Genomic DNA, 68,444 nt, shown 5'->3' with positions numbered 1-68,444 from the left:
TAATTATAGTAAAAACTTTCTATTAGATAGTATTAGATAATTAACCTGAAATGTTAACTTTCTGGTCGAGTTGACTTAAGTATACCTATGTTATGTTAAATAAATATTGACCGTTGGTGTCATCCTGACAAACAGTATACATGTATATCTAAATACTGAGATTATATAATTATCTAATTTTTAAATAATTAAAAAAAAGAAAGATCACAATTTTGAAAAGCAGTCATAGGCAAATTTTATCACAAGTTAATGGATGGATGATCACCAAACTTGGTTCCTATCATATCATTTTTACTATATTATTAAAGAAAAAAACAATCAGTGTCGAGGAAACCTTATAACTAGAGAGGCAAGTTGACCTGGACTTGTCTTTCTACAAGTTTATTAAAAAAAAAATCTATAATGACTGAAAAACAGTTGTTTCTGGTGAGCGATTCAGGGCCATCATGGCTCTCTTGTTTTAAATATACTTTTAAACAGACTTTTGAGAGATTATTGATAGCATTTCAAGCTCCTGTGGTTTTTCGTACAGGCATATGATGATTGGTGAATGTTCTATTCATATTATTCTATTCTAGTCTGCTTTGATAAATAGTCCTTAGTCTGTCCTTGCCCAAAGATTATTTAATTTAAAAATATTGGAATATCTGACGTAGAACTGTAAAATAATTACTGGTTTAATAGGCTACTAGTAGAAATTTTATTTTGGTTGAGATAACCCAGACATGGACTCTGCAACCCAACCCATTCATTTTAACTAGAGGTTTTCAAAAGTTTCACAGTTGAAAAATGATCAAAACAAAGATTATGAAAAAATTATAATTTCACAGTGTAAACATAATTATTGATAACACTGCAATTTAAAAGACAAGAAAGTTTAATATTGTAATATATGATGATTTGTAATAAAAAAGGTCATCAATTGCGGCCAAATTTTGGCAAAAATCAGTTGCTTACGATTTCTATACAGAAAAGTACAATACACATTTATAGAGTAACAACTTAAAATCTTTTACAGGCCGGCAAAAATTCAGCTTTGCCAATGAAACAAGTTTTACAACAGCAGGTGTCAAGTGCCGTGTGGCAGCCGTAAAAAGTTGCCCCGTACTTCACTTCAGTGTTGTTATATTTTCTGGTCCTTCGGGATCATTGATGCCAACACTATAAAGTGTTGAGAATTGAGTACCGCTCAAGCCGGTGCTAGGGGGCGTGAGGGATGTTGCACTTATTCATTATCCCTCATGTACAGACTCAATCAAACCGAGTCTGCAATTCTTATGTTATTTTGTTGTGATTAATGCTTCCGAGGGATCACTTTGTTTCCGGAATTAAGGAGTATATAGGGATCAGCTTCGTTGTTGGTCGGTCGGTCCTCTCCTTTATGGTTTATGGATGATAAATAAAGTTTGAAATGAGGTTTTGAAATAAAAACATGGTATATAGCAACCTTATATAGACGCCCCAATTAATATTGCATTTGGACCCCACACGGGTCAAAATCACAGTTACTAACAGTAGAAAAATGGTTTCCTGAGAAAAACTAGACTCAAGAATGAGAATTATTGTAATCAAACTTGTATGTATAGCAAGCTTATATAAAGACCCTGGTTGGTATTGCATTGGACTCCCTGGGGTCAAGGTCACCATTACTAAAAAAAGAAAAATGGTTTTCCAGCCAATAACTAGAGTCAGGAATGAGATATTATATTCAAACTTGGGTGTATAGTAAAATAGATAAATACAGAATCCCTAAAGAAAGCCCAACACGGCAAAATTGAAAATGTTGCAGGCTCGGTTTGATTGAGCCTGTTCATGGACGTTACTGTCAAGTGCAAGTTACCGTCCACGCCCCCTAGCACCGGCTTAAGAAGAATTCAACATTTAACATGAACTGGTGAAATTTAGAATTTTGAAACATCCGCAGATGTGTTCATATGGCGGTTATCATGGAACCTTCAATGTGACACGTTAGTGCCATTCCATGAAAAGCGGCATATGGTCCCCAAGTAAAAAAATGCGTGTGCCCTAATATAAGGTTAATTATATGAATACCCTGGTTGGAATTGTATTTGGGCCCCTTTGGTCAACGTCAACATTACTAAAATACTGGAAAATGGTTTCTTTCAAAATTCCATTTTATTTAGTTCCGCCCATTGTTTTCTCGTTTAGGGCACACGCATTTTTTTACTTGGGGACAATATGCCGCTTTTCATGGAATGGCACTAACGTGTCACATTGAAGGTTCCATGATAACCGCCATATGAACACATCTGCGGATGTTTCAAAATTCTAAATTTTACCAGTTCATGTAAAATGTTGAATTCTGCTTAAGCCGGTGCTAGGGGGCGTGGATGGTAACTTGCACTTTCCAGTACCGTCCATGAACAGGCTCAATCAAACCGAGCCTGCAACATTTTCAATTTTGCCGCGTTGGGCTTTCTTTAGGGATTCTGTATTTATCTATGTTCTGGACAATAACTAGAGTAAGGCAGGAGATATTGTTATAAATCTTGGTGTTTTATAGCAAGGTTATATCAAGACCTAGGTTGCCTTGCATTTAGACCTGCTGGGGTCAAGGTCACAATAAGCTAAAAAATTTCTACACACCACATATTTTTCAAAAAGTTAAAGTTGCTGGTTGATGTATTTATCACCTTCAGTGATAGGTCTAAGTTTTTTATGCCCCCACCATAAAATGGCTGGGGCATATAGTGTTACCCTCTTCAGTCATTCCATCATTATCTGACAGTTATGTTCATAATGAAATCTTAGCAACGGTTGCAAACATTCAACTAAAATTTGACATTTGGATATATCATAAGAAAATACAGGTCAAGTTTGAATTTGGTCATGTTCCGATGATTTTTGAAAGAGTTATACCCCTTGATGAAATTTTCAGTTTCCATTCATTATCTCCACAATGCTATTACAAATTCAACTCAAATTTGACATATTAATATGTCAAAGGCATGCACAGGTCAAGTACTAATTATAATCCCTACCACAAAATGTTGGGGGCTATAACGGATTTGCTTTGTAGTGTCCGTCCGTCGGTTGGTCCGAGCAACCAAATAGGGATAATGGGCCATCTGTAAACAGAACAAAAGAGAACAATAGAGTTCATACCATAACAATAGAATAAGGGGCTATGGGGCTCTAGTAAATAAAAGAAAATAACAAAAAGAATGGCCCCTTTAAGTGGCATGTCCGTCTGTCCATCTCCATTTTCATGTCCACTCTATAAATCCTATACCCATTGAAGGATTTTCTTCAAAAGTTCACCTCAACAAGGGGATGTAAGTCCTACACTAATTGAAAGATTTTCTTCAGTCTCGGCTCTAATGTTCACCTCAACAAGGTTATGTGCAAAATATAACTTTCCAGTACCGTCCATGAACAGGCTCAATCAAACCGAGCCTGCAACATTTTCAATTTTGCCGTGTTGGGCTTTCTTTAGGGATTCTGTATTTGATCTATTTTCATATGGGGTTTGCGTTCATTGAACGCCGCCTTCACTTCAGTGTTGTTATATTTTCTGGTACTTCGGGATCATTGATGCCAGCACTATAAAGTGTTGAGAATTGAGTACCGCTCAAGCCGGTGCTAGGGGGCGTGAGGGATGTTGCACTTATTCATTATCCCTCATGTACAGACTCAATTAAACCGAGTCTGCAATTCTTATTTTATTTTGTTGATATTAATGCTTCCGAGGGATCACTTTGTTTCCAGAATTTTGTACTTCACAACAGCAGGTGTCAAGTGCCGTGTGGCAGCCGTTAAAAGTTGCCCCGTACTTCACTTCAGTGTTGTTATATTTTCTGGTCCTTCGGGATCATTGATGCCAGCACTATAAAGTGTTGAGAATTGAGTACCGCTCGTACCGCTCAAGCCGGTGCTAGGGGGCGTGAGGGATGTTGCACTTATTCATTATCCCTCATGTACAGACTCAATTAAACCGAGTCTGCAATTCTTATTTTATTTTGTTGATATTAATGCTTCCGAGGGATCACTTTTTTGCCAGAATTTTCCTTGTTGATCTTGTTTATCATATTTTATGAGGAGATGTCATTTAAAGTAGAAGGTTATGGACGGACGGACGCCTTCAAAAAGCGATCACAAAAGCTCACCCTATCACTTTTTGACAGGTGAACAAAAAAGGGGCATAACTTAGGACATAAAAGGGACATAAACCGAGTCTGCAATTCTCGTGTAATTCTGTTGTGATTAATGCTTCCGAGGGATCACTTTGTTTCCAGATTTTTGTTAAAATGCAATACAGAAACTTGACCTGCATATATCACTTGTGACACCTCATATATCTTTTAAGTTTCAATCAAATACCAGTGCTAGTTTCAGAAATATTCAAGTACATATTGATTTTTAGAACATTGTCTAAGTCAATTTTTTTACCTTCAAGTGTGACCTTGACCTTAGGCCAACACAAAGGTAACATTGGTTCTGCACATAACCTTGTTGAGGTGAACATTTGAGTAAAGTTTGTGGAAAATTCTATCATTAGTACAGGATTAATAGAGCGGACACAAGATTTTAAATGTTGAATTCTGCTTAAGCCGGTGCTAGGGGGCGTGGACGGTAACTTGCACTTTCCAGTACCGTCCATGAACAGGCTCAATCAAACCGAGCCTGCAACATTTTCAATTTTGCCATGTTTGGCTTTCTTTAGGGATTTTGTATTTATCTATTTTATGATCACATCCGTGTTATTTGTGCCGTGTGGCGGCTGTAAAAAGTCTCCCCGTACATTTAATCAATGATGTTATATTTTCGATCCTTGAAGATCGTTCAGCACGACATTATTGTTGTGCTTGTGGTATTTTTAGTTTCAATTTTTCGGCATTTTCTAGTTGGGTGGTTCCATTATTCCTACTTGAATAATGTTGAATCACCCTTAGGATATGTTGCTTGCTTTTTAAATTTGTCTTTTGACGTCTTATCTGTGATACGCAGGCTTCATAACTTTTGATCCCCTTTCAAAATTCTATTTTATTTAGTTCTGCCCATTGTTTTCTCGTTTAGGGCACACGCTTTTTATTACTTGGGGACCATACGCCGCTTTTCATGGAATGGCACGGAAGTGTCACATTGAAGGTTCCATGATAACCGCCGTATGAACACATCTGCGGATGTTTCTAAATTCAAAATTTTACTATTTCATGTTTAAAATGTTGAATTCTGCTTAAGCCGGTGAGAGGGGGCGTGGACGGTAACTTGCACTTTCCAGTACCGTTCATGAACAGGCTCAATCAAACCGAGCCTGCAACATTTTCAATTTTGCCGTGTTGGGCTTTCTTTAGGGATTCTGTATTTATCTATTCTATTATTTGACATAGAGTCATGAAACTTTAAAGGAATGTTGATCAGCATGTGTAGTTGTGCACCTGGGTATTTTCGTCGGAATATATTTAGTATTTTTTAGCCCATTTGTTTTGGAAAAGTTGTTCCGGTTAGGTGGTTTCCTGCTTACATTTGTTAGTGCATGATTGAACGGGAATCCAGCTGCAATCATGCCAATCGCAACTTTTTGGCCCTTTCTGTCACTCTTCGGATTAATTATAATAGCCGAGGTTGTTCCGATTGCAATCGTGACAATTCGGGCGATTCCGTCATATTTCGGAATCAGACGAAGTAATATTACGGAAATCTAAGCTATTTTAGTTACTTTGGTAATCCCTGTTTGTTTATATAAATAGGATTTCTATTTTTACTTGATTCCGTTTAAATTCTTTTACAAGACGCAAAAGTTAGTTTCTTTTATAATTGTTTTTTTGTCTTTATTCGTGTTATACAATAGAGAATGCTTACTGAAGTAGTATTCTGTCTCTAAAGGGCGGTCCTGCTTACCAAACGATCGTGACCGAATCACGCAGAATATTAGTGCATGCTTAAGTTATATTTAGATCTACTGACATAGTTTAAACGTCTTGGTGAGGTAATCTAAAAATAGCCCATGCATATCACTAACCTTACCACGTGCTGATCTCCTGTGTTGTCGAGGTGTAACATAGATGATACATGTTTATTAATTGGTACCACGTAACGAAATCTTTTAGTGCATTCACTTGTGTCTAAAGCTGCTATAAAAATGAAATTAGCAATTGCCAAAACGAATGACTCTCTCTGCGAAAAAAGTGGAAATGAAGCGGCAGTTTCCCTTCAGTACGATAGATTGATCTCCACGTGAGAGCCAATGTTAGTATTTTTACGATTGATTTTTTTCTTTATTAGTTTTGTACAGTAGAGAATATATTTCGAATCGTTTTTGACAAAAAAATATTCGTTTTTACCAAAAAAAGTTGCTACTGTTATGGTCAGCATGTTCCCGTTCAGTTATAATCAGTGGACTTCTGGTCCCTATTTGGTCCATATTTGCACGCATAACACTGGTGCTCAAACAAATGGGCACAGGTGCTCGTCCAGTCTCTGGCTTACTCTACCTATCCCTTTAAAAGTGAAACTTTTTTTTCGAGAAAAAACTATATAAACCCTTTATGATATACAAATACCCCAATTCAAAAATAATTGTGAGAATAAATTGAAACAAAAAAAAAACACAATTTTAAAGGGAAGGGATGGTGACACAACTGAGCAAGCCTTTCCTTTTAAAAGGAAACTTTATTAGAGTTATTGCCCTTGACTTAGTAAAATTTTGCAATTTTCAACATGGTCGCATGTAACTCAAAAAGTATTTGACCAAGAGTCGTGAAACTTTACAGGAATGTTGGTCAGCATATTTAGTTGTGCACCTGGGTATTTTCGTCTGGATATTTTTAGAGTTATTGCCCTTGACTTAGTAAAATGTTGCAATTTTCAACTTGTGTCGCATGTAACACAAAAAGTATTTGACCTAGAGTCATGAAATAATGATCAGCATGTTTAGTTGTGCACCTGGGTATTTTGTGTATATTTATATAGTATTTTTATTGCCCTTGACTTTGCGTTCATTGAACGCCGCCTTTCCTTGTTGATCTTGTTTTTCATATTTTAGTAAAACTGTACAATTTTCAACTTGTGTCACTTGTAACTCAAAAAGGAATTGACATAGACACTGCGAAAAATATACTGATATACGGGAATATACGGTCCCGTATTTTTGACATATACGGGCGTGTACGGGATGTATTTGTCGAATATACGGACCAAGTATACGAGTCCGTATAGGGAACACCGGGTATACGGGAAGTCCGTATATGCATCAGGCATATACGGAATTCCGTATTTGCACCATATACATGTACGTATATTTGTTCGTATGTTTGGGGTATACGGAGAATAAAATCCCGTATACGGACTTTATCAAGGTTGTTATCCCTAGTATACTTTAAATATACCAAGGATATACGGGACCGTATTTTCTACGTATACAGAGGATATACGGACTCGTATTTTCTACGTATACAAAGGATATACGGAACCGTATATTCTACATATACAGATGATATACGGACTCGTATTTTCCAATTAAACAGATGATATACGGAATCGTATTTTCCACATATACAGATGATATACGGAATCGTATTTTCTACATATACAGAAGATATACGGAATCGTATTTTCTATATTTACAGGGGATATACGGAATTGCCTTTTTTAGTTGTACACAGGGTATACAGAACTGTATTTTCGAGATAACAGAAGGTACAGATACCACCAAAAGCATGCATTTACATGACCGAAATGCAGGCTTGTACAATAGAACATGTTTGATTACACATTGTGAATGGGAATTGTAGTCATATGCTTAAGAACTTTATCTTCAAAATTGGAGTATTTCAAATAATAAAGTAAAAACCAAATCGAGTTACTCTTAAATATTTATTATTTCATAAACATATATTCAATATGTATACATATATATAACAAAATAAACATGTCTTCGCTACAATAGTCATATATTGTTGTAAGCCTTATTCCAGAGGGACACATTAATGTAAGGTTGCAACGGAAAGGCGATATACCGGAATGTTGCGATACAGAGTCAAGAAATACGTATCACAGTGCAGAACATCCGCACCGCGATATTTTCTTCAGAGATCGAATTATACATGTAAATTTTTCGATATTTTCAAGCCGTAACCTTCATGAATTGCATGTTGTTTAAATCTAGAACAAACTATGCTAACTTGAAGTTCTTTTCGATTTATCTTAACAATGATTCATATGAGCCACTTATATTACACCCATAAAACATTTTAAAGATATTCATATCATTTATTCGTGTTAACATTCACATAATTATTATTTTAGGAAAATGAGTCCATAGCACAAATTGATAATAACAGAAAGTTTTAATAATAATCATTAAAATTAAAAATCCGTATTCACAGAAATTCGTCATTCAAACACTGTTCTTAAAAGCAGTTAAATATATCAATCATCTATAGGAATGATACGTAGACCAGTGTGACGGTGTCTATTTCGTGACGTAGGAAATGTTTTCTCCAGATATTACAATCTTCTTCGGCATGTGTGTATCTGAAAAAAGAGAGTTTAAAATCCTGTTTAAATAATGTCATGAAGTAGTTATCACAACTTTCAAAAGACTATACACAAGCATTTTTTTAAGCGTATACATATATACATTTTTTTTCTTACTCAAATTTCAAAATTATTTTATATTATTAGGATAAAGATGTCATTTATAAGCAATCATTTACACAGGATTTAAATGAAATAATTAATCTATGACGGATGATAAGTTATATGTTTTTGTTATGAAACTTTTACGAATACATATATTTCACACTTGTAATATAAATTATAATGGTATCTTTGTTCTATGTAAAGAGTATTTTATTGATTTAAAATATATTTAAAAAAGATAACATTGCATTGGGAAAAGGGCTGACATAATCTTTTTGATCGTTTTACGATGTATATTAGCATCGTTAGTAGGAGGGAAAAAAAGGTTTAAAATGTACAGATATTTGCTACTCAGATGTAGATCCGTGTTTGCACAATGATATCCAGTTAAGTAAAAGGCAGAATACCCAGCTATACTTCTCATTTATATAAAAACGTAAATCTTAACAAATTTGAATTATTGTTTGTTTCAGTTTCAATTCTTTCAAAAACTATTCCATCACAACTTCACAGCAACGAATAAATACCTTCAATGGACACTAGTGTAGATTAATATTTTTTTTATTGTTAAGACTGTTTAACTAGGTAAGTTGACAATAGAATCTCTTACAGTGTGCCATCACTAAAAATAAAGTGATAATTCTCACAAAAATTATAGATCAAAATATTCTCCCTTGCCTATAACATTAATGAATCTGATAGTATGAAATCAAATTCAGATAATAAAATATATGTATCATATGTGACAATTGCATAAAATAACATAGGAAATATTTTAGTTACTACATGCGAATGCGACAGTATTACGTGCGCACGTGAAACATTTACGTATCAACGCCATATGTTTCACGTGCGCACAAGTACTGTGCGTTTAGTATAATAATTAAGTGACGAGGTGGTCAAGTCCACTATCCAGGTGTAAAACAGCTATCATATTGTGTTTATTATCTTCAAAACAGGCTAGCTATATAAAACAAATTATCAACAAATTTACCAACTCTCAGCGTAATGCAGTAGGTAAGGTTGTGGTAATATCAATGCAAGACAGCTAGGCTCGGATTCGCCTTTTTCCCAAAAATATTGCTTTATAATTATCAATCAAGTAAGAAAGTTTTGTATCATCTATTGTAAAGATTATAAATGCTGTGCTATTTTCTATTAACTTGTCATTTTGTTTTAAATGTAGCTACATTTAGCCCTATTTAGCAAGTTGGTGCAAACTTATACAGAATGCACGATACTGTACACAGACTGTTTCAACTATAGTTAAGTTTGCACGAAATACTCCTGCACTGCAAAAGTACTATGACTACTACATACTACACACTATACAGGATAAAAATCACTATCATCCGTGCATGTATGTCTAAATTATTAAATATCATAACAAAACTACCTTTCTATCCCAATTCATTTTTTTAATGTAAAATTAAAAACAATATATGGAAAGAAAAACGCAAAAAAGTGAGACAACTTGTGAGGCTCAAACTCGTGATAAAATTTAATGTGTATGACATTCGAATGACTTTACTAACTTTTCCATCAAGACATTTCAAATTCTGTTTCTTATCTTACATAATATTCGCTTGTGAAAACCCTGTTTTACCTATTCAGACAAAGGTTGTTAACTTTAGTGTACATGCACAAAAGAAAATGTAGAGTCACACTCACATTATCAAAGCGGCCTACTTATCGCTTATGCACGTAGTAACTTAAAAAAATTACTATCATTAACATATGAGCCGTGCCACGACAAAACCAACATAATGGGTTTGCGACCAGCATGGATCCAGACCAGCCTGCGCATCCGCGCAGTCTGATCAGGATCCATGCTGTTCGCAAGCAGACCCTATAACATGTAAAGCAACTGATAGCGAACAGCATGGATCCTGATCAGACTGCGCGGATGCGCAGGCTGGTCTGGATCCATGCTGGTCGCAAACCCATTATGTTGGTTTTGTCATGACACGGCTCATATATAAAAGTTATATTTTTTGTTACAGTAATATGTTTAAGAAAAGAAAACTAATTTAATAAAATAAAGTCGCATGCACAGTGCATCCATATCAAACAATGTGTGTGTGTTTGAGTTGTTTCTTCTATTTTATATATTTGATTTTTTTCATATTAAAAGCAAGGATGTTTTAGCATTTTCAAATGCACTGCAAAATGCTTATATGCCTTAATTGACATCATTTTATGAAGTGTGACATCATTCCGCCAACAAGATATAAAAGAGAACCAATGTATTTATAACTAACAACATTCATTCATGTCAAAATAAATGCGTGTAATTAAGGAAATTTGACTTTGCCTTGAGAAAGAAAAAAACACATGATGTCAGTACGGATGGGAATATATGAGTCTGGGTAACTCTTCTTTACAGACAGTACGTCCGTGTAATTGTCTTATTTTATTCACAAAATACAACAATGTATATACGTGAACTTACATCTATATTACTTGCTGTCATACTTTGCTTCATCTATAATTGCTGTAAAGAGGGCACAGCTGCATTTCTGGAAGATTTAAACACGCTGTACACTGTCCTGAAAAATGATAATATAACTTCAGCATAAACTGATAAAGAGCACATTGAAAATATTTCATAAGTGATCACATGTGCGAAAGTGTTAATACTGCAGGAACGTGTTCACTTTTATGTGCATGTGTAGTTATGTATGTTTGTGTGTTCGTACGTGCGTGCGTGTGTTACCATATCGCTTTATGTGAAATAAAAGTCAAAATATGGAATGTCGAAAAATTTTCTAATGTACAAAGGCTCTATACAGTTTTTCAAGCGTTTAAATTTATGTATAACAAATATTAAATAGCTGTTTCCTCAAACAGGCGCGTGTTTGTGACTGACCCATGCGATATCACCTTATGCGTAATGTTTATCTTAAAAACTAAACAAAGTGTTTTAATTATAATAAGAAAAAAATATTTAAATTTTAACTTGTCCAATAAAAAATCCAATGTAAATGTTGAAAACTCAGTTCATGTATATACAATTTAAAATCTGGGTTATCCTGAACAACGTAGATAAATAACCAAGAATATCGAATGAACAAAAAAGAGTTGTCCGTCCTGAATTGCGAGTAAACTCGATCTTGCTTATTATTATATATATGCTAAAACAATACAAACAAAACCGTTTTAAAACTTATGGTTCGTCGCTATATTTTATATTCACGAGTTTTAAATTTCTTACACCGACACTAAGCTTCGTATCAATGTAAAAATAAGCATATCTTTTGACACCAAGGGTAAAAGGTGAATTAACACGTAACTTTGAAACGTAACACCTGTCGGTCATATAACATGCAATCAAATCATGCAGATATTTATCTGTCATTCTTTGTATTAATGTAAATAAAAAATTCTGACAAATATTGTCATTTTTTATTCATCTAAATGTATAATGATTTAAATGAAAAAATAAATATTTGTTTGCTATTTTTGTTTCAGATTTGTATTCATTTATATAATTATAGTTAATATAAATAAGAAATATATAGAAAAATGTGTACAGAAACTTAAAAAAAGTGAATAAAAATGAAAAGAGCGGAGTCTTTAAAGTGACTTAGATTTGCATGAAATAATAGGGATTTGTATAAAAAAAATAACAAATATTAAATAGCTGTTTCCTCAAACAGGCGCGTGTTTGTGACTGACCCATGCGATATCACCTTATGCGTAATGTTTATCTTAAAAACTAAACAAAGTGTTTTAATTATAATAAGAAAAAAATATTTAAATTTTAAACTTGTCAATAAAAAATCCAATGTAAATGTTGAAAACTCAGTTCATGTATATACAATTTAAAATCTGGGTTATCCTGAACAACGTAGATAAATAACCAAGAATATCGAATGAACAAAAAAGAGTTTGTCCGTCCTGAATTGCGAGTAAACTCGATCTTGCTTATTATTATATATATGCTAAAACAATACAAACAAAACCGTTTTAAAACTTATGGTTCGTCGCTATATTTTATATTCACGAGTTTAAAATTTCTTACACCGACACTAAGCTTCGTATCAATGTAAAAATAAGCATATCTTTTGACACCAAGGGTAAAAGGTGAATTAACACGTAACTTTGAAACGTAACACCTGTCGGTCATATAACATGCAATCATGCAGATATTTATCTGTCATTCTTTGTATTAATGTAAATAAAAAATTCTGACAAATATTGTCATTTTTTATTCATCTAAATGTATAATGATTTAAATGAAAAAATAAATATTTGTTTGCTATTTTTGTTTCAGATTTGTATTCATTTATATAATTATAGTTAATATAAATAAGAAATATATAGAAAAATGTGTACAGAAACTTAAAAAAAGTGAATAAAAATGAAAAGAGCGGAGTCTTTAAAGTGACTTAGATTTGCATGAAATAATAGGGATTTGTATAAAAAAAATAAAAATTGCGAATATAAAACAAGTATTCTGCTCGTTGAATTATCAAGACTGAGAAAGACGATTTTATCTAAAATTTATAAACATATTTTTTAGAAGTACTAAACAATTTTCTTTTAAAATATGTTAATCTGTTAAATCTCATAATTTTTGTTATTATATTGATTAAATTGATTGCACATTGACTCGCACACCTGGTTTTAAGTGATAATGTGTGTGTATTTGCGTTTATTTATACTCGCCACCGGTTGCCCATATGGGCGAGCCCTCCAGAAGAGTATTAGTCATTTTATTTTTCGGAGGATAGTGCAATTACAGATACAGAAAGATGCCCCAATTCCAGAAGTTTCTCCTGGTTCTTTAGCGTGCAAAGTGTTTAAGCACCCATACACGGGACCTCGATTTAAAGTCTCATCCGAAAGACTGATTAGTAATTTTAGTTGGCCAGCCCGGGAATCGAACCCACAATGTCGAGATTACAAGTCTCGCGCTCTAACCGATTGAGCTATGCGGGCTGGCTATAAGTGATAATTGAGATCGCTCAAGATTATAAAGTCCAATCAGTTGACAAATCAAGCATACATAGGTCGTGTCACACACACTGATTAATCCTTTTGTACTACCATGTCCAGGGGCTGTAATACCTTGACATCTTCGATGTTTTAAATGTCGTAAATTTTTACGTCTCTTTCTTACCCAAAAGGGAAGTTATGATTAACGTATTTAAGAAATGCCCTTTTCATTTTGTTGTTTTTTGCATTTTTCAAACCACAAGATACAGTTTAGAAATCAAAATCAAACTCGTAACCTCCCAGTCTAAATTTAGGGATATATCCCTGCTTTAATTATCTAATCCGGCGGCCATATTGGATAGCGAAACAGATTAAAAAAGTGTTAAAGTTTTCTAAAAACAAATCAGTTTAACCCTGAAATAAGCTGTTGTTCACAAAATGCAACAATTCTATTGATCGCATATTGATATTACAACGATAAAAAATAACTTTTAACCTACCTTGTTTTGCAATATTCTGAATTTTATTAACCATCCATTTCCAATCGCGTTTTTCTTTTTTCATTTCGCCCGCGCTATTTCTGATTGGTTGATAGGATTCACGTCATACAAAACCAACGCCTCAAACTCATTGGCTGTTTTGAAAACGCGTGATATGCCTAGATACCGTTTGTGTAATTAAGCATTTAGCATTAATAATGCCACGGACTTATATTAATGTCCGTGATAATGCGGAATAAACCAGCATACTAAGTCAAAATAATGCAATATTAAATAGGAAATATCATGTATCCATAAACGATAACTTTGCATACATGTATGACATAACCATTGATACTTTTTCATAGGCAAAACATTGATTCTAATGCTTAATCGGTTATTCACTTTTTATAATAATAATAATAATAATAATAATAATAATAATAATAATAATAATAATAATAGTAAAATTTATCATATATTTTAGTTAGACAACTATAATTAAATAAATGTATGTGTGTTTTAATAATACTTATGATGATGATGATGCTGATGATGATTATAATAATAATAATAATAATAATAATAATAATAATAATAATAATAATAATAATAATAATAATAATAACATTTATGATAAAAATAAAAGACGTTTTAGAAGCGCTAAGAAATATTCATAAATTACACAAATTTTTGTTATAACAATAAGCGGGTAAAGCATGAAAATAATATTTAAAAAAATAACTTATCAAAAGAATGTACTTTTTATATTTCTTTTCTTTTTTAGTCGAATTGTCAAAATTCTAAAATATTAAATTGCTTTAATAAAGGATTGGTAATAAATAGTAAAATGTATCATATATTTTAGTTTGACATCTGTAATTAAATAAATGTATGTGTGTTGAGTATTTATATTAAAAAATAACTTTTTATTCATTATCTGCTCTAATGGAAAAACTGTTCTGTTTGGGACTTTATTCATATTATGTCCCAGTTTCTATTATGCAGTAGATTATTACATTTCATTCAAATAGGCTTTTAAGCCGATGAGGACACAAAACATACAAAATAACCAAAAGTGTATGACATCAACATATATACATTATATCAACAATCATCAAATGTTTGGAGATGATCGATTTGATTGATAAAGAAACTACCTGCCAAATTTTTCATGTAGGTACACATAATATTACAAGTCTCTTACCAAGTACATTACACTCAACGTTATTTCTCTTAAGAACAAAAAACTCTTCAGTATCACAATTTTGACTGATATGATTAACACACTGCCAAAGAATGTTGACGTATAGTAATAACTTAATTGTGTCTTGTTTAAATTACGAATTCCGCCAGATAAAAGGATAACAACAACACGACGCTGCAAAACATTTGAAAGAATACAGCAGCTATGTCTGTTTCATTTTAATATGTCAGGTTATAGTCTTTATAATAGCTGTAACAAAATCACATACAAATGTATGTATACGAATGAGACAAAATATAGAGACTCGGTTATGAGATCACAATTTAATTCCTTGATTTCGTACATGAATTATATTAGAAATTAACAGTAAAAATTACCGTTAAGACATTCAACACCAATTGCGCTAACTTACGTAATCGGAAAAAACCGAAACTCGTTATACCCTGCTGCGTTTATGATCAATATCCGGATCAATAACCGGCTTAATCAGTATTGGCTTCGATTATCGCAATACAGCACGTGGCTATTACACAATATTATGTCATAAATGAGACCGCGCGAAAAGAATCAAAATTGGGGAAGTCGGAACTTCATAAGATTTCTATTCAAAACTTGTGTACAAAAACGCAAATCTTTATGTTTCCTGAAATAAAAGATTAAATAAATAAATAAATAAATAAATAAATAAATAAATAAATAAATAAATAAATAAATAAATAAATAAATAAATAAATAAATAAATAAATAAATAAATAAATAAATAAATAAAAATAATAAATAAATATAAGAATAAATGAGTGATGAATGAATGAATGTATGAATAAATGAATGAATGATTGGTTGATTGATTCAATGAATGAATGAATGAATGAATGAATGAATGAATGAATGAATGAATGAATGAATGAATGAGATATCATTGTTGATTTTTTTTTACATATGCAAGTACATGTATTATATTATGTATAGCCTATTTTTTGTAGGACATATATAAACGTAAAATTTAAATGTTGTGTGGACAATCCCGATTTCATCTTCGTGATTTCACAATTATTTTAACTTTCACGATTTCAACTTCACAGTTTCACGATTTTAATATAATTAATTCATGTTTTAAACATCACAATTTCAACTTTATCATTTTCTCATGTTTGGCTCATCATTATAGAATATCATAATGATAATGAAAAAGAAATTACAAAATAACATGATTCACCATATATGCAAAATACAAAAAAGGACTATCTAATAGTAATCAATCGCAATGGTAAAGTATTCGCTATTTATCTGCGGATGTATGCTAAAAAGCAAACACAGCGGTATTGAGCTAGAATACCGCGTCTGCATGCTACAGGTGGATGTCGCACTGACGGTATCATTCGCTATTTCTATATACAGAATCCGTATTTGCACGAATACGGAATTTCGTATTTTAGTAATATACGGACTTGTCATAAAAATTCCGTATATTAGTAAAATACGGACTTCGTACATCAAATTTCCCGTATATTACGAGTGTACGGAGTTCGTATACTAGTCATATACGGACTGATATAATATACGGTCCCGTACATCTCCGTATTTCAAGTTTCCCGTATTCTTACACGTATATTAACGATATACGGAATTCCGTACACTTCCGTATATCCATGTCTTTTTCGCAGTGAGAGTCATTAAACCTTACAGGAATGTTGCTCAGCTTATTTAGTTTTGCCCTTTACTTAGTAAAAGAATTTTAGTTTCCAAAAAATATTTAACCTAGAGTCATAAGATTGACAGAACAGTGGTGCGGTGGGGGCACCTGTGTCCTATGGACACATTTCTAGTCGTCTTTAATTCCTTCTTTTGAAGAACTCAAAAAATTTGCAATAAAAATAAAGAGTTACTTTTAAATCAGTGTTAAATTCATGATATAGGTGATTGTATTATGACTGTAAAAAAAAGCTTTCTGCTGTATGGCACAAAGACCCATGCTGGCTGTCCAAGATGCTAATTTTAATTTTACCTTTGACAGTCGGATGGGTTTGGGCCTTTAGGCATAATTATCTCTTTTGAAAGTTCAAAAATTAGCTTGAAGGTATTTTAATCCAAAAAAGTTCATTTTCTGAAGAAAAACCTGCTAGTGAGTATAGTCTGATTTTATTGACCTGCCAATTATAGATACATTAAAGCAATCATTTAAATATTTGATTCATCTTCAGTTCTGGCCATATTGTTTACGAGATTTTCTTTGATCCTATTCGTTCTGTATTTACTTGTGTGCCCTTTTTATGCCTTGTGTGAATAAAAATAGCTAAAATGGTCAAAGGAAAAGTCATATAAGTACCATTTCGTAAGTCGGTCTGTCTGTCCGAATTTCGTTTCCGCACTAGTTCTCTGCAGCTATTGGCTTGAATTCAACCAATCTTAATGGGAACCATAATATCAAGAGGAGATGGGCATATCATGGCCTTGTTTCGGTCAGACCCTTTAACTGTTGTGGCCCTTGATAAGTTATGCAGTATGCGTGTAGAGCAGTAATTGTTTCTGTGCTATTTCTCTGTGACTTCTGGCTGGAATTCAATGGAGCTTTATGGGAACATTCAATACCAAGAGAAGATGCCCATATTTTGTTGCCTTGTTCTGATCAGACCCTTTAACTAAGAGTTATGGCCCTTGATAATTTTAGCAGTATACATATAGAGCAACAATCTTTTCTGTGCTAGTTCTCTGGCTAGAATCCAACAAAACTTTATGGGAACAATCAATACCAACAGGCACCAAGTACTTTTAAAACAAGTCAGTTGACTAGAGGAAACCCTTGAAGTTACAATAACAGATTATGTTGATATTAATGATTAAAACAAGTCTTAAGTCATTCATTATACATGTTCTTTAACATGTCCAGAGTTAACTTTGACATCTATTGTTTATTCTTAATACTCTCACCTGAACCACAGGGGTCAAGTTAGGAAACCACCATTTAATTATTTATTAGGAGAAAAGTTTTGTTGCTGTGAATGCCTAGTATGTTCATTTTGAAGATATTTACAGAATAATGAATGAAAAATTTCAAAACGAAGAAAGGAAGATATTGCCTTTGTCTCCCTTAAATGCAGCTCCTGGTTTACTCTTTGGATTAGCTCACCAGAACCGAAGGTTCAGGGTGAGCTATTGGTATCAAAGGGGGATGCTCCGGCATCATGCATCAACAATCATCTTCTTCTCTGAAACTGTTGGGCCCTCAAATTTGGTCTCTAGTATCCTTGTGACAGTCACACTTAAATTTGCTCATGACATTTTCAATTGGCCCCTTTGAGGGGTCAGCAGAGCTAAAAATGGAAAAAACCTTTAAACACCTCCTCCTTCTAAATTAAATGATGGATGATCATAAAACTTTGTCTGCAGCATTCTTAGGTAGTCTTTATCAAGTTTGCTCATATTAATTTGATTGGCCCCTTTTAGGGCCCCTATTTCTTAAAATAGAAAAACCTTAAAACATCTTTTATTTTTACTGAATTAGGGAATTGATGGATGATCACCAAACCTTGTCTTTAGCATTCTTAGATAGTCTGTTATAAAATTTGTGTAGTCAAGCTAAAAATACTGAGATTATGTAATTATCTTATCTTTAGCATAAGTAAAAAAAGGTTAAACTATTGCAAGAAACTCGATTAATTACCGATTTTTTAGCATATTGTCGGTGTCAAAAGTTCGAACTGTCTGACTTTAAAACTGATATTTATATAAATCGAACTGTTCTGTGGACAGAGAAAAAAAATATTATGAATGCAAAGAACAGTCTTTGCTAAACCCTCCACTTTCTTCATATTCGCCAACAAAAACTAAATAGGTGTGATGACTTGACTGTGTGTCTCTTTGCTGTACAAATGTTTGCGTCTTTCAATTATTATAGCGACTGACGTATCTGTTAATTGCACGCCACCTATAGCATTTTTTGTCGTTATCACATCCAGCAAAACTAATTTTGAAATTTAAAGGTATAAATGAGTCCCGATATAGTCTGTCACAAGGCATCCCTACTTTAATTTTTTTCAAAATTGGCAATAAACATAAATTTTTAATATACAACCTGACTGATTTTATTTAAGGTATTAGCACCCTAATGCATTACCTCCGCTTTGAAGAGTATTCAAATAGGCTAGAATTACTGTTAACTACATTGAAAATGAGGGCCATGGGTTTGATCCCCAGAAGGGTCAACTTTTTTTTTCTTTCTTTTTTTCTTTTAAAATTATTTATGTATCTCTCATGTCCAATGTGGAAAGAAAAAAGTGTTTAATTTTGAATTTTTAATTTATATAGGTATTTATTGGCTAAATTATGCTAAATCTAGTAATAAATATGGTACCTGATATTTTCAAAGTGTAATATAATCAAAACTAGACGGTAAAAGTATTTCATATTTTACAAGATCAACCAATATACTTGTTAAAAATTTAGGGAAACTTTGAAAACAGGCACTCATTTGGGTAAATTCTTAGGCTCCCTAAGTAGAAAAATGGTCAGACATGTGGTAAAAATGGGTGGGGTAGGGTAATATTTTTATACAGATTTCATAAATTTTAAGTAGAAACTATAATTTTGCTTATGTGGATTGTTAGCTGAATGGTACTATTTGTTTTTTACCAAAAATTCATGGGAAAACATTTTTCATTAGAATGTTATTGCAGACTATTTAAAGTTTCCTCATTTCTAAAAAAGCACCCTCATAACATCCTAGCTTGAGTTCAGAAAAGTGGCCATAACTTGATTTCCGTACGGTAAACTTTATTTAAATTTTGCATACAGGTGTACTTTAAGGTATACATCTGACCTATGATGTCAATTCTTTAGTTCCTGATAGTGCCCATTAGGGTCCTAATACCTTAAAATCCATTTTAAACGAGTAATCCTAAGGTGTCAGAAAAAATTAAAACAAGGCTTTATTACAATTTAATCGTACTTTAGACTTAGCCTGCGGCATATGCACACAGTTTTATTACTAAGGGGTGGTAAATCTTTCTAAAAACTCTTTGTGCAGTGTAACCTATGCTTCCAACATTAAATAATTAATATTAAGTACAAATTAAATAACATGTACCATTACAATTCTTAAATTGTACTTGTGTGTGAGTATTTAAATGATGTGATTAAATCTGACTAATGTTTACAATTTATTACAAAACAAATCTAAGTTCAATAGGGAGCTGTGAGAATCTGGATATTGAATATAGCAACAAGAATCATGGTCGCATCACCGCTACTTTCTATTAAAAAAATTGGTGACAAATACAAGAAAAATGTGTTACAAAAATGAACTTAGAAAATCTGACTATGTATGGACTAGTCATACCAAGAACAAGAACATATATAAAAAATGCACGAGCACACAAACACCGCTGTTTCAGGCGGGATTATTACTAAACAATACCTTAATAATGTTTCACAGACTGGCTAAGTGAGGTGAGAGTAATTAAGAAATAAGATGTATATCTTGAATTTTCACTGTTCGCTGAACAAGGTCGTGCCTTCCAAAACTTAAGGCTAGCGACTCGCTCAGGGAAAAGTTGAATATAGTTTGTCCAGGACATGGTAAGTTTCAGTTCGTCACCATACTTTCAATAGCTCTGGATGTCGAAAGATCAAATTTATGCCGCTACCACGTTCGAACCATCAATCTTAGCATGTTGGTATTCACTTCAGCTAGTCGAGATGAAGTTGTAACCTTATTATAGTGGTAGTGGCAGGGCCTTCGATGCAGAAATTATAATAAAATGACTAATTCATAATGTCATTGATTTCAGTGACGATGCTTACTTGTGATGGTGCTTATTGCAGTGATTTTGTTATAAAAACCAACTAATTGAATATTTGCAGTATGGTACTCAAACATGATATGTGCTTCTCATGACAACCTTCATGTTGGACAAACACATTTGTAGCACATTTTACGAATGTGGTCACATACGTACGAAATATATTTCAAATGCTATCTGTTACGAATGTGGTTGTACAAAGCTAACCCTGCGGGCCAAAATGGTTCCCAATCAATTACTTGAGAACGCTCTGGCCTAGATAGTTAAAGCTTGGTTTTGATATTGGTCATGACAAGCAGATGATCACTACAAAATGGTGTTTGATCAATAATTTGCAAGTATTTTGTATTGAAACATTTAATACTTTCTATAAGTTCTTCTTGACATTAAATTTCGGTGACTATGTCAAAACGATGTCCGAGATTTAATTCCTAACTAGAACTCCGCAAGTCGGATGTGTCGCCTTGTGAACAATATAGTTTAGGAGAAATGACCACGACAAAAATCAAATATGAAAATAAAGCGAAGGGCAATAACTCCAAAAATAAGAAGAACAGAGCAGCAGTTTCTGTGCATTACACTTCATATCAATAAGATATACCATCATATGAAGTTTCAAGTCTATAGCTTTTATAATTTATGAGAAATGGCCTGGACACAAATAAAGTAATACATGTAAAAGTAATAAAGGGTATTAATTCAAAAATAAGAAGTGCAGAGTAAAGGTTCTTGTACATTGCACTTTTTCTTAATGAGATTAATGAGATCTATCATCCTATGAAGTGTAAAGACCATAGCTTTTATACTTTATGACAAATGGCCTGGACAAAAATAAAGTATGACTATTAACAAAGGGCAATACCTCAAAAAATAAGAAATGCAGAGTATCGGTTTTTGTGCACTGCACTTCTTCTTAATGAGATATATCATCCTATGAAGTTTCAAGTCCATATTTTTATACATTAGGAGAAATTGCCCGGACAAAAATAAAGTATGAAAATTAACAAAGGGCAGTAACTCAAAAATTAAGAACTGCACTTCGGGTCATTATAAGCAGCATGCATACCAAGTTTTTGAAGTCAATCCGACTTATAATGACTGATTTATGCTCCTGACTAGCTTAAGGGGACGCTGACAACGACGCCGAAACCGCCGACAAAAGTAACCCCTATATGTCGCCTTTTTCAAGGCGACACAAAAATGATTGTCCCTATGATTTCCGACTCGGTATGTTTGTTTGTCATATAACAGATGATCATATGGAATCCTTGAGCAGAATAGATAGGAAAAAGAAAAAAAAACACAAACACAAACACAAAGTTGGGTTGTTAAACAAACAATAAAATACTTTGAAAATTTATTTACATCGAATAAAAATATAATTTTACAGTCAGGCACTTCATCGTGCAAATCATGAAAGCAAACACTCGTATGTTAAAATAACCATCATCACTGCCAAAAATGTGTAAATACATATATGTCTGCATAAAACATAAACACTACAAAGGACATATTAAAGCAATTATAAAAATTCATCATTCAGTAAATCTTAATCAACAAAGAAGACAGACATAATATTATATTATAGTATAGGTAAATTTTCTATAATTCATCTGTAAATAATAATAAATGTTTGAATTGATTTAGACAATTGAAGACTTGAAATTTTTTTAATTTTTTTAAGGAATAGTGTTCCTTAACTCCATACTAGAAAAATAAAATGTACATTTGTTTTAGGTCGTTGATGCATAATGTCTTTTTTATGTGTGGATCTTTGAGATAACGGAATTAGATTAGAAATATATGCTATCGTTAATTTATTCATCGGTTTATATACCATAATTCCAGAAAAGAATTTACACCTGGATGAAAGGATAACCATTTCATATTTTGAAACATTTCCAGAGAATTTGCTTTTGATCCATAGTTGGTTGATAAGCAAGAAAGTAACATGATGAGAAGCGCTTGGGCAAGCATATTTGGACTATTGTTGTAATACGGTGTATGACATATGATAAACTTTCTAAGTTCAGTGTACTTAGAAATAATCTAATGACTCCGAAAGTTGTTATGTTATGCCATAACAAATAAATCTTACATTCAGAAAAACACTCCACTATATTTTGTGTGATGAATATCGTATATCAAGTTAAGGCGACAGAAATAAAATAAATTTTCAAATTAGCCGACTACTTACGTTGCTGGCAATAAGATAGAACATTTGTCATTTTGAGCATTTTAACATAGACCTACATAAATAAATGTAGTTAAAACTATTTACTTTGAGTGATGATTTAAATGGCAAAAATATGAAAATCGCGACCAAGTGTCTTTAGATGCACTCACTTGACAGAATATCATCATGGCAACTGCATTACCATACTTTATTTCTTTAATGAATATACTTTAAACAAGTAATGGCCTCACTGGTATAAAATTTAAAAGATCCAACGGTGTATATATTGTCATAACTCATTGGGTGATCCTCGTTAAAAGTATAAAATGAGAGTAAGAATCTCTCATGTCACTTACATCTTTATTATTATTAAAGGTGTCTGTAAATGTCGTTAATTAAATGTTCATACAGTTGCTTACAATCGTTTGGAGAGCGAACTTGTAAAAAGAAGTTTTCATCAAACCCTGATACTACTCAAGCTAACTCAAGCATGTCAGACGAGCAGCCGCACAGAGGTGGCGTTTGTGAATATCGTTGTGTTAATAGTAGCAAACTATCGGTCTCGCACGGCAATGGCAAAGAGTGTTCAGTTGTCCTGTACACTAATGGCTGGTGATACATTATATTTGGAATTCCCGTTAGGCATTCATTATTTCTTTGAGAGCGAATTCTGTGTCCGTTCCAGCTTTCAACAAAGTTGTCAAGGTGTTTCTGAATGGTTGGAAGAAAGCAAAGTGATATACATTCCAAATGAATGGGGTCCGTATTGTCTAATATACCCTCATCAATCATATCTTTGAAAAGATTTCTCCATAGAGAAGTAAATCCTCTCTTCAATATGCTCCATAACATTTCAATTCTCTGATTGGCTGTAGATCGTCCCGTTGAACAACTGTTGAATCCAGACATATTATCAACATGATGCATGCGTAAAACAATATGAATATCACGTATAAGAACATTTTCAGTTCCAGCATCAAAACGTAGCACTCTTGGAATGCGTTTTAGTTCCATTAAGAAGCTCAAATAGTAATGAGAGATATGTTTTGGATTTTTATTTGATGGCCCTGCTTTCAGCCATAAAATTTTCCTCGAAAATCCGTCAATTGCACCATGTATGGATATTCCGAAGGGTTTTAGTTTGTCATTTGTCGTAACCATCGATGTGAATGACAAAATTTGGGCCGGAGTTTACAGACTGTCGCCTTTTTAATCTTCTTCGATGTCGTTCTCTTACTCCTTCCGGATCCATCACAGACAAAGCATGTCTCACAGTGTCTTGGAATGCGCGGATTCCTAGCATACTATTGAGGAGACACCATATCCATCTGTAGCCATAATTCCTATACCCATGTGTGTGAAGCAATCGGATTCCTCTGACTATGCTATACAAACTACTTTCAGTATTTCTTCTGATGATTGTTTAATATATTCAACATGTGCTTTATAATGTTGTTATAGAAGATTTAATCACGTAAGACACCTATACTTAAAAGAAATAGAATGATAAGAAATAGAGTGAAGATAATTTTATTAAGTTGCAAAACGCTTATAAAACAGTATTAAAACTTCATATAAAATACTTATTCAATATCATTAATTTTTAACTTTTTTACTTATTAACTGCACTAATGCAAAAGCTATGAAATATGGCTCAATAATATGGATAATGAATTACAAATTGGAATCTCTGACAGGATATCGAAACTAAATAATAGACTTTGAAAACTGTATGCAAATTGTAGTCTTAATGTGTCTTTAAGACCACCTTGCACTACATTAGGTCTTTATGTCATGTCATTATCATCATATTTAAAAAGGCTTGAGTTATAGGAAATACACATAACAGTTACGCCTGTACAAAGTTATTTATGAACAAGCTTTGTCTGCTGTTTCTGTTTAAAACTTCCTTAATTACGAAGATAACCAATGTTTTATGGCACCTTCTTGTCAGGAGATGATAGTTAATTTATGGCTCTTCGTATGAAAGCTTCATTTTGTAGCAAGGGTCAGAATAAGTTGGACATTTCTTTAAAAAACTTGCAGTATCTTACAGTATTTACCTATAGTGTGTAGAGTTAAAAACTTAACATGTGTAGTATGTGTGTACTCAAAACATGTTTATTTTACATTTACATAGAGAGTGTGTAGAAATAATCACTATTTTTGAAAATGGAATTAGAGCATTCTAAATCTTTAACTAACACATGTAAATTTTGAAAATTTTCTAGTTTCTAGTTTAAAACTTCCTCCTCTGTCTTTGTAATCAACATACTTAAATTCCCAGTAATTGGTCTTATACCTTACCATTACATACAACAAAATTTTAAATATCACGAGATTTTAAATAAATCTATACAATTCCATACCAGTTGAGGTACTATACCATATTAGATATCTAATCACAAAGCCTTATTATTTTGTCCTTGGGAATTTCATTTGAGAATTATCTAGAATAATATTTGAATATTACTATACTAGCAAATAAGTTTTCTTTAAAATATACGGGTGTGTTTTTGATTAAGAGTATGTTTGACGATATTCGCCTGCTAAAGTAGCGCTGAATTAGAAATAAAAAAAGAATGGTTTTATAACTGTGACAGCCAATAAAGTGCAGTCAAAAGTGTCATACGGACATATTGTTTTTTAAATATTTTTTCTATTTTATTTATCTTTTTATTTATTTTTTATTTATTTATTTATTTATTTATTTTTGTTTTAAATGAAATCTAATTATATTCTTGTTGTTGGACATTTGTACTCCTGCTTTATTTTGCATATAAAATCATAATGTCATTTTAGAAAGAGAAGTATTTTTTAATTCAAAAATATGAACATTTATCTTTTCTTATTTTCATTTTTTTTTATTTTCATGAAAAAAATATATTTTTATCTTTTGAAATGAAATCTCATTTTTTACTAGTGGTTGAGCATTTCTGCTCCTATTATACATAACATATAAAAATCATTATGTCTTTTTGGAAGAAAAAGTGTTTTGATATTTCAAAAATATGAACATTTCTCTTTTCCTAAACTTTTGTTTTAAAAGTACTTTAGTATACAGTGTTTACAGCCTAAGCATCAGGAATAAATGCGTTTTATTTGAAACCGATACTAAACGAGGAAATAATCAGTATATGTTTTCAATTCTTATGAAATGTTTGCCCGTATGTAAACACTATATTCTCATATGCACATTTCAGGGATAAACTAACTAATTATTGAAATGTTAATGTGTGTTACAACAGTGTAAAACAAACCATTTTACATAATGCTATTGTTATAAAAATGTACTCACATACAGTTATTTTAGTATGAAAATCCTTTAACTAAAGTTCTCAGTTTATATCGTTATTAACCGTTCGAAAGGGTATTATTTTACATCAAGCTGCACAATAAGGTGATATATATATATTTCTAGATGTGTGTGTTTTGGCGTCAGCGCCGAAGCGCGGCGCCTTTTATGTAATGAAATCAGATTTTGTAAAAGGGCGACAGCAACTTCTCCAGCCTTTTATAGTTGTTCATAATAAAAGCCGATCATTCCGATCGGTATGAGGGTGCTTGATTATTCATTAGTCACGATATGTACAATGAATAGCGAACTGGAGAATTTCGCAATGCAAACATTTTCAAATAAAATAACCTTTTCCGTCAATAAATCGCGCTTTTCAGGGTATTTCATTCATCATTTTGTAGTACACAGTAGATTATTATGGTATGTTATTCCGAAAGCTGTAAATAGAATGATGAGTTGATGACCTAAATATTCCGAAAATCTATTTATAGAGGGATGTACTCCTGTCGGTAATTGTCGGTCTCTCCTGGTCTATTTTGACTACCGGCGAATAGTACCACACGTTTATTGTCCGGTCTCTCCCGGTTTTGGAGATGTTTGATATCGTTACAGAACAGAACAGAACTTTAACAGATAAATAAGCTTTTTTTTCAAAATGAATGTTTGTCACTTAGTTTGGTTACAATAATTAATAAACACAGATCAACTATCAAAATTATTGCTTATTATTATACATAAACATACAATTCGAAAAAAAAACCAACAACACAAATCGCATGTTTTATTTTATCTATATGAGATAAAAACAATAAATATGTACAATAATTGAGAGAAAAATGTACATTTTTATGGCATTAATATGACACTATCAACTTTTTTGAAACATTTTATTTAATTTGTTATTCGTGTTTAGTAAAGATGCCGAGGAATTGTTCAAAGTTACAAATCAGATTTTATGAATTATTCAATTAATTGATAATTTAAGAAATGATAAAGAAAAATACAAATGTACATGTATATGGTTTAAGAATAAACAATATTATATATTGAAAGATTAACCATAATTTACTGACTTTTTCCAGTTAAGTTTTGACTTATAATCGTCGGTCATTATGACAATTGAATTTTTAAAATAATAGTTAACGTAAAAACTCAGTCAGTATTAAAATAGTGCATAAAACACAAAAAAGAAAAGAAAACAATATTCATAAAATCTGTATTTTTTTATTAAAAATTATTACAATTAGTGTATAATAAACATTTAAACATTTATGCTCAACATGATCAACATGGTAATATAACAAGTGTCATATTGTTACTAAGTGTGAACAGATACCTTAAGAGGTGGTCTTCGCTAATAGCGATAACATAATAAGGGACAATTACAAAAGTGTGGTGTTGATCATTTGTTACTCATATGGATTATAAATGATTGTATACATGTATATCCGTTGCTATTAATAATCACGATCATAAAGAAATAACAAGTAATATTCTAATTTCTAGCATGCCAATAAAATTTATAAATAATGAGAAATGTCTTTCGTTCCTTCATTCAGAAGTAATATACAATTCTGTTAAAAACCAATGAACCATTGAACAGTTTATCATCATATATCTACTAGTTCATCTGCACCTGCTGCATTTCTTGCTTGGACGCCCTTTGATGCTTTGCATCAATGCTTTTCTTGTTATATATTTTAAATAAACCACACAAACAATATGGTAAGATATGTGACACTTTTATTCGTAATGGTTATAAACGTTACAGATAAAAAGGTCAAATTGAAGGCCATTCGGCACACTTTACCGATAACTCATAATCATCCCAGAAATAATATGGACTGAAAGTAGTTCTACCTCTTGTCAAGAATGACAGAGGGATAATGTTTCAATTATTAACAAGTTAAAATGGTTTCCTGAGGGGAAAGTTTTAATTATTTAAAGATATTTCATTCAACTTTATTCAAAATTGTTTAAAAGACATGTGTTTTACAATAATTATAGTCGATCAATAGAAGAAGGTCTTTGTAAACCGGTGACTGTCGAACACCGGAGTATTAGTAGATCCCTCGTCAAAATTATTCATAAATGCCGTGTGATAACGATGGTAATCAGATGTTTATGGTATTGAAGTGAAATAAAACAATTACCGGTATTTCTTTTAAGACAATTATCAAATACTATTGTAAGAATAATTCCGTGCAAAAAATGAATTAAATTTACAAGTTTATGCAGCAAATATCTCTTTTTATTATGGTAGATGCCACTACCACGTTTGTTTTAATTTTAGCTTTGACAGAAAAAAGATCCGGATTTTACAGATTTTCATTATAAACATTTTATTGTTTGTAAACTTTTAAATAGATATTAAAGGAGCGTTGATAATTTTCAAACACATCAAGGTTTTCAACCTTTAACGGTAAAGTAGGCTTAACCCTTTAAAGGATAAAATATATATTTCGAGGAGCAAGGATGTCAAATACTGTCACGCTACTTCAGTTACAAATGACTTAGACCTCTAATAAGAACAATTATTGACTGCACTTCTTCTATAGTTTGCCTTTCAGTTATGTAAATAAGTTGATTAGACATTGTCTCAAAAGGTTTCCTATAGATTTCTGACATAATGTACTTTAAAGTGCAGACGGAAAAGTAATTTCCTCGCATTATCATAGAGCGAAATTGTGGGTTTGCATATTTAGATATAATGTATCTACCAATACAGCTTGATTGTGCTCTAGGAATATACCTTCAAATTAAATAATTTGTCAACTATTCAACAGTCATAAAATAAATGTGTTGTATCAAACATACAACTATATACTAGCATTTTCTGCATGTCAATCATCAACATTCTGTTACAATTGAACGTTAAAATGAGTTTAACTGTTTACTTTCTCATATTATCACCACCGGTTGCGAAAAAATTTATGGTGTCTTCGAACCTACCTATTGTCCAAAAGTAAGTGTAAACAAGCAAATTCGTTGAATTTATATCCCCCGCCGAGTACTGGTTATTTCTAACACAACAACTGAAGACATAAGGCTTTATTTATATATTAATCATGGCATAAACAGTAAAATTCTTTGAACTTGATAAATATTCAGGGCATTAACAGAGCCTTAACTCTGTATTAAATAGTAATATCTGGAAATACCAATGAGATGTATGCATACTGCATAACTAATCAAGGGCCATAAATCTGAAATATAAGTGTCTGACCGGAACAAGGCGACTATATGCACATCTCATCTTCGTATCCCATAAAATAGATAAATACAGAATCCCTAAAGAAAGCCCAACACGGCAAAATTGAAAATGTTGCAGGCTCGGTTTGATTGAGCCTGTTCATGGTTTCATTGAATTCCAGACAGTACATGCAGTAGTTACAGAGAAGTAGCACGGAAACGATTATTGCTCTGGTTGTATACTGCATAAGTTATCAAGGGCCATAACTGTATGTTAAAATGTCTGACCCCAACAAGGCAATGATATGCGCATCTTCTCTTGGTATTGAAGGTTTCAGTGAAGTTTCATTGAATTCCAGCCAGTAGTTGCAGAGAAGTAGCGCAGAAACGATTTTTGCTCTATATGCATACTGCATAACTAATCAAGAGCCATAACTCTGAGTTAAAGTGTCTGACCCGAACAAGGTGACGATATGCACATCTCTTGGTATTGAAGGTTGCCATAAAGTTTTGTTGAATTCCAGCCAGTTGTTGCAGAGAAGTAGCGCGGAAATGATTTTTGCTCTATATGCATACTGCATAACTAATCAAGGGCCATAACTCTGAGTAAAGTGTCTGACCGGAACAAGGCGACGATATGCGCATTTCCTCTTGGTAATAAAGGTTTCCATAAAGTTTCGTTGAATTCCAGCCAGTAGTTGCAGAGAAGTAGCGCGGAAACGATTTTTACTCTATATGCATACTGCATAACTAATTAAGGGCCATAACTCTGAGTTAAAATGTCGGACCGGAACAAGCCGACGATATGCACATCCACTCTTGATATTAAAGGTTCCCATAAAGTTTCGTCGAATTCCAGTCAGTAGTTGCAGAGAAGTAGCGCGGAAACGATTTTTACTCCATATACATACTACATAACTAATCAAGGGCCATAACTCTGAGTTAAAGTGTCGGACCGGAACAAGCCGACGATATGCGCATCTCCTCTTGATATTGATAATTCCCAAAAAAAAGTTTCGTTGAATTTCAACCAGTAGTTGCAGAGAACTAGTCCGGAAACGAAATTCGGACGGAAAGACGGACGGACAGAAAGACGGACGGACGGATGGACAACGCCAAAACTATATCCCCCTCCCGATTCCATCGGCGGGGGATAACAAGTCACTTCTGTTCCTCTGTTTATCAAATTACTGGCCTCGTAAATGTAATTGTTTAATAGGATTTCTTTGTCTGGAAGTTATTCGTTAACGACACTAACCCTTGTTGGTCATGGAAATATGATATTAGGCTCAGAAATAACCGGAAATCTTTTGGTACAATGCTCGGACATATTTAAAGTATGTGAAAGTATCTGACTACACAGTGTGCGCTGTATCTGTCGGGTAGGTCTTGATAGCTTTAACGGTGTCAGGAAAAGTGGTATATTGTAAAGTTAAACTTGTGTTAAAATATAAAAAGGAATAATTATGATAAATAATGAAACAATTCCGCAAATCATATGACAGTGAATAATGCATAAATAAGAAGTCAATTACACCTCTTTTCAAGTGCAAATCAGCCAAGATGCCAAATAGCCATTCTTGTTATTGCATTTTCTTAAAGTACAGTTTCTTTTCAGAATAATAGGAAACTTTTAGCAAACTCATTATGAACCGTAAGATTTACTTTAGTAAATTACCTATTAATTTTATAAGGGATGCCAGATGGTTTTTGCAGTGTTCTGTTCTTTTCAAGAGATAGCACATGTCTTTGAAGAGCCTTCTATTCTTGTAAGAGATAGTGTTCGTCTTTTAACATGCTATTTCTATCAATTTTACGACTTTATTTTCGTATGCTTGCGTGTCATCCAAATTAAGATTAACATGAGGTCAAAAGAAATGTTACAAGCTATAATGAAGCACATTTGTCTATCTTTATTGGTATGCACTTAAAATAGTTTTTTTACATTTTTGTAAAATAAAACAATGTACATAGATGTTCTGAGAATGAACAAGTACCGAATATCAAGACAATAACTCGTTATTATTATTATCATTTTTTTTTTTTCTTTTTTTTCATTTTATGTTTTTATTTTTTAATACTAATTTTTCAAAATCTGTTTTTATTCGTGTTACAATAAAAATGAATTTTAACATCTTAAAGACAAGTCGTTACTTTGTTCCAGTGTACCGACACCCCGAGTAACGATAATAACGTAATATTAAAATAAGACGTGATGTCAAAAACGTGGTATAGTGTTTGCTTTGAATGTTTTTTTTAAACAATACGGGGACCCTAACTGAATATAGCTCAGATTTTAATTTACATAGCCTTGTAACCCTGTATACTGCGAGGACGTTTTATGATATTGCATTCAGATCTCATGACATTTTGTAGTGAATAGTTACTTTTACGTAATGTAGTTTACTGAATTTAATTTAAACAAGATCTGATTTTTAAATTTTGTCCAAACTTACGAGAATAAAATCAGAATTTTTCAGGTACCCTTATTTTATGATGTTAAATAAGTGACTATTATAATATTTATATGATTATTAATGAGTTCAATTTAAATAATGTTTATAATTTTTATATCTTTTTGCATACAACTCAAGTTTTTTATAAACAATAATTGCCTTACCGACTGCTTAGATGTTGGTGGTAGAAATTGAGCTCACTTGCCGAAACTCGACAGGTTTGTTTATAAACGCACACACCTTAAAGTTACCATTTTTTAAGATACATAACCCTACAATGCAAGAAACTATTTTGTCATTATAGAAGGAGCCTACATCATGACTTTAGAGGGTTTTTTCTCCTAAATTACAATTAGTTTCATTACACTTTTCCCTGCCTACAGCCATTTGTATTTGTTTATGTTATTTATATGACAAGACAATTAAATTAAAGCGTAAAGCAGCTGGGAACTTCCTGATTTATTGAAAACTTGCAAATGCAAAACACCAATTCTGTTTAAAAAACGAGTGATTGAGTAATAGAAATATAAGTGGTTCGGTGATGTTGCAACATTCTTGAGGTGACTATTTGAAAAAGCCATACTTTGTCAAATCGGATGTTACCTTGGAGAATTGGAAACTGAAACCAAATGATGTCTTTTTCTGTTTCCTTATGTGTTCAGTTCCAGGGCATAGTTTCGATAGTTCTGTTTGACTAAATGTTGGCGGGGGCAGCGGTCCATGGATCTATGCATTCATATGTTATGCAGGGAAAAAATCAACCTTTAGTAGAAGGTATTCTGAGCTTATTCTATTGAATTTCCTTGCGAGATGTACATTTACATACGCTATCTCTCTAGAAAACATGAACATAACATTTCCACAGTAGCAAAGAGGTAAATGAATTAAGCATTTTTCTCTTGGTTGCATTGTGATATATGGTTTCATTTCTCATTGGTACATGTACGCGTAAATGGATAATGATAAATTTTCCTCGAATCGAGATTAAAGTAATATTGTATATGTTTGCAACAGGAAAAATTGTAAAGCATCATCGTAACTTTGTATAGCATACAAAATGAGTTTGGACATGTTTTATAAATTGTGAATCATATATTTGTGATACAGATTAAATCCCCGAATTATGTGTGAATTTTCAATATTGGAACGATCTCAATATGACAGAAACGAGCGCTACATTTTCTAGAAAGAGAAATGGAAATAGCTTTAAAATAGAAAGATTAAACTTATTTACAGTGAGCCTTAGTTCATGGGTGTACATGTAGAGTAAGAAAAAAACAGAAATAATCTTAGAAATCATGAATTAAGTGAAGAATGCAAGATGAAACTTTGATTTGATAAAAAAGAAATATTAAAAGATTGAAACAAGAGCTGTCAACCAAAAGTGACGAATGCCCCCAAAAAGGTTTCTTAAGCATTGCAGAAAGGTATTATGAAAAGAAAAGAAAATGAAAGTCACTAATTGCTTAATATTGTACTTGTGAAATTTGAAGTGCTTTTTATGACAAACTTACCGCCTTGGGACATTGGTCTTGGATGCGACACATCATCTCGATGAGGTTGACATTTAAACCAAGTGTTTTTTTTAATCTTTCAATACATGACAATGTTACAGTTTGGAAACAAATGAGTACCTTCAAACTCTTTTTATGGGCTATAATACCATCAAAAGTTTAGAGTGAACTTCATCTTGGAAATAGGAACATGGGTCTTACACACACCACGTCGTCTTAGTGTAGTAGACATTTGTGCCAAAATATTTTATATATTTAAATGCATGACAAAGTTACAGTCTGGACAAGAATGAGTACCTTCTATCTATAAGATCGACTTTGATGGCAGGGATATAGGTTTTGAACGCTACACTTCGTCTTCACGTTGTAGACATATATGCTATGTTATTTAAAAATCCTTCTGTTCATAAAGAAGTTACAGTCTAGACACAAATGTGTGCACCTTTAAACCCTACTTGTGACAATGTTAATAATATCTTGACATTTGATTAGCGGAAATGGGTCTTAAATGAAACACGTGAAACATGATGTCTTTGACTTTTATGCCACTTAAAAACCCTTCCATGCATGACAAAGGTACAATATTGACACGAGTGTGTACCTTCAACCTATAAGTGTGACCTTGACCTTTTAGGTAGTGATATGGGCCTAGCCACGGCACATTTTCTGATGTGGTAGACACTTGTGCCAAGCTTTCAAAAAAATCCTTCAATGAACAATAAAGTTGCAGTCGGGACAGAAATGTATACATCCTTTAAATTTAAGTGTCACATTAGAGGTCCTGACACGTCGTTCTTGGACGCGACACAATATAGTGATATGGTAGAGATTTGTGCCAACAAGAAGATTCAAAATCCCTCAATGCATGACAAAGTAACAGTCCGGAAACGATTGTTGTGTAATTGGGAGACGCACTGACGGACAGTTGTACATGAGACTTAGCCGTGACACATCGTCTTGGTGTGGTAGACATTTGTGTCAAACTATTTTAAAATCCTTCAATACATGACAATGTCACTGTCCGAACATGAATCAGGGGGTCGAACGTATAGCGGTGCGATACTCCTTTAAGCGAGGTGAATTCATGCGATACGCCCTAATGGCGGACGGGAGCGAAAACGAAAGTGGGTATGAGCATGTTTTTTTCCAATTATTTAGTGTCTATTGTAATTTTTTTAAGAATAGCATTGTGCATGCTGATCAGAACTTATAATTGTGCATGATTGTCAAAATAAAAATTACTAAATTTTATAGAATTGAGGAAGTTATTTGAGGTATTTGTTGCTGCAAATTCAACTGTCAACCTGATATGCACATGCAAACGAATAATGTAACAGTCGTTTTGAAACGAAATATTCGATTAGTTTAAGTCCCAACATGTTTAATTTTGAAAACAAAACGATATACAAGAGTAGTTTTCCATATCTATCCGAAAATATATAAAATATTTCCAGTTTTTCTTACTGTACGCCTAAAAATTTGGTCCGATAAACCAAACTGTACGCACAAATGTTGGTTTGTTTTTCTGTAGCAAACTTCCTCATTACACTACATTCTTATTCAATTTTGATGAAATATCAAGTTTTTTTGAGTTTGTATGTTAATCATATTGAAACCACAGTGTCAATTAAAGCAACAGTGTCATTTAAATGTATTATACTATGATATAGTTAATTTAAATGTTTTTTTTTTCTCACAGAGGTTAATCATTAAAATGAGATAAGTTATGCACAGAAATTTGAAATTCTATCAAAAGTAATCAATAGACACGATAATATTCGTTTTGTTTTTTTTCCATTTATTTTTTTTTTGCAATGGAACTTGAAATTTATATATAAAAAAACTGGTGTGATTTCCTCTAATGGATTGGATGTTATATATTATATACAGAGCACATCATTGTATTTCAGTTATTTTGATGTTTTGTCATTAGCTCTGTCGCTTTGAATATATAACTATACTTCTCCATAACCAGTGTATACCAAACAGCTTTGTGTATTTGCTTATGAAAGCATTCCTACTTTTAGTGATTTAACATATCTGCCAGTAGTTTTACTTTTAAAACTAGGCTTTCTCTGCAACATTTAATGTATAGCATCACCCCTCATTTTTTGTAAATATTCATTTCCACTAGGAGTTACTCTTATTGTTAAAGCAAGTGTACCAAGAGATTTGTACTGTTACAGGCCAGCAGCACTTTTTAACAGTATAAAATCTGGGCAAGTGTTTTTATGTAAATAAAAGTATCATAGATTACAGTATCTGTTCGGGAAATAAAATAAATAACACACAAGCGTTTGTGAGAAACAGTAAAAATATCAACCCTCCTAAAAATACTGTTTCCCTCGGCTAACACCTTGGCTAACAGTATTTTCCTTGGGATGATATTTTAACTGTAACCCACAAACCCAAGTGTTATTTATATACTACTCCATAAGCAGTGTGACTCAATCTAATATTATATACTCAAAAGCTTTTTTGTTTATTTGCACATGTGTCAGCATTTGTACTTGTGGTACTTTACCTATCTGGCAGTAGTTTTGTTTGTTAATCAATTTGTAATGTTTTAATTGCTCTGCAACATTTACAACTGTGTATTTGCACATGTGAGCATCAGCTGTTCCTAAGAAAGACACTGAGCTGTTTGGTGTCCAATGACTGACTGAATTTTGAAATTGTAGTTTTTTTTTTTTCCTGACAGGCCACAATTATGTGCACTACAAAAAAATAGCCTGTTCTAAGCAACATTTTAGAAAAGAATTTTACCACCTAAAGATTTTTACCACCTGGTTCTCAGTCTCTATCTCTAGAACAGCAGTGAAATGTACTTTCACTGTATTTTATAGGTTGTTTCAAATGTTCAATTCTATTTATAATATGAAAAAAATATCAGTTTGACAGCAGCATGTACAAAAGATCTTAGAACCTCACGAAGTAAAACAGCCCTTATATAACATACATGTATTAACTGCTATTTTTCTGAAATGTTCTGCTTTGAAAGTGAGATAATTTATACAAGATTTCTAAATAGGTTTCAAAAATTCATTCTTACATATTTTGGTCAAATTCCTACTCGTATAGATGGTTATACAAAACTTTTATTTCAAGTAAATCTTTAAGGAAAGAAGAAATTTCAGAATTCCGGATACGGGCAAATATATGGTAGACATCTTAGTATAATCATAGGAAAAATGTACAGCAGATGTGATAATGAAAAATATCGAACCTTTAACAGCGTACAGTTATTTTATCGCACCGAAATCCAGCGTAACACATAAATATTTTGACCAGTAAGCGTCTATGTATATCGGAGCACAAATACTTGCTATGCAACTCAATTATGATTACTCTTATAGAATAAAGAAGAAAAAGAAATTACTATATTAATATAAGCTTGCATTAAGCGATTTTATTCACCGACCCAAAATTAGTTGCCGTCAGTTTACCTTCAATAACTTTTTTAGTTATGAATTTAGGCCTCTGTAATTTTGATGAAATGTGTGTCGGTCCTATCTTCACATCCTCAATACAAAATATGCAATTGTAATCGAAGATTTATGAAATACTTAATAAAAAAACACTCACTCTGACGTGTGTTTACACGGGTAAATCCACCATTAGGGCGTATCGCATGAAATCACCTCGCTTAAAGGAGTATCGCACCGCTATACGTTCGACCCCCTGTGAATGTGTATCTTCAAACTCTTCTCGAGAGAATGAGCTGTCATGCAAAAGTGACGAATGCCCCCGAAAAGGTTTCTTAAGCATTGCAGAAAAGTATTATGAAAAGAAAAGAGATTTAAAGTAACTGATTGCTTAATATTGTTCTTGTGAAATGTGCCCTTGACATTAGAGGTATGGACATTATTTTTTGACGCAACACATCGACTGATTGAAGTAGCAGTTATGCCAAATTTGCCTTCAATGCATGACAAAATTACAATCCGGCGGCCAAGAATGTGTGTACCCATTAACCTTCATTGTTATAATGTGAAACTTCAAAATGGTAGTGTGACCTTTACCTTTAAAGTAGGGACGCAGTTCTTGAACGTGACACATCGTCTTGATGTGGTAAGACACGTTTGCCAAAATCCCTCTTTGAACGACAAAGTTACAGTCCGGACACGAATGTGTGTGCCTATTAACTCTTATGGTGATAATGTAAAACCTAAAAATGTTAGTGTGATCTTGATTTTTGAGGTAAAGATGTGATTCTTGGACATCGTCTTGATGTAGTAGACATTTGTGCCAAGCTTTTTCAAAAGCCCTCTATGCATGAAAAAGTTACAGTCCGGACACGAATAACGTTGGAACAAACAGACGGACAGACAGACAGACGATGCGATTTTAATATATCGCCCTTCGAGGGCATAAAATATATAAATGAATAAAATAGATATGAATACGACATATAATTGTAGATAATGGCTAGAGTTGTAATGAAAGAATTTCTGACTTGATTAATTGTAGGGAAAAAAAAGTATTATCGTGAAGGTTGATATTTTGATTGCTGTGTTCTGAAATATTTTAAGGAAAGGCCGTTTGCCAAATATTGTTGATATTATGTCCCTCTAATACAACAAATAAACTACATTTTAATTTCTGCATTGATCCCTATTTGAATTGAATGTACGCCTTCAAACTTAAAATACTGTTGAAATAAATGTTAAGTTGTGAAATAAGACAGCGACACTTTTATATGGATTTGTCATCGATATAATATGGTTTCTAAAATGCACTCTTCCAATTTTAGTTAGAAAAATAATTCATGATATTCACATGGAGTTTGTAGAATGCACGTAACACGATTGAAATACAAGAATCTGTAAAGCTTCTTTTGAAATCATAAAACAACGAGTTGTCATTCATCAATCTTTTAGTGGGTCTTCTTTTAGTTGCGTTCATTGAACACCGCCTTTCCTTGTTGACCTTGTTTATCATATTTTCTGTCATAAATGTTCAAGGTTTTTCTTCTAGCCTTAGTAGTACACTCCGTAAATTACCATATTGTAGTAATCAGTGATAATAAAAGTGTAAATATTGTATCTTAATGAGCAATGAATGACACATAACATGTTCTAATAATTACGCAGGTCATAGATTGTTAAGAATACTGGTAGTTCAATTCATGGTAACTTATAAATTCAAGCCAGCTGCTTACACCGTCTTAACTATTCCGCAGTGATTTCTCGAGTACAGTTTATTTCCCTTAGACCAAAATAGCTATTTTGTTACAATGAAAAATGCTGTATTTATTACTTAAATACCACCTAGCAAAATCTGTCATTTGAGTACAGTCAACCTCGATCCACTTGTTGATAAATTGAATACACTATAAGAAAACTGTTACTTTAAATTGCCTATGGTATGTAACAAGCATGTTAAATTGTAATTCAATTGAAATCTGATTAAATGTGTTGCTATATGGTATTCTCAGTTGTTGTTGTTTGATTTCAAATTTACTCTTTCAATTTCTGATTGTTCGCGCAATATTCCCTCTTTCAGGAAGCAACATATTTTTGTATCATTTTCTACTTCAAGTTAAGTAAAATTTGTTACATCATATGAAAAAAAGTAAAATATATCTCAAATGGGAAGATTATATAATTCAAAAGTTAAACAAACAGAAAATATTATCAAAAAATGTAGTATGCTTCAGTTCAAATATATATAATGCTTGGAAGACGGTTCCAATCCAAGGTCATTGACTTCAAAACACTTGCCTAGCACCTCTGTGTATCCAAAGTCCGACATGGATTCTTTAATGTGAGAAAATTATCCAGCTAATTTACGGAACGTCGGTGCTTCAGCTCAGGTTCAGGTACCAGTTCCTTGCTTGAAATAATGCACGGAAGGGCACCTGAGTTCTAACTCCCACGTAAAGCTGAATTGTCGATATGTGACAAGTTCTGTGTTGAACGTAAAGCACATAAAAACTTAATATTCCCATTCCATATTTTCATGAAACGTTTGAATACACTACTTTAACTTCTTAGAACTGATGTTTGGTCGTCTGGGGGTGCGTTCATTGAGCGCCGCCTTTCCTTGTTCAACTTGCTTATCATATTTTCAAACGAATCATAGAAAAAAATATAAATTTTCTAACGTTGACTACGAATGTATTGATTGTAAGGATAGAATAACTAGAATTTATTCACGAACTTTACCATATTTTTAAACTTATTTATTTCTTATTTATATACTGGTACAAATTGTGATCGGTTTAATTTCTTCTTTATTATACTATATTTTTCCAGATTTGTAATCTTCTATAAATATGAACTCGTCACAATTGTGTCAGTGATATCTAATTATGATTGGTGTATTGATCGTTAATATGTTTTAATATCGAAACAAAGCGATTTATTGGAAATTATTAAAATTGGAATTAGTGTATGATTATGTACATGTATATACAAGAAAACATATTGTCTCATTTTGAACTAAGTGTACACAAAAGTTATTTGAGGTAGGTTTTTCAGGAAGCGTATACCTTAAAGTTACACTAGAACGGTCCTAGTACAGAGCAATGAGTGTAAGGTTTCTTAATTTTGAATTTGAAAAATCCGTTCCAAATAATTACAAAGATAGAAGCAATCCATTAAAAAGAAATGTCAGTTATAAAAATTGTATCAACACCATTCATAACCAATACCTTTCTCTCATATTGCAATATGTTGTGGACTCTGAAAATGAAAACGTGGCTATATAGGGTGCGATATGAATTTCATATAGATGTTTTGAACTCTGGAAATGGAAATAAGGCTATACAATTCAATTTGAAATGGTTGGATCCGATAATGATATCTTTCGGAACATTACGTGGTAAAAACACTGAAAATGCATTGATTATATGTTAAAAAGTGTGGGATACTTTTAATCTTACATGAAAAACAAACAAATACTCTCTTTAATCAGAAAACATAGAAGGATTTTTAGCAAAACAAATACACGGGAAGCAATGAACATGCAATGTTGCATTTTCAGAGAACTAATAGCAACAAAAGCAAAAAAACATATGTGCTTATTGACTGATTAAATAAATTACATCACATATTACAAATTGTACATGCATCACAAAATTTACAATAAAAATTTAAACAAGTAATCTTATGATAACAAAACAAGAAGATTGAGGTGTAAATAATTATTTCATGGTTTTAATCGCTCAATTTAATGTTTAGCAAATTTATATATGGTTAATCTACGTCGAAAAAAGTATCAAGTAATTTACCAAATTGTTAATTTTGTTCCACTCTTAGCAAAAAGCATTGTTCATGTGAGCATAGCTTCTCCTTATTTGATTATATTAAGTGAAACATTTAGAAATTTACCTGTCAAGGAAATGTTATCTAGATGATCGATAATCTCCATGGTCACTAAGTGCATAGCTTATCATTCACAATATCTAATTTTCTTACTGTTTTGTCGTCTTGAAAGACGTAATGTATCTAAACGACCTATTAAAAGTTAATATGTTTATTGGCTTCATTTTTTCCTCATTTGTGCGTTAAGTAAGTATAAACATAGCTGATATTTGAGGATAGGACTAATAAGATTTTGCCATCCTTAAAATAATATTCTGCAAAAAATAATTTTTGAACGCTTTGTTATTTTCAAAAATCTTTTCATCATTCGGTCATCGTCCGTCCTGAAATTATCTTAAATAACGACTTGGTGGTTTTGCCGACAACAGAAGAGCGCATATTAACATCCTTTATAAATGATTGCAAATGACAACTTCAGAATTATATTCCCTTTTATGACATGAAATATAGAAGCTTTAATTATCAATCTTAAGTTTAGTTTCTTTAGAATATTTCATTATATGAAGTAGTTACAAAATTGTAATAAATAAAATCGCTAATAATGCATCATATATTTTCATTAATATTTGTTTATTTATTTTTTTATTCATTTATTTGTTTGTTTGTTTGTTTGTTTGTTTGTTTGTTTAAACACCGACCGTAATTATACATATTTTGATCATGTCGTCATATGGAAGGTGTAGAGTGAAAGGTCAGAACATAAATCATGGTGGATTCATTTCGAATATGCATTAAATAAAGAATGTCATTTAAATAGCGGTGTTTGTTCCGTGGTACAAATATAATTATATAGATTCAATTTGAAAAAAAAGTCTGGACAAAATATCTACATATTCTTCATTCAAACAGCAGGTTATGGTTTAAAAGCGGTCATAACTTGGTTCTCGTGACAATTTTAATCAATAATTTAAGCGTCTCCTACTGCTTTTCAGATGAAAGAAAAAGTAAAACAGACTTTCACTTACGTAAAAGGAACCTATTTTACGAAAGAAACATAATAATAACTGTATATGGTATAAACAGTGCTGGTCTGATATTTAGCAAAGTAAAAACGGACAAAAAGGAGAGAGAAACAATAATAATTTGTAAACACTGACTTCTGAAGTTATAAATTAAGTGTTATAGTTGGAATTTTATATTTGTATGTCACGAAGAAAAATCCAGAGTATGCAGTATCAAATGTCCAAAAACTAATTTCAAAATGTTGAGAGGTAACAGGATAGTTGAAAAATAACAGCACATTTCAGCCTTTGCCATGATCAGTTTAGAAAAGGTAATTGATAAAAAAAAATGTTATATTTCGTTTTAAATGATAACAGGGGTCATGAATCGTGTCAGTGTTTTCATATTATATGCAGCTGACTTCGCCTTGTAACTATAAACAATTATTCTTTTGAATTAATGCAAGTAAAGTCTGTTTATTTAATAGATGCTTATGTAGTCGCCGCTATCGTGATTAATATATTTCACAAAACCGAGAAAAAAAAGATAAATCAATCAACAAAACAAATCCAACACGCAAACGAGCAAAAATATGTTGCATTGATGCATATAAAAATATAGAACAGTACCTGAACCTGAACATTCCAGTCAAACAAAGCAACAGTGAAACAGTACATTTGAAATTCTGTTAACAAGTATTAATATGACTGGAGCGGTGTTCTGCTTCAGTAATGTGTAAGCCACACAAAAATGTAATTCGCGGTGTTAAATAATTGTTTTATAATGCATCCATTTGCAATCAAGCTTTGGTCGTATATTATAAAGAGATACAACTTTTATTTCCTAAAATGCCAAAAGATGAAAGAGGACCAAATTACTTCAATCGACATTTGTAACAATATATATTTTTGTAACAAAACATAATTTTTTGAGCCATTTAGCAACAAATGAGAAGAAATAATGAGTGCACAGTATAATCTTAAGGAAGTCATCAGAATAAATCACTCGTTTCATGATTTTCGTATCAATAATTATGAATGGTGATCGGAAATTTTCCAGACAAATTTCCTCAACAAAGGCGATTGTATCAAATTGTTCATCTTTTGCATCATTGTTGACAGAAATAAATGTACTAAAAATGACAAGAAGTGCCATTTACAACATTGCAGTTTTGGTGATTTTTTGTGTTTCCTTTGTATGTTTGTTTGATGAAATGTCTATATCATGCGGTGAAGAGAGACATGCACAGTTTCCATGAGCTGTAATTTTGTGATTTCATTAAGAAAAAGAATTCAGGTCTTAGTCTTTGACATACATTTCTGAATTGTATACTGGTTATCTTTTAACAAAACAAGCACTTATATTGGCAGTATATTTCACTAGCATCATACCGGTATGACACATGGAACTGTAATGAATATAATAATTAGTTTAAGACACCCTTGCCATGCAAGATAATACTTAACCATCATATCAATCAGTGACCTGACATTTGCCCTAAACAATATATCATTACAAAGAACTATAACAATCTCATTTATTCATGTAATTTATGATCGCCTCATGATTGGATTTTTCATTTTCTTATTTTTTATTCGTCCGTGAATTTGAAATTCTCCTCAGTCTTCCAGTTGTCATCCAATTCTCCTATAATTATGAAATAACGTGAATATTTTATCTTCAGGGTCCGAAAAACTCTTGTTGCAATATCATGATAATTATCTTAAACAAGTATATCTGTACTTCTTTAGAAAGGTCAAATATGAATTTAATCATGATAAAATTATAGTTTAAAGATTGTTAGATGCTTTTTACCTGAAAAAGTAGTTATAAACGTAAACTATGATGTCATGATCGTAGTTAAATGTAAATAGAATAGTGTTTTGACTTCCATGAAAAATAATAATATAATTGTAGCTACTGCCAAAAAGCAACAGATGAAAAAGATGGTTCAGGTAATTGGCCAATGAGTAACTTTTTTGATACTATGAAGGTACTGCAAAATTTATAAACTTTTCAGAAGTACAAAAAAGCATGTCTGAGGAATAACGTGCCTTTTTAAACTAAGTCAGTCAAATATTATGTTTGTTCCCAAGTCGTGTAGGAATAGCAGAAAATGAAAAGATAGCTTTTTTAATCAGGCAAATTATTACTCAATGTAATGTTCTATAATTATAGAAAATCAAGTCTAACCTATAATTATAGAAAATCAAGTCTTACATACATATGTTGTGTCAATTAGTAAAAAAGTACAGATGCTCTAGTACATTACCCCACAGGCAAATGAATGAAAAATTCCTTTCCTCAAATTAAAACAATAGTTTAGCGGATGATTTATTGCATAAAAAGAGCAATGATTTATGAACAAGGATAATTATATATAAGAGCGGATGATATTGTATGGAATCAAAAAAGTGCTGATTTTCTCCACAAGAAAATACAAAAAGATGTAGCAGGTTAGGCTTTAAAGCAAGATGTATTAATATTGTTAAAGAAAGTCCATGGATTTATGAAAATAGTTTATTTCAGATGTAACATCAGCGTTGATTGAAAGTCATTTCTTAACATTATCAAAAACTGAACAATACCAATTTAATTAAATATGGCAACACAAAATAATAGGATTATGAAATACCAGGACATTGGATCTGTAAGTTATATGACAATACAAGTGTATGCTAATTGTGCATTGTCATTAAAGAATTGTAATTGTTCGATGTAAAAATTGGCATAGTAGTAAATTTTATAAACACAAAAAGACGATTACATTTACCTTGCTAATCTGTTAGAATGACTTTTATGCTTGTACAATAAATTAATAAATCTTAAGTCAGGCATATTATATGAAATATTTAGTTTCAAAATCATTTTTTTAGTCTAGATAGCAAAAACAGGAACCTATTTGTCTTATCTAAGCCACTCTCGATTCTGCTTCCTGGAACAAAACAGTACTGGCAGCATATGAGGAAACATAATTATGTCATTATTATGCCCAGAACGTTGAAATAAATGAACAGCGCTTCCCACAGATGATGAATTTGCCTCGCATCAAAACTGAAATAATTATTTGAGTTTGCAAGAGGCAAACGTGTTTAACATCATTATAACTTTGTTTAAGCTTAAGTAATTCAGTTTAAACATGTTAAATATATTATACATCATACTAATCTGGTACAGATCTGCTTCTCGAATGTATGTGTAACTTGGCGATATTGGAATGAAACTCTGTCTTTAATATAATATACAGTGAAAATGGAAAATTAGTATACCGAAAGTAGATTAAAAATGGAACTTATACACAATGAGCCCTGGTTCGAATATATTTGCATTTAAAGAGGAAAGAAAAAGAGATAATCTAAGAAATAAAAAATACTGGAAAAATACAAGATCAAACTTTGATTTAATAAGTGATAGGAAATTATATTTAAATAGGAAATAATAGAACCCGAAAATGAAATTAAAGAGACGATTAAGTAATAGGTCTACAAATGTAAAGAGGTGTTGCGGAAGGGGACTAGGTCATGGAGGGGGGCATAATTAAAAGAAAACAAAACTAGAGCGAAGGGGAAGATACTTATCGTAGACGACAAAACAACAAGGGACACAAAAGTGTCATCATAATAGTATGAATCAACAGATATACATCTTAGGAACACAGAGGGGTGCAGCCTTGGAACGTTCTGCAACATAAGCACTGCTGGGGAGTTTAAACCGGTTAATGGTGCACCAAAACTCACTCTTAGCCCCACCATGTTCCTTCAAAACGAGACATGGTAAATAAAAATTAATACCCGCCAAGCGAAGTTCTTACAGTTGTTATGGTTACAAAAAGTGAAATAAGTAAACCATAGAAATGATCATGTAGATACTCGTACATATAAAAGTAAACACAGTGGCCATAACAAAAGTACTCAATGTCTTAAAGGAAGACAGAGCAACAAGAACATAACCAACAAGGGCCCGACGAAGCAATTCAGACTATTCAGTCCCAATTGGCCTTTAAAATTTGTCAATCTGTAAAAAGGTTGAACACTTGCATGCAGTATGTCTTAAAATAGTAGGGTAATAGCCGCTTTAAATAAAACATTTATTGATTTTAGAAAAAAAAAACAGCAGACAAGTTACTATGTCCCAAGCTATTACAAAGGTTGTATATCACATCGCCATAAAAAATCAGGCTGGCTAAACCCTTGTCGTGGAAGTGTTTTCAAATCACTATTGAATTTTGAAATTAAATCAAAATTACAATTGTAAATGATGTAAAGTATTTACGTAATTTATAATAGCGGTAGCTCTGCTTGTATCATTAAAATTATTTAAAAATATTTTATAATGACTCTAGGTGTATTTAGGGATATTGCCCTTTTTTAATCATGATCCCTCATGTACAGACTCTTACCAAGTCTGCAATTGTCATGTAATTGTCTGTTTTATATGCTTCCAAGTGATCAGTTTATTCCAGATTTATGCTTAGACTAAAGACTTGTCTAATCATATCGTTATGAACTCTTCGAAATAATGTTAATTTTAGTATATTAATTTTAACTACATTTTGTACTAGTATGCTTGAATATTGAATATTGAATGTATAGATAATTTTTGAAAATGGCATGTAGTGGATTTTTATAGGTATATACACAAAGAATATCTAGTCTCATTTTGTTTGTGTTTTCTATATTTGTGATAAGACCGAAACAAACCGTATAAAAATATCAGTTCTTAAGCACAGAATTATACCTTTCTCAATTAAGCCTAGACAAGAGTCAGGTGCATTTTAATTCTTGTAACGAAAGTCACAAAGGACAGAAACGTTTATAGAATATTCCATTAGAACGTCGTAAGAATCACGCAATGGAACATCAAAAAGAAAGATAAGAATTATATTATGCAAATGCGATTTCGATTTGTTTTGTCGAAAATTTAAGATATCAATTCAATATACGTAGAACAGGCTGTTATTATATGACTATACAGGCTAAATAGCGAAATATAAAAGGTCCAGAAACTGATAATATTAAAAAACATTTGCCTTGAAACTCGACATTGAAGCATTGTTTTTCGAGAAAATATAATTGTTAATAATTTTGATAAAACTCGTGATTAAGTCGACCACATCATAACAGTTTCCAGGTTAGTAAGTACACGGAGTTGAACTTATGTTTCGATGACAAAAAAGAAAGGCCAATATAAAACAAATAACATTAAATAATTACAAGTAAAACTTTCTGCCAAATAACATAAAATAATTTATAATTTTCTGAATATTGTAGGCAGGAAGCAATAAATATGAAAATGTTTAAAGAAGTTCTGAGAAATGATTGCAACAAATGCAAATATCAACTGATGCGCGTGCTGACTTAAATAAAAACAAAAATATCGCATGTTTCAAATAGTACATATTCACATTCAATATTTTATAATTTATCAAACTGATTCTAATGAAAAAGATTCACAGCTCGTCCTTATATGATTAGATTATATTGATTAACCATTTCATGACATGTAATTTAAAAGCTGCAGGAAGCTCCAAGGTAACTAGGTCAACCAGCTTATACATTTTACTTAATTATAAACCCAGTTTTGTGTTTCTTAAAAGCGTATTGCTTCTGAACAGCCTTTTAAAATTTAATAAACTTGATTGATTTTTCAATAGACGTTTTCCTGTCAACATCGTATTCATAATTGAATTGCTGATCTTTGTTATTCGTGATATTGTCACAGCAGATGAAAATATGATTTTGCCATCCTTATACTTATAGATAGATATCGAATTTTTTAATGTATCAAAGTGGATATGTGGTTTATATCAAATAATTCGAATATATTCGATAAATAAGTCAGAGACCTTTTAATTTTTAACTTTAAATTTTCCTCTTTATATACTGATATATGACGATATACTTATATGACAAACATTAAATATAATGAGCTGGTTGTTTAAACGATTGTGTGTGTGTGCGTGTATGTGCGCGTGCGTGTGTGTGTGTGTGTTTGTGCACGCGCGCATGTTTGCGTGTGTGTGTGCGTGCGTGTGTGCGCACGTGTGTGTGCGTGTGTGTGTGTGTGTGTTATTATTTACCTTTTCACTATTATTTTGTCACATTGTAAGTGGCAGGCTAGAACTATTTACAACATGTGAAACACTTAAACCCTATTGAAGAACTAATGGTTCTCTGAAACCGAAAGACGTTGCAGTAGTAAATAAAATATTTGTGATTAAGTCAACACGTACATTGCGACCAAAGGCCACAACACAATTGCTGTACACTAAAATCTTCAGTTTAGCAAACACATAATGATTTTCAAATGTTATGTCTAATTTACGAGGTTGCTGCGATTTCTGAAGGGCACAATTCAGCCTGTTACATAAGTAGAACGCAATATAAATACAAATCTCTTCTTATTCGATTTCCACTCAAACAATAAACAACAACAAAACATTCAATGAACTTTATTCTTTTTGAATGTTTATTTTTAAATATTGTAATTTTTATATCATGTTTCCCTACTTAATTGAAAAATAGAGATAAGCATTCGTATCATGAACTATCTAAAATTCATAAATATTTGTTTTACTTCTGATTTTATAGAAAACAAAAAGCCTCATTTTACGACGTTATTGGAAAAGGTATGTGCATGATGATACGTTGATTAAATGGAAGACAAAATGTGATACATAAAAGTGATACAAAGAAACTGCTATTAAAAACTTAGAATAATATTGATTGGTAGGGCATTTCTTAGAAGCGTATTCGTTAGAAGGCAATTACTTTAGTCCTTATTGGTTGCTAATATTGAACGTTTAAACGTTTTTAACAAAAAAACTTTATTAATACGGACATTCATGGCATTAGAAGGTACTAAACTTCACAATTAGTTAAACTCAGTCTGATCTTGAGAAGTAATGATAGAATCATCATTTCTCACGAGCTTTAACAGTGTTTAACCTTCAAAGTAAAATACGTAAATAATGTTCATTATAAAACAACTATAGACAGAGTATGAAAGTGATACTTCTATCAACAGTGACTGTCTTGAAAACATAATTATGTAGAAATGTGCCAAGAAATTAAAAAAAAAGGTGTTAACTAGAATTTCCATTGTTCATATTGTTTTCATGAAATAATTTTTATGTCGATGCATCTCTTGTTTTTATTACGTGTTATTATGTTTAAAACATCAAGATCATTTTCTGTTGTTGTTTTTTAAACAATGGTCATATATTGTTGTACGATATCTTCTTTGCATGATTTCTGTAAAAGTGATATAGATAAAAGTAGATTTAATAAGTATAATTTGTTTCCACATACATTTAAGTTTTTTTCAATATTAGTAACCTGTCATCACTGCAAATATTGCAGAAAATACGAAGTTTTTAGATATGTCTGTGTTTACTTAATTCAATAACGCGAGTTGATTTCGGCATTCCCGTATGCATTTGCCAGACTGCCAGGGATTGTCTCATTTTTGTTAAGATGGTATTTCATTATATACCTGTCAGATGAAAAAGTATTGTACATGTATTATTAAAATAATAAATGAATTGCTTTCAAAATGATAGTTATACTTTGTCATGGGGTAATATTAGGCTATATGGTTAACAGGTAATTCGGTTAGTGCAAATTTGTATCAAAATTTTTGGGTTATTGTTTTAATTTTTGTCTGTTTGAAAGAAGCTGTTTTATTGTTGAATATCAAACACCGCATGTGCTAGCAGGATGGAAAAGATGTTGCACCTTTTGTAACCTCCCCATTACACAGACGTACTCTAACTGATTCCGAAATTTTTGCCATTTACTGTTTAATATTGAGATAATGATCCATTAAATTGTATTAGTTTGGATCTCCTTAACAGTAGTATAAAGCTCAAATGCCTAATCCTTGCAAAAAAAAGGAAGAAAAAAAATCGAAAGCAACATCATGAAGACCAAAACCTGCCTGAAACTAACATTTATATTAAAGTGACATTATGCTCATAATTTCATATTCAAGTTGAGCTGAATTGACTATATTTCAAATGATTGACTGTTAAAATGGTGTTTGACCAGCAGTTGATATTAGAAAATGTTTAGGATAAAATTATAAATCTGCCTTTAATTTATAAAGACTGCCCCACTCTTTTTACAAACTAAGCGTTATATGTATATTCTTATGAATAAATACAGAAATTTCGTTTGAATCTGTGCATTATTTATTGTTTATGCGAACTTAGTTAGTAAATTTAAATTAATTATGGCAAAACGAAAACTTATTTTGATATTCGCCAGTTTACTTACTATATACCCTTGGATGGACATAATGTCACTTTAATATTTAGAATTTATTTAGTCTAGATTTAAATTGACAAACAAAATATGTTTTTGGATAAATTGAAAAAATCTTACTGTCTTTAATATTGATTTTGATTTTAATGTTTGCCATTAGTTGTATCAGTTTTTAATACAGTAAATAACATATATCAGCCAAATTCTTAACATTCCATGTTTCATTACCTCAAATATCCAATTAGTTTCTATGACGTACATTACATAGAACATACAACATTTTATGGCTGATGTCTTCTACGGTTATTTTGATTATTAGAAACTTGAAATATTTTGAAACCAAGATAATGGTATATATTCAAAAAGATAACAAAATTGAATCCTTATTTTAACATATATTCAAATAAGTCAGTGCCTATGCACTAAGTATTTATATCTTAAAATAGCTGTTCAAAGTTTTCTAATATACGGTAATCTTCTATCCATCTACAACCTGATTTTAATCTTTTGAAGATATTGATTGATATGATAAAGGGAGCTTATTATCAGAAATTATTGATATAAACTTGGCTTAACGCAATTTAGGTTAACATTCACTTGTCTGTCTTATATGAAATTCGTCTCTTTTCCACAACATATAAAATAGTGAAAAAAAAGAATCCCTACAGAACGCACAAAATGACAAAATTAAAATTGTTGTCCGAATTGTGAGAAAGAATAATTCCAAAATAACTCTATAAACGCAATGTGTTTGTTCATTTCCTCAAAACAGGACAGATCATGACAAATTGTAAAACCCGTAGTTCAAATGTAAATGCATAATTGCCATATTTCCCAGAACATTTTAGTATGTCTACATACAATATTTAAATGTGTCAAATAACAGAGATATTCCATATTAGAATTTTCAAAGATATTACGGAAACAACATATTTTTACAGTTTATAGATTTTATTATTCAAATTTAATTATTTTCATTAGATATAGCTTTATACCATGTTATCAGCATATTAAACTTCATAAACAATGTATGTATTAAATAAGTCAGACTAATTAAACTACCGACATAATATATTATCACATCTTTTGAATAATCTTTATTTCAAGCAGTTGCTATCTGGATCGGAGCAAGTACAAATCCAATTCAAGTTGGTGAAACTTTTAGAATGATTACAAATTGAATCAGAAGTGATTATGTTATTGAAACTTCAAGATTAAGGTGTGCCTAGAAAATATCAAAATAATTCATTCATTCACTACTGTAAATCAGGATTTTTCGCAATGTTTTAATGTTCGTTATTATTCGAGAATCGACTGCGTCGCGAATCATGATGCCGCATAAATTTTATAACATAACAAACATTTATTTATGAAAATGAAAACGATGACAATTTATTTTTCGAATTGTGATTAAGTTTGATAATGAATACAATAACTGATTACATAATAATTAATATGTGTAATGTTTTATTTACATCATAATAAAGATATGAAGGTTAACCAACAGATTTTTTTCCAATCTTTTATTCCTCATGAGTACATGTACATCAAACACAAAAAGGTAACACATTATTTTCCGACAATATCCGAACATTTTCCACTCTACAGACAAATGTGAACACATATTATTTAGATAACAATAGATTCCCGGTAAAATAGTGATAAACGGACAATTTTCGTACAGTATATTAAGTATTATAAACAAGTGTATAACACCACTTCTCACAAACATCTAACGTTTTATCAAATACACTATTTGCAAACAATAAACAAATTTGACAAATGATTAGAAAAAAACGTTCATAATATTATTAAGTTAATTACATGTAATATGTAGGTATATTTTGTATATAAAATATATACATGTATATAAAATATATCAATTAAAAGCTGTTTCTTATTAACTCAATTAACATAAACCGTGAATAAGTGTGGCACAGTATTGAAATTAACGTAAACCTATCCTGTTATATTGCGAGGAAAAAATTCAAACAACCGCGAATATAAATGTCTGACCCTGCCATCGAGAATTCATAAATACGCGAAATAATCCGTGGATGGGGTTTTCGCGAAATAATGATCACGCGAATATAAAGTGATATACAGTATTCAATTTTTCTTTCATTCATTCTTTCTTTGACTTTTTCATCCTTTATTGTTAAATTATATTCAACATTGCTGAACAAAACAAATTACTCAATGTTGCGCATTCTTCTACTTAAATGATTGCTTGTATACATGTATGTTATAAATGAATTCTCGGTGAGCAGACTGACTTTGGTGAACGTTCGTAAACTGCTAAGGAATATTTATGAAGTATATTGTTATATCCGAGCCTTTGTCTTCACAGAACTAAGTTAATTACTGTAAAAAATACGTTTAAAGACATATTAGAAACCTTTCTGTAGACAAATAATGACAATAAGGCTAATATGGTCAGACACTTCAATGACAAATATGTTCTGAGGTCACATTATCACCAGTTTCAGCTAAAATACGTATAAATCCATTCGCTTATTAAAATAAAGTTAAGGCACGAAATACTATAACTCTAAGATAATGCACCTTACATGCTTCAGATTTTCTTACCCTTCAGGATCGTTGATTTTAATAAGTTTTAGAGTTAAATTAGTAAAGAATGTTGGCTTGACCGATGCAGTTGCATATGTGTGAAAGATTTTACAATTTTTAGTGTGTCTCGGTTCCAAATTGCTATTCTCAGCTATTATTATTGTTTCCGGTTTCCTCAAGGGATCTCGAATTTCCGTCATTGTAAAGTATAAAAAATGCAATAAATGTTTGATTTAGCCTAATAATATTACCTAACGCTATGTTTCAAATCATGTAAAAAATACTTAACATGAATGAAGAAAAATGGAAGACTGCGTTTTGTATTGACTTTTTCAAAATGTACATATCCCTCGACATCGTCTCCTTTTTGTATCTTTGTCCTCATTTGTTTTACCTCTCATAAAATCAGTATATTGCATAAATTTCTATTTATGTCGTCTATTGTTGCTTTTTACTACGTTAACAATTGTCCCACATATTTCAAATATCTCATTTTTGTTTCTCTCATTCGTCATTTATTCAGTTTTTTGTGTATTTCAATATCAAGAAGTAAAACAGATATGTTATGCTGGGAATGTTTGTCGGCGAGAATAAGAATACTAGACAATCACTCGTTGTTCCATAACCAAAGGTTATATGTCCAGATTTCAGTTAAGTATATCAAATCAAATCAAATTCTTTTATTAGTTTGTTTTGTGTTTGTTTGTTTTTGGGTTGCTTTTTGTGGTTGTTGTTGCTTTTTTGTTCAGACGTCTAAATAACTAATCATAATTCCACAACTGTTTCAACTTTACTCACTGAAGAGTAACTGGCGATCGATCAACTTGTTTACAGAAAGACTCTTAAGCGGGTTTTAGTCCATATCACGTTAAATAAATCCCTTTTGTTGACATTTTCCACCGGAAGTAGATCACCTACTTTAGAGGCCATTGTAGATGTCAACAATTCGAGTAGATTATATGATGCTGAATAAATAAATGACCAAGTATTTTAATTTGAACATTTAAACTGTCTTCAGATTAGGGTTCAATATTGCAAAGTGATCAACGCGTAATCTTGTAAACTTGTAATCTAAGGATGTCTAGCCGACAGATTTTATTCTCTTTAGGGGCAAGTTGTTATTTCCTTTGTAAATAAACATACAATAATTTCTTAATACCAATGGGAACCTTTTCGAAGGTATGCCTTAACGCTTTAAAGCTTTCTACACAATCAAATAATGCCTGTCCAAACAATGTTTCTAAGCCACGTTATATCATTTGTTCACCCTGACAATTTGTTGCGCATTATCAATTGACTGATCTTGTTGAGAGATACTAGAATACGTTTTTCATTAGAATTTGATCTTTATTTTCAGTTTTGTTACAGTTTAGTCTAAATAATAAATCATCAAATGCTTATTTCTTTGTCTTTTGAGAAAATAGGGCACGTGATCAACATTTTAATAGTTCTTTCAGACTAAATCAGAATTTTGTTTTGATTTCAATGTGATTTGTTGTATAAGTAATAACTTATTTACTTCAGCTCGATAATAAAACAAATTGTTACAACTTGTTTAAAGAACGTTTGAGCCCTCCCTAACACTAACCAGACGTGAGTATTGATTCCAAAGAGATATTGTAGAGAGTTGTGACTGAAGTAGGATGAAGACAAAACAATACATTATTTTCAGAGAAATTAAATAGTAACGATAAGATTAAATTATTGGATATTGTACATATAAACACACATAAGATAAAATGAACAACTTTGATGACGCGCCCTTGCAATTTTCGTTTTTGAGAAACAAGTTTATACGATACATATATAAATACAACTAGATATTTGTGTTATTTTAGTCCTTAGTATAACATAAACTTTAAGATATAACATCCATTTGGAAGCATTTGTTTTATTTAAAAAAAAAACGGATACAAATGCTGTTTCTTAACAAGCCAAACAATTGTAAATAGGACCAATATTACATCAACCGACTTCTGTATAAATAAATATGCACTACAAAACATAATTTCTGAACCATTCACCAACCCAACAATTTGAATAAATCATTCATGTAAAGATTTCTGATAAATAACTCTTAATTGTGATAGCCGCATGTTAAATGAAGTTCCCTCACATAGGCTAGATTTAAAACATAGATTAGATAAAATTGTTCATGTGATGCATCAATGCTGAATTTTAAATAAATGTAAAAATAAATGTACTTGAAATGAAAATGTTTGACATCAACGACTTTGCTGTTTGAAAGTATCAAAATGTTCAACGAGAGTAAGGCAACGACAACTTGAAATGTATGGCTTAAATGATAAGTAATTTGAATGTGTGATTCACTCACATTGTAACATTGTCTAGTTACTTAGTGTTCAAACATAAGACTGACTGTAACATAAATTATATTAAAGAATTAAACAGAACAGTGAAATGTGTTTTTGTACATTTGTTTCTAAACAAGCCCATGATGTAAATTTGAAGTACAAAAAAGTGTTTGCATGTCTATAATAATTGTTCTTGATCTCTACCATGCTAAATATTGTAAATGAACTTGTCATTTTTTCAATCTGAAAAAGACAAGTTGATAGTATTTGGTAAATGTTTCAAAATATGTAATGTCTGAATACCGATCAGTGCATATCATGATCTTGGTCTGCACTGGTCACACGGATAGAATATCACACGGATAGAATCTGTTTCCGCTCAGATTGAAAAGGGTTAAGCATGTTTGTGTCACACCAACCAAACGTGCATGCCTTTCTAATAAATTTACCTCCTAAAATTTATGCGTCCAAACTGCACACTTAAATGATGTTCTCTTTCTGTTTAGAAATTAGAATAACCAGTCTGTAAAAAAACAGAAATTGACAATGCGGACGTTCAGAGTTGTGTGATTTAGTATGATCACTTCACAAACAATTTGGTATTTTCGTTTTCGGTCAAGAGTGATGCATTATTCGACATTTATTAAAAATCACACTGCATCTCAGTCCATGAAGATATTGCCTCCGTTTCAGAAAAAGTCAGACTTTGTCATTTTTGTCATGTGACATTTATATTTTTTGCCTCCTGCATTTTTCACACCAGTAAACGAAGATAAAATTCACAAAAGACCATTTAATGGTTGTTTCCCATTGTATCATGCATACCGTTTCTGTTCCTTTGTACAAATTATTTTTATAGGACTGGTAAGAAATGGTGGAACTTTTTCTGTGGAAGAAAAACATATATATTAGTAGGTCATGTCAACCAATGATCAAGAAAATAGTGCCCTAAAATTACTTTGGGCAAAAGTACATTTGGACTTATATTAATGTAATTTCATTTATTGATCATTTACGTTTATATACGCAGATAAAGCTTTGATTATGTCATGTTCATGACGACCATTCTACTCGTTAACCATTTACTTCATATAGACTTGTTTTGACGGCTTTTCGACCCCCCCCCCCCATTTGAGGCATCAAACAGTGAAAAACTACCCTATTTAGGCTCCAAACACTGTTTTTCGTTTGGGAAATGTTGTTAAAAAGGTGATCATTTTTTCGGCGCCGCCCCTATCGAAAAGGTACATCAGGGGGTTGCCAGAAGAGGAGTGTGCCCCCTTCTGTTTGTGGGGTTGAAGTCCCCCTCATCACCAAGAAAATTTTGGACTTGTGAGAGGCTAAAATGACCCAGGTCGATCATAAGATAATGTGTAACCACCGCTGAAAAGCCTTATCGCAATGCATTTAGAAGTTGCAGCACTTTTTGGACATAATATACGCAAAATAGTGTTTTTTGGCCATTTTGAGATTTCTCCTTCGTTGCCATGGGAACAGTAAGTTTAGGACTGAGCATGTCGTTACAAAGGAAATGGTCCAGTAAACAGTTGTGCAAAGTTTGATAAGTATTGAAGCAGTTTTCATAGTTTCATAGCAGTTTGAACTTGTAACAGGAGGCAATGAAAACGGCCATTTTTCATAATGAGAAAGGGTTAAGAAAGATTTTGCAGTATACTTACCCTTGCCACGTCAAATATTGTCGATTGTTCAATCTGAACAAAACAATTAATGATCTTTGGAGACAATTTAAAAACATGTAATGATGGTAGCGAACAGTGCAAATCATGCTCATACGGCACGGATATGCCGGCTGATTTTTTTCTCCACGGTTAGCAGGGACAGAATCAGCTGTCGCTAGTAGCAGGCTATTAGTTAAAAGTTACATATTACCATCATCACACCGTATTACCGGCGGCAGTGATGGCAGATCACTGCAGTGATGGCAGATATCTGAAAATTACTGATCGGTACAGGTAGGTTATAAATTTGGTTGGTTTAATTATATTACACAAATACGGCCCATTTCATTGCTATAAAACTTTTGTCCATTGAATGGAGATACTGTAAGGTATTTTTGGACTCGTTTTTTCCTGTTTTAAGACTATTTTGAGCAGGTTAAAAGTGAAAGCCTTGGAAAAAATCCGTGAAAATGTCTGTTTTCTGTTCAAAATATCTCAAGTTTTAAGTAAATGGCAGGATTTCCTGTTATCAATATAGACGTTCATCCATTGGGGTCACGCAAGCCAAATATCTACCCCGTGAGTCTTTTCTTGAAAGTTTTACAGACGCTCAATCTTGTCCGGTCGAAGAAAAAATGCTGCCGTTGTAGGCAGATACATATTATAAATGCTGCCGTCGATGGCAGAAATACCACGAAAGTGGCTAACATTCTGACAGAAAATCAAGTTCAATCTTTTATCAATTCCTCTTTTCTTTGCGTCCTTTTAGTCGGAATTGAGACGTTAAACTATCATTTCTAATATTTTCTCAAGATAGAAAAGTTATTAATGCGGTGTGTGCATCGAAAAAAGCTTTTTAGCAACATGCAGTTACAATACAAAAAGTGATGATTTAGTACGACAAAATTTCACTATAAATAGAGAAATGAACATGAAAAACTTCATTTTTCTATATTCATGCATGTGTGCTTGATCTGTTCATATGAATTGAAAGGTCAAAAAAGAGAAAAAGAATATAACAAATCAAAAAATTCTAGTTTTTTTTCCTATAAATACAGGATTTATTTTCATCTTGTGATATGAATCATCGAAAGGTTCATCTTTATAAGTTGTCATGGTTACAGCTAAAATGAATGAAAAAATATATAGTTAAATGGGAGCACGTGATGTTAGAACTGTTGTTAATAGTTTAGCATAGTAAATGTAATTCGAAGGCAAACTACAACGCTATTACAAACATGAAAATTTAAATGAATCCACGTTGTCGTGTTTTTCAAGAACTTGATAATATAGGAAAATATTTGAACTGTCAATAATATTATCTTTCCATTTTACATTAACATACATTGTTTTATGATACACTGATGCCAGTTGCGAGGTTAATAGTCTCCCCTTTATTACATCAATTTAATAATTTATAATCTGCGCCGATTAAGTAAATTTCAGCCTTTATTTGTCTTAAAAAGGGAGTGCGCTGCTAAACTTAAGATACATATAGTATTGTATGCATGTAACTGACAGACACATCAGATCAAGCACACATGCATGAATATAGAAAAATGAAGTTTTTCATGTTCATTTCTCTATTTATAGTGAAATTTTGTGGTACTAAATCATAACTTTTTGTATTGTAACTGCATGTTGCTAATAAGCTTTTTTTCGATGAACATATCGCATTAATGAAAAAAATCAAAAAATCTACAAAACAGCAATTTTTCTTCAAAATTATATGTGAGGCCATGTTTTAACATGGAAAACGCGTTTTTGGGTAATTTCGTTTTTTTAATCATTTTCTGTTAACCCATTACCAGATAAATACGCCTTTCTACGCCTTTTTCACCCCCCCCTCCTTTTTTGCTTTCTCAAATGGTGAAAAAATGCCTTATTTAGGCCCCCAAACACTTGTTTTTGTTTGATAAATGTTGTTTAAAAAATTGACCACTTTTTCGGCGCGGCCCCCCCCCCACCCCCATCCAAAAGATACATCAGGGAGTTGCCAGAAGGGGGATGTGCCCCCTTCTGTTTGGGGGGTTTGAAGGGGGGCTGCGTCCCCCTCATCGCCAAGAAAACTTTGGACTTGTGGGAGGCTAAAAATGGCCCCAGGTCGATCATAAGGTAACGTGTAACCAATGCTGAAAAGCCTTTGACTCTTTCTCAATCCATTGAGAAGTGGCAGCACTTTGAAATTAATTTTGATGTAAAAAATCAACGCAAAATAGTGATTTTTGGCAATTTTGAGATGTCCCCTAGTTGCTATGGTAACAGGAAATTTCAGACTGAACATGTTGTTACAAAGGCAATGGTCCAGTCAACATTTGTGCCAAGTTTGATTAGTATTGAAGCAGTTTTTATAGTTTTATAGCAACTTGAACTTGTAACGGGAGACCTTTCAATGAAAACAGCCATTTTTCACAAGATGCTCATGGGGTAATGGGTTAATAACTTTTCTATCTTGAGAAAATATTAGAAATGATAGTTTAACGTCTCAATTCTGACTAAAAGGACGAAAAGAAAAGAGGAATTGATAAAAGATTGAACTTGATTTTCTGTCAGAATGTTAGCCACTTTCATGGTATTTCTGCCATCGACGGCAGCATTTATAATATGTATCTGCCTACAACGGCAGCATTTTTTCTTCGACCGGACAAGATTGAGCGTCTGTAAAACTTTCAAGAAAAGACTCACGGGGTAGATATTTGGCTTGCGTGACCCCAATGGATGAACGTCTATATTGATAACAGGAAATCCTGCCATTTACTTAAAACTTGAGATATTTTGAACAGAAAACAGACATTTTCACGGATATTTCTAAGGCTTTCACTTTTAACCTGCTCAAAATAGTCTGAAAACAGGAAAAAACGAGTCCAAAATTACCTTACAGTATCTCCATTCAATGGACAATAGTTTTATAGCAATGAAATGGGCCGTATTTGTGTAATATAATTAAACCAACCAAATTTATAACCTACCTGTATCGATCGGTAATTTTCAGATATCTGCCATCACTGCAGTGATCTGCCATCACTGCCGCCGGTAATACGGTGTGATCATTAAACAAATGAATCAGATACAAAGTTAGAATCTTGTATATTTATGCAAATCAATTAAAATGAAAATTCATTATTCAAGACATTTTTGCAAAGAAAAAAAGTGATAAAATTTATTGTTTGCTTCTGTACATGTTAGATTATTAGATGTTATGCAAACAATGTCAATATTAAGATTTGGATAGTGGAAGTCTAATTGTTTGGTTAAAATAGTATACATTAGTAATTAAGATGTTGTTAAGTCAAGTTATTTGAGAAACGACGAGAAGGGCACAAACAACGTCACGAAGTTGTTAACATGATGTTTTTCTAACGGGAAGATTAAATCAGGTAAAAAAAGTACATGTTCAACTAAATCATGGCTTTATCTTTTTTATTGATTCTTTTGTGAGTAGAGAGAAAAAATAACAATTTTCACCACGTTTTATTTGGAACGCTCACTTTACAGCGTCAAATTGCAAAACCTTCCCATTTGTTTTTAAAAAATATGTGTTTTTTTTATAAAAATAATCTGTATCAGTCAACACTTAATATTTTACTGCTTAACGTGCCTTCTATAATAACACGCTGAATATCTGAAATGAATCAGCCCATCTTCATTTATTTGAATTTTTCATTAATAAGTGAGTTTTATATAAATGAAAATAAAAATTAGTGAGTCAGCGGTAAAGAGCTTCGTTAGACTACACACAACTGTAATATGGTTTAGCCTTAGACTGAGGGCAAAGGCAAATCACTTTCAGTTTCATTAGAGTAGATATAAATGTCATTAGCATTGTTGTCTGCTTCTTGTTACTATAACTTAAATGCCCCGATTCTATGTCATAAGCATAATGAATAAATTGCCAACAATCGTAACACTGCACTTTCTCAAAGGATAGTGTTTTGGGTTTTCTTACAAAATATTTCGAAACTTAAGTTGTACATTTGATAATAACCCATTGATTGTCTTCTCAATGTATGTTATTGTTATAAAAGGAAACTATTTCATATTCGTACAGTTTTGTGTCCGTTACTATAACCTAGATTTATATGTTTCTACATTCAAAATTTTTTTGTTTCATGCTAAATGATGAATTCTAAAAAAGCCGGTGCTACGTGGCGTAAATGGTATCTTGCAGTTTCCAGTATCTTCCATGAACAGGCTGAAAGAAATCGAGCCATCAAAATTTCCAATTGTACCGGTTTCGACTTTATATCAAGCGGTTAAAATCGCTTTGTACATTTCTCATGATATGTATTTTTTACTTTCAGTGAAAATAAACGGATAATAAATTTCAGGTCTTATCCTTTGACATTCTATTCTGAATTGTATCTGGTTACCTTTTGTTCTTAATGGCTATGAATCAATATTCTTAAAAGAGCAAACACTTTTATTGGCAGTATATTTCAGTAGCAGCATTATACTGGTATGGCACTTGGAACTACATGTATCATTAATATCTTTGTTAGTTCAAGACACTTCTGTCATGCAAGATTATACTTTACCATCAAATTAATCAGTGTCCTGACACTGGCCTAGGCAATATTTCATTACAATGAACAATAACAATCTAAGGTGTTCATGCCATTATGATCAAAGAATGATTGGATATTTTCAAACTCTTTTTTTTTCTTCGTGAACTTAAATTCTCCTGAAGCCTTCCAACTTTAAAAAGTAACCCAATTCTCCATGAATGTTTAAAAACATATTTCAAAACCAAAGGAGAACAATAGCATTTTATCCACAGTGGCGGTTTAAAAGATGTTTGTAAAGTAGGTGCGGTCGGTTTTTTTTTTTTTTTTTTTTTTTGTTGTTGTTTTTTTTTAAATCACTTAACATCGAAAGTGAGACTACCTGATTATGCATCTGAAATTACAACCGAAGTAAAAGACATATGTGTATTTAGTCGTACTTGAATTGAATTAACACCTTCAAACAAATAAAACGTTTGAAATTATGTGGTTGCAATTGCAATATTAAAAATCAATTAGATACTAAAGAAAAAAAGGACAATATGATACCAATTTAAGTTTTGTGTATTTTTACTTACAAATTTCGCGAAATACATTATTATTAGTAGTAAAGGTAATGGTTTTGAATTGTCAATATGGTAAGTGGTCATCCTTCTAATTTTGTTAAGATATATGATTTATTATAGTTGCATGGACTCATAAGTATGATGACACATGACATGATTAAAATGAAACAAACTGTGAAGCTTTTGAAATTCAACAGCGAGGTACACATCTATTATTCATCAATCATTTAAGCGGGTTATCCATTAAGTTACTGTTTGTAATTTACCATATATTGTGTGTGTTCAGCGATAATGACTGAATAGATCTTGTATCTTAATGAGCGATGAATGGCACATAACTTCATTAGGAAGATCATATATTTTAAACTATATACTGTTAGTTCGATATAATTGAACAATCAAGTTAATGAAATTACAAGCAAGCTCCACATGTCGTCTTCACATTTCCTCTGTTATTTCTCGATTACAGGCTAATTCTCTTATCCCAAAATAGCTATTTCCTCTCATAAAGGTTTTAATACCACCGTGCAAATCTGTCACTAGAGCTAATACTTAACAGCAGACGATTTCGGCCAGCTTGTTTATACATTTATTAGCTAGTCTCTACTATATATCTTGCATGTTAAATAATTAAATTCAACATTGTCAGTTGATTATGCTTGATCTAAGTTTTTTCCCTGTTTTTCTGATTTATCGCGCTTTATTTATTTTCCCCTAGTTTCCTATACAGTTCTATGCATCGATAAAAAGTACTAAGTATTTTAAAGAAATATACCTGAATCAATGCAAAAAAGCAACAACAAATAATTTGAAATTGTCAAAATCTCTGAATAGTGAGATAAAGTACAATTACAACCTTAAATCTTAGTCGAAATTTGTCAATTTTGAGTAAACAACTGGAATATTTATTAAACATTCTGTACAACGTCTTACGGCTGCAATTATTTTATATACGTCATTACATTATATACTGATTTACAGCATGGCCACTTTAATATCAGAAGCTCAATCAAACCGAGTCTGCAATTTTCATGTAATTTTGCTGTTTTTAATACTTGCGGATTCAGATATTTTTCAGATTTATACTAAGACTCAAGTCTTGTCTAATCCTGTCGTTGTAAACCTTTCGAAATTATGTTGGTGTAAGTATGTTAATATCAACTTTGTTTGAATATTAAAACAAGAAGCTAATACAAAACAATGTATAGTCCGTATAAAAATATCAGTTCATAAGCATAGAATTTTTCTTTACAATCAATACCTTTATCTCAAAATCGCAAAAAAATGGTTAGCCCTAGACAACAAAAAGGTTCATGATAAGTGTGTAACAAAAGTCACAAAGGACAGAAACCTTTATAGTATATTCTATTAGAACGACTTAAGAATCACGCAATGGAACATCGAAAAGAAACATAAGAATTATATTATGCATATGCGATTTTGATTTATTTTTGTTGAAAGATGTACGATATTTATTTCAATGAAAGTAGAACAAAATGCTTTTATATGAATTTACAAGCTAGATAGCGAAATATAAAATTTACATATACAGGCATTTGCCTTGGAATTTGATATTAAAGCATTGTTTTCCGAGAAAATATTATTATTAAAATTTTGATAAAAACGTGTGATAAAATCGACCTCACAATAGCGGTTTCCAGGAAAATAAGTACACGGAGTTGTTTCAATGTCAAAAAAGAAAGGTTGGTGATAATATAAAACAAATAATATGAAATGATTACAAAAATAACTTTCTGTCAAATAATAACTAATAATTTTCTGTAAATTGTACGTAGGAAGCAATAAACATGAACTTATTTAAAGAAGTTCTGAGACATAATAGCAACAAAGGATGCGCGTGCTGTACTGCACTCAATAATTTATCAAACTGTTTACAAACACATGTTTCACTTTGTAGCCATAGCTCCTGTTTATGTGATTATATTAAGTATATTAATCAACCATATCAAAAGATTTAATTCAAAAGCTGCAGGAAGCTCCACGGTCACTTAGTTCACCATCTTATTCATTTTATTTAATTATATTTCCAGTTGTGTCATTCTGAAAAGCATGTTGCTTCTGAACAATCTCTTAAAATCTAATAAACTTGATTATTTTTTTTACAGTAGATGTTTTACCGACTAGAACCTCAAGTATTCATAAACGTATTGCTGACATTTGTTCATCGTGAAAATAGTCACATCAGATTTATTTATGAGTTTGCCATCCTTAAAACATTTTTGAATGCTTAATTATTTTCAAAATATATGTTTGATCATTCACATTCCTTCCTTAATTTGTCTTTTATAACGGCTTTATATATTTGTCAATACTAGGAGAGCGAATATTGTGTATAAATAATAGGAAATGACAATGTTGACATTTTATTTGCTTTAATGTCACGAAATATGGTCGTTTTAGTTATCTTTCGATAACTTATTTCATCACAACTACATACGTAAAGTTTTGACAAATATATACTTTAAGACAAAACAAATGCATAGTTGATCTAATACATCACAAGAGTATTGAGCATTGATTCAGCAAACTAAAGATTTTCTTGCTACAGCTTGAATAGTGTGGGAAAATAAACAAAGGGGGGCATATCTTTAAATACAATTAACCATTATTTTCTGCTTATGTGTTCTAGTGGTTTTTCCTCGGAAACACTCCGAACAAAATGTCTTCATATTTTAATAATAAAACATAATTTATACTGCTAAGCAATTTCATGATTTACCTTAAAGCGGCAGGTGCTTTCTTCTTTTGGTAAAGATGATCATTATAAAGCATTTAAAGACTTTTACTTGGACAGTATAAAGGAAACTTGAATGATTTACAAAGTAGCAGCCCATTTCAAATACATAACACTGCATATCAGCTATCTTTTGTCACCCCATGCCATTTTGATTGCTAAACCAAGTAAAGGATGGCAATTACTGACATTTTTGCCGACCTTTTTTTTCGTTGACAACAATTAATACTCATCATGAGTCGTGTCTGTGTGTTTATATAATATTGGATAGCTGAGTTGTAATTAAAAATCAATAATAGTTTGAATTATTTCTTTTAAGTCTATCTAAATATATGCCACTGAAATTCTGATTTTATGTTTCACGGAACCTAAACAAAGAAATAATCAAACAAATCAAGTCAAACAGAACCGAAAAACAATGAAACAAAAAACATTCGTTTGCAAAGATGCATTAATTATTGCTATAAAACAGCAACAAAAAATAATACAAAGAACAATATTGTTAGACCCACTAACAATGTAACAATTCATTTGGCAATTTTGTTTATAATTATTATTCAAATTAGAGCGATACACTGCTGTCTCACATCACAGTGGTCGTTAGTTTAAAGCCATGCACGAGTCATGATTGCGTTTTACATCTCTTAGTGTATTTTGCTGGATGTGGACTTTCAGATAAAATAAAGCACAAGTTATCATACTTTAATTGAAAACACATGTCAAAAACATGAAAATTAAGAGTACATATTATATTTTCCTAAATTGTTGCGAATAATATTAGAATAATGTAAGAAGTAAGATTTGCATCCAAACGAGAATTTTCTGATTATTGATTGACCTTGATTTTTCCCATTCATTTGTCAACATCCGTTCATTAAGTTAATATAAATCTATACAACACAAGACTTCCATCAATGAAGCATGTACTTTTAACTTTAATGGTCATGTCGGTAATGACAATCAATAGTGCCATATTATCTTTTCCCGTAACTTAACATCTTTTTCACTTCCGGTGGTAAGCAAAGTATATACAGAATGGAACTCACTTATAAGTTAGTTTTTTGGGTAATGTTTATCAATTCATGCACAGGTTATTTGGTATCAAAGAAAAATTATTCATCATTGACAGTCTAAAGAAATAAGAACGTCCCGGGATTTCTAATTGAGTATGTCATGTTTAGAAACATCTATATATAGGTTTTGATTTTTTTATATATTGAAGTGGATATATACTTCATAAAAAGTAATTCGAGTACATTTAATCATAAATAAGTCAAACATCTTTTCATTTTACTACTTTAAATTTTCAGTTATTATATTATCAAATCTCTGGCTACATGGTCGTGACAATGCTTGATTTACTGATATTTTCTGACTCGCTTTCTGTTTTAATATCCATTAAAAATAAAAAATCTGACAATATCATGATAAAGAAACTTCTTTTGCGATTTCATGATATACTTAAAATAAAATCTGTTAAATTATATTGGATTCCAAGTCATGTAGGTATACGAGGAAATGAAAAAGTAGATGCTTTAGCTAAACAAGCTTTAAATTTTCAAAAAACTGACTTATTGTTACCTGCTTGTGATTTTAGAACGGCTATAAATAAACTCGTTTCATCTGAATGGAAAGAAAATTGGGACAATGCTGTCTTTAATAAACTTCATGATATAAACCCATCTCTTGATGTGTCACCATCTCTGTCTTTGTCAAACCGCCATGATCAAACAGTTCTTCTTCGATGCCGAATTGGACACACTAAAGTTATCCATTCTTAAATCCTCACGAATGACAATGCCCCTTTCTGTGTAGGCTGTAATGAAAATTTTACTGTCAAGCATTTTCTTCTGGAATGTCATGATTTTTCACAGGCCCGTAACAGATTTTATAATGTAAACTCACTCAAAGAACTCTTTAATACAATTCCATCAAAAAACATCATCGATTATTTGAAAGACATAAACTTGTATTCAAAAATCTGATTGGCTCTTTTTTTTTTTTTATTTACAACGTTTTACATAATAGTTTAAGCCTATTTTAGCATTCTGCACGATATGGCCATTTATGTGTTGGCGTGCCGTAAAATCCAAACAAACAAACAAACAAACTTGTATGACAGACATTAAATAAAAAGAACTAACCTCTTTAAAAATTAATGGTACTCTGATACCGAAAGACTGTGATCTAGTAAATAGAATATTAGTTATAAAGTAAACATGTACATTGAGTCCGAAGGCCACAACGAGATTTTGTAAACTAAGAATATGTAGATTGTAAACTTTGGTTTAGCGTACACACATTTTTTAATGTTATGTCGATAATTATCTTCCAATTGACGTGGTTGATACGATATCTGAAGAGCAAAATTCAGCTTGTAACATAAGTAGAATTCCCGACGACTCGACTTGTTTATACAAACCTTTCTTATTCGACTTTCACTTGAAAAACATGCAATGTTCTTTCTTCATTTAGTATGTTTACTTTCATACAAAATTGAGCATATATTAAATAAAGGGTATATGTATGCCATTATAATATTAAAAAAGTAAAGAAAAGATGAACCTAACTGTACTATGTGGTAGCCCAAAAACGAAAGTTATGTCATTATAAGCTAGGTTTTATACATGGTACAACAGACCTTATTTTAAACAACTACATTAAATGTTACTTTGTTACCTTAACGTTTGTAATTGCAGGCCTTTCCAAGACCTCTTGCATATTGATGAATTATCAACAGCAAACAAATTTGTGAAATCACACAGTAAATGATTCACCACAACTGAAATAGAAATTTTACAATTTGGAATGTTCGAGTGAATAAAATAACATCTTAAGACTTTTATTAAATTCCGTGGGCACAAATAATTTCATTTCTTTTCAAATATTGTGTATCTAGTATCATGTTTCCCTTCCAAATTAAACAAACAGAAATGACCTATCGTATCATAAACTATCTGAGATTCATAAATGTTTGTTTCAATTTTGATTTTATGGAAAATAGCCTCATTTTGTGAGTTTATTGGTAAATACATGCAGCTTAAGATAACAATTAAATGAAAGAAAGAAAGTAATACATAAAAGTTAATAGCAATGGCTATTGAATTTTTAGAATTATTCGTGTCTTGTATGGTTTTGAATTAGACGCATGATTTACTGCGGGATATCACGATTAATTTTCCCGAGTATTAAAAAAGTATTGCAAAGCAAATAAATACATTCACATACATATGCTAATATGTACATATATATATATATATATATATATATATATATATATATATATATATATATTATATATATATACATTTCTGTACCCATGTTGTTGTTTTTTTTATTTATTGCAAAACATTGCTTAATTACATTTTTTTTCCATTTGACGAAAAATATTTTTATCTCCGTAAACAAATAATGGGCTGTTCATCTGGTTGATTCCCAGACTAAAAAGTACAGTAAAATTTTTAATGATGACGCATCGAATTCAGCGAGTACTATTTTGCATTGGACAAAACTGCATCAGCGCAGGGACCGTATATGGTTAAAGCATATTCCAAATGCTTTTAATTACTTAATTACATACTTTTCCCTAGCTATTACCCATACAGACGTATTTTCGAATTTACACTCGCGTAAAAAATGATACACAGCGAATAAAGAAATAAAACGACGAAACCACTGTGCGACGCTACTGAATTTCGCTATGTGTGAGAACGCTTCTCCTTTAAGTAACTCCAGCTACCACTATTCTAAAAATAAATTTTACCCAATCACCACTGCGTCACCCGTGCCGACTTTCGGCAAGTACACATTAATTAATATACAATTAATAACCAGCGAAAATTTGCAATATTTTAAGA

General features: G+C 31.7%; 1 long non-coding RNA gene and 1 pseudogene across 1 annotated transcript; both read right to left on the bottom strand.

The window, feature by feature from the left end:
* Window positions 1–8,200: 8,200 nt before the first annotated feature.
* LOC132736995 (uncharacterized) lies at window positions 8,201–14,182 on the bottom strand. Its single transcript, XR_009626655.1, has 3 exons — window positions 14,046–14,182; window positions 11,057–11,153; window positions 8,201–8,496 (listed from the first exon to the last, which is right to left on the bottom strand). It is a non-coding gene; the product is annotated as an uncharacterized LOC132736995 (long non-coding RNA).
* Window positions 14,183–23,468: 9,286 nt separating this feature from the next.
* LOC132736999 (uncharacterized) lies at window positions 23,469–25,515 on the bottom strand (annotated as a pseudogene).
* Window positions 25,516–68,444: the final 42,929 nt, after the last annotated feature.

Source organism: Ruditapes philippinarum, unplaced genomic scaffold (assembly GCF_026571515.1).
Source record: "Ruditapes philippinarum isolate M1 unplaced genomic scaffold, ASM2657151v2 ctg3664_1_1_1_1, whole genome shotgun sequence".
NCBI classification, from domain to species: Eukaryota; Metazoa; Mollusca; class Bivalvia; order Venerida; family Veneridae; genus Ruditapes; species Ruditapes philippinarum.
Note: the sequence above shows the minus strand (reverse complement) of the source record. Positions and strands in the feature narration are given on the sequence as shown.